Source organism: Hemiscyllium ocellatum, chromosome 1 (assembly GCF_020745735.1).
Source record: "Hemiscyllium ocellatum isolate sHemOce1 chromosome 1, sHemOce1.pat.X.cur, whole genome shotgun sequence".
NCBI classification, from domain to species: Eukaryota; Metazoa; Chordata; class Chondrichthyes; order Orectolobiformes; family Hemiscylliidae; genus Hemiscyllium; species Hemiscyllium ocellatum.
The window spans coordinates 105,767,301-105,839,389 of NC_083401.1; the positions used below are offsets into that span (position 1 = coordinate 105,767,301).

At 39.6% G+C, this 72,089-nt stretch overlaps 1 protein-coding gene across 1 annotated transcript; it reads left to right on the plus strand.

Annotated features, from left to right (window-relative positions):
- Window positions 1-10,669: 10,669 nt before the first annotated feature.
- smim14 (small integral membrane protein 14) lies at window positions 10,670-59,728 on the plus strand. Its single transcript, XM_060824798.1, has 5 exons — window positions 10,670-10,764; window positions 16,500-16,602; window positions 40,856-40,904; window positions 52,156-52,304; window positions 53,999-59,728. Exons 2-5 carry the CDS (start codon window positions 16,528-16,530, stop codon window positions 54,035-54,037), a joined length of 312 nt encoding a protein of 103 aa, XP_060680781.1. The 5' UTR covers window positions 10,670-10,764; window positions 16,500-16,527; the 3' UTR covers window positions 54,038-59,728.
- Window positions 59,729-72,089: the final 12,361 nt, after the last annotated feature.

The following is a 72,089-nucleotide window of genomic DNA, read 5'->3' on the forward strand; positions in this document are numbered from 1 at the left end:
ATTCAGAGACTTATTTGGGAGAAATTCCCATAGCAATACTAGCAGATGTACAATCATAACTTATGGCCAATGTCTCTAACACCGACATCATCCATTCCTGAGTATGTCCTGTTCTATTTCCAGGACAGATTATCCAAAGGTTATAATGCAGTTGGGAGCAGTCATGGGAGTTCTCAACATTGATTCTAGACTTCATTGAATCTCATGAAATAGTATAAACACTGGCAGGGAAACCCACTGATTACAACCTTCTTCCATGTCTTAGCTAATGGTCAGTTCTTGTCCATATTGAAAACCACTTGGAAGAAGCCAGGGCATAGAATGTCCTGTTAATTGGTGTGAAACATAACTGCTTGTCTCCACATATGGAGTCTAACCTGTTGAGTGCTTGCCACATCTTTTGTTCTTACTTCAGGTTTCCAGCACCCAAAGTACTTTAATTTTGTATTAGGGCACAGAATGTACTCAGGCAGTGGGGACTTTATTCGTTACCAAGAGCCACTACTGAGCTTGTGGAATCCTAATGGATAAATGTACAAGGCTGAGCTTGAGACAGGTGGTGGCAGAACCAAGGGAAAGAAAACTCAAATGACTTCATGAATCCGACTGTCACAGATGTAATTATTTATGATATTTATCGCGTTGACCACTTTGCAATTCCTATGTAATCAAGTCTTGACAGATTGCCCAAAGATGGCAGTACAGCTGAGAGTAGTCATGGAACTTTCATCATTGACAGTTTCAAAAAAGCAGTTATGGGCAAGTTACAGGAATCCATTCTGAAACACAGCCATGGAAACTTGGACAAGTATCAAAGCGGATTTGTTGTGGGTAGGTCGCGTCTGATCAATCTCAGTGAATATTTTGAGGCAGGTGTGAGCAACAGGCTTCTCATTTCTTAGTGGAGTACATGGATGATTTATTTTGAGCACAACTGCTCAAAGATTGTTCTGGGTGGAATGGCTTTCGGTTTGTGGGGCACAGGCACCAGTACTGGCATAGGTGAGAGCTGTTGTAATGAGATGAGCTTAAACTGTACTGGGACCAGTGTTCTGGCGAATTGAATAACTATGGCTGTAGAGAGGGCTTTAAACTAATTGTGTGTGTGGTTGAGTGCTGGGGGAAGAGGGAAGAATTAAGAAGGGAGAGGGGAAATGTAGGTTTCCATAGCAATAGGATATGGATCTATTTGGATAATGATAGCCAAAGTGAAACAGAAATTGACAGGGGATAAAAGCATAGAAAAACAGCAGCAATATGGTGTAAAGGAGAAATAAAGGGAAAAAATCAAAATTAACAGCTGTTTGCCTGGATGCACATAATGCTTGAAACAAAATAAATGAATTAATACAGATACAGCTTAATAAGTATGATCTTGTAGCCATAACAAAGACATGGTTATAAGGAAATCAAAGCTGTGAATAAAATATTTAAGGATTTTTTTTTTAGATTAGACTTACAGTGTGGAAACAGGCCCTTCGGCCCAACAAGTCCACACCGACCCGCCGTGGCGAAACCCACCCATACCCCTACATTTACCCCTTACCTAACACTACGGGCAATTTAGCATGGCCAATTCACCTGACCTGCACATCTTTGGACTGTGGGAGGAAACCGGAGCACCCGGAGGAAACCCACGCAGACACGGGGAGAACGTGCAAACTCCACACAGTCAGTCACCTGAGTCGGGAATTGAACCCGGGTCTCAGGTGCTGTGAGGCAGCAGTGCTAACCACTGTGCCACCGTGCCGCCCACAATGTGACTATTTGAAAGGAAAAGCAGGAAGGGAAGACTTTTGGGGTAGCATTGTTGCTACAGGATTGAATAAATATAGCAAGAATCGAAAGATGTTGAATCCATATGAATGTAAGATATAAAACAGGTAAGACAGCACTAACCATCGTCTATAGATGCTGTAACAGTAGCTACATAGTGGGATAGAGAATAAGTTCAGGAGATAATGAGGGTAGTAACAAAGGTGGAAGTTTAATCATGGGTGGCTTTAACCTCATGTAAATTGGGATTGTCAGATTGACAGAGGAAGGATTCATTGAATGTATTACAGAAGAGGAAGCGCTGGAGGTCTTAAAAAACATAAAGGTGGATAAATCTCAGGATCTGGTCAAGTGTATCCCTGGACGTTGCTGGAAGTTAAGGAAGAAATTCTCGGGCCACTAACAGAGATATTTGTATAACCTACAGCCATTGGTGAGAAGCCAGAGGACTGGAGGGTAATGCTGTGCCTTTATTTGAGAAAGGCGAGAAGGAGAAACCTGTGAGTCTGACCTCAGCGGTGGTTTGGTTGTTGGGAGGGATTCTGAAAAATAGGATTTACATGCATTTGGAGAGGCAAGGACTGATTAAGAATAGCCAGCATGGTTTTGTGCGTGGGAAATTGTATTTTGAGGACCAAAAAAATTGATGAGGGCAGAGCAGTAGATGTTTTCTACATAGACTTCAAAAAAGCCTTTGATAAGGTTCCACATGGCAGATTAAGTTAGATCACATGGAACTCAGGGAGACCTTGCCAATTGGATCCAAAATTGGCATAACAGCAGGAGACAGAGGGTGGTTGTGGAATTTTGTTTTTCAGCCTGTGACCAGAAGTGTTCCATAAGGATTGGTGCTGGGTCTACTTTTGTTTGACATTTATATAAATGACTTGGATGAGAATTTAGGAGGCATGGTTAGTAAGTTTGCGGATGACACCAAAATTGATGGTATAGTCAAAAGTGAAAGTTATCTAAAGTTATAAAGGGATCTTGATCAATTGGGTCAATGGGCTAAAAACTGGCAAAGGAGTATAATTTGGATAAATGTGAGAGATTGCATTTTGATAAGACAAATAAGGGCAAGACTTGTCCAGTTAATGGTAGAGCCCTTGGTAACGTTATCAAATGGAGTGACCCAGGGGTTCAGGTACATAGTTTTTTGGAAGTTGCATCACAGGTAGACAATGGTTAAGATGATGTTCAGCATGCTTGCCTTCATTGCTCAGACCATTGAGTATAATAGTTTGGACATCATGTTGAGGTTGTATTGGACAGTAGTGAGACCACATTTGGAGTACTGTGTACAGTTCTGGTCAACCTGCTATAGGGAGTATATTATAAATTGAAGAGGTTTCAGGAAAGCTTTACCAGGATTACAACGTTTGACTTATATGGATAGGCATGGGACTTTTTCCAATGGAGTGCAAGAGGTTAAGGGGTGACCTATAGAGGTTTATAAAATCATGAAGGGCTCAAATAAGGTGAATAGCAAAATGCCTTTCTCTAGGTGGGACAGTTCAAAACTAGGGTACATAGGTTTAAGATGAGAGGGGAAAGATTTAAAAGAAACCTCAGGGGCAACCTTTCCACACAGAAGGTGGTTCATATGTGGAATGAACTGCCATAGGAAGTGGTAGATGCAGGTACAACTATACCATTCAAAAAACATTTGAATAGGTACATGAATAGGAAAGGTTTTGAGGGATATGAGCCAAACGCAGGCAAGTGGATGTACTTTAGTTTGGGAAACTTGTTCGGCATGGCTGAGTTGGGCCGAAGGGTCTGTTTCCATGCTGTATGACTCTATAGTACGTTGTGGATCCAACCAGGTATTAGGTGATTTTTGGATCTTGTAATATGTAATGAGTAAAAGATGGAGGTGGGAAAAAATTGTAGCTGTAAGAGCTGCTCCTTTTCTTTTAGGTATTTTAGGTCTTGCCCATGATTTCCTTGAATGCCAGGAGCAGTAATTATAGTTTATAAGCTGTTGTATTGTTTTGGAATTTTGGAGAAAAACAGATCAAAACAACAGATATGGGAGATTAAGGGGAGACTTTCAATGTTACTGATGATTATGTCTGCAGAAAGTGTGTTTGGTTGCGAATTCTATCATATCACATGGGTTGATTGGAGCGGCAGTCAGAGCCAATGAAGAATTTATAGGAGTGGGGAGGAGGGATGCATGGTAGTTATAGGAAGGAAGCAAAAATGCAATATGGTCAGGTAGATTACCATCAGGAAAGGTAGGAGAGGGAGGCAAGAGTCTCTGGCTACCCCATCTCAAATATCTGTGCTGCTCTGGAAAATGTAGGTGGTGATGGACTCTCGGGGGAATATAGCACAAACAGCCAAATTTCAGGTCTGAGACTGGCTATATGTAACGAGGGGCACATCAAGTTCCAAGTGATTGATTGTGTTCAGGAACTCTCTGGTCAGAGGCACGGACAGACATTTCTGCGGCCGACAGCCAGAAATAAGAATGGTGTGTTGCCTTCCCACTGCCAGGATCAAGGATAACTCAGAGACAGTGCAAAATATTCTCAAACCGGAGTGGGAGCAGCAGCAGGTCATTGTGTAAATTAGAACTAATGACACAGGAAGGAAAAAGGATGAGATTCTGAAGGGAGAATGTAGGATGTTAGGCAGGAATTAAAAAGGAGGTCCTTGAGGATAGTAATATCTGGATTATTCCCAGTGCTACAAGCTAGTGAGGGTAAAAATAGGAGGATAGTGCAAATGAACTCATGGCTGAGGAGCTGTGCAGGAGAAGGGTTCACATTTTTGGATCATTGGAATCTCTTCTGGGGTAGAAGTGGCCAATAAAAGAAGGATGGATTTCAGCTGAACTGGAACGGCACTAATATATTGGTAGGGAGATTTGCTAGAGCTGCTTGGGAGGATTTAAACTTGTATAGTGGGGTGGGGTGGGGGAACCAAGGGAAAAAAATGAAGAAAGAGATCAATCTGAGACTGGTACAGTTGGGAAAAAGAGCAAGTCAAACAGTCAGGGCAGGCAGGAACAAAGCTGAGAATGAGGTAGGACTGATGAATTAAATTGCATTTATTTCAATGCAAGAGACCAAACAGGGAACGCAGATGAATTCAGGGCATGGTTAGGAACATGGAACGGGGATATCATTGCAATTACAGAGACATTACTCAGGAATGGACAGGACTGGCAGCTTAATGTTCCAAAATACAAATACTTTAGGGAGAATAGAGAGGGGGAAAGACAGGAGGAGAGGACACGTTTTTGATAAGGTATAACATTATACTGTACCTTGGGAAGATATTCCTAGGAATATGTTCAGGGAAGTTATTTGGGTGAACTGAGAAATAAGAAAGGGATGATCACCTTATTGAAATTGTACTATAGATCCCTCAGTAGTCAGCAGACAATTGAGAAGGAAATTTGTAAGGATAATAGGGTGGTTATGGTAGGGGATTTTAACTTTCCAAACACAGATTGGGACTGCCATAGTATTAAGAGTTTAGATGGAGAGGAATTTGTTAAATGTGTACAAGAAAATTTTCTGATTCAGTACGTGGATGTACCTACTAGAGAAGTTGCAAAACTTGACCTACTTTTGGGAAATAAGGCAGGGCAGGTGACTGAGGTGTCAGTGGGGGAGCACTTTGGGGCCAGTGACCATAATTCTATTAGTTTTAAAACTGATGGAAAAGGATAGACTGGATCTAAAAGTTGAAGTTCTAAATTGGAGGAAAGCCAACTTTGATGGTATTTGCCAAGAACATTCAAAAGCTGATTGGGGGGGGGGGGAGGTGAGATGTTCACAGGTAAAGGGACAGTTAGAAAATGAGAAGACTTCAAAAATGAAATAACATGAATCCAGAGACAGTATATTCCTAGTAGGATGAAAAGCAATGCTAGTAGGTGCAGGGAATGCTGGATGACTAGAGAAACTGAGGTTATGGTTAAGAAAAAGAATGAAGCATATGTCAGGTATAGACAGCAAAGATTGAGTGAATCCTTAGAACAGTATGAAGGCAGTAAGAGTACACTTAAGAGGGAAGTCAGGAGGACAAAAAGGGGACAGGAGATAGCTTTGGCAAATATGGTTAAGGAGAATCCAAAGGAATTTTATAAATATGTTAAGGACGAAAAGGTAACTAGGGAGAAAACAGGACTCCTCAAAGATCAGAAAGGCAGCCTATATGTGGAACTGCAGGAGATGGGAAGAGATAATAAACAAGTACTTTGCATAAGTATTTACTATGGAGAAGAACATGGAAGATACAGAATGTGGGGAAATAGATGATGACATCTTGAAAATGTCCATGTTACAGAGGAGCAGCAGCAGCTGGATGTCTTAAAATGCATAAAGGTGGATAAATCCCCAGTATCTGATCAGGTGTACCCTAAAGCTCTGTGGGAAGCTAGGGAAGAGGTTGCTGGGCCCCTTGCTGAGATATTTGTATCACTGATAGTTGTGGATGAGGAGCCAGAAGACTGAAGTTGGCTAATGCAGTGCCACTATTTAAGAAAGTTAGTAAGGAAAAGCCAGGGAACTACAACAAGTGCACTTGACATTGGTGATTGGCAAGCTGTTGGAGGGAATTCTGAGGAACAGGATTTACATGTATTTGAATTGGCAAGGAATGATTACAGATAGTCAATACAGCTTTGTGCGTAGGAAATCATGTCTCGCTAACTAGATTGAATTTTTGAAGTAACAAAGGATTGATGAGGGCAGTGTGGTGGATGTGATCAACATTACTTTAGTAAGGCATTCGACAAGGTTCATAATGGTAGATTGGTTAGCAAGGTTAGATCACATTGAATACTAGGAGAACTAGCCATTTGGATACAGAACTGGCTCGAAGGTAGAGGTCAGAGGGTAGCCACAGACGGTTGCTTTTCAGATTGGAGGCCTGAGACCAGTGAGGTGCCACAAGGATCGGTGCTGGGTCCACTGTTTTATGTAATTAACAAAATGATTTTGATGTGAATACAGGAGGTGGTTTGCAGATGACACCAAAATTGGACATGTAGTGGTCATCAAAGTAGGTTACCTCAAAGTACAATGGGTCAGATGGTCCAATGGGCCGAGGAGCAGCAGTTGGAGTTTAATATAAATAAATGTAAGGTGTTGTATTTTGGAAAGGCAAATCAGCGCAGGACTGATCCACTTAATGGTAAGGTCTTGAGAAGTGTTGTTGAACAAAAAGACCTTGGAGTGCAGATTCATAGTTCCTTGAAAGTGGAGTTGCAGGTAGATAGGATACTTTGCTTTATTGGTCAGTGCATTGAGTATATAAGTTGGGAGGTCACGTTACAGCTGTGCAGAACATTTTTTGGGGCACTTTTGGAATATTGTGTGCAATTCTGGTCTCCCTCCTGTAAGAATGGTATTGTGAAACTTGAAAGGGCTCAGAAAAGACTTAGAAAGATGTTGGCAGGGTTGGAGGGTTTGAGCTATAGTGAGAAGCTGAAATGGCTCGGGCTGTTTTCCCAGGCGCGGAGGCTAAGGAGTGACCTTATAGAAGTTTATAAAATCATGAGGGGCATGGATGGAGTAAATAGACAAGGTATTTTCCCTGGGTTGCGGGAGTTTAGAACATAGGTTTAGGGCGAGAAGGGAAGATTTAAAAGGGACCCAAGAAACAACTTGTATGGAATGAACTGCCAGAGGCAGTAGTGGAGGCTGTTACAGTTACAAAATTTTAAAGATATCTATGGGTATATGAATAGGAAAGATTTAGAGGGATATGGATCAAGTGGTAGCAAATGGGACTAGATTAATTTAAAATATCTGGTCGACATAGACAAATTGGACCAAAGGGTCTGTTTCTGTGCTGTACACCTCTATGACTCTATAAAAGATTCCCTCAGGAACACCGATCACTACATGAAAGAATTTAGCATTGAGTTTGAGAAGGAAAAACTTGAGTTGGAGATAACCATTTTAAATTTAAATATGGGTAATTACAAAAGAATGAGGACATGGTATATATGTGGAAATATGACTTTATGTACTTTGGTAAGAATAGAGGAGATGAATATTATTTGTCTGTAAATTACAAAAAATTAGCAGTAAACAGGTAGGCAAATTGAATATTGATCTTTACTTCAAAGGGAAGAGAAGGGAAGGGAAGGGGGTTTTGCTAAAACTGTTTAAGACACTAGTCAAATCTCATCTGGAAAACTAAAGTTTCAGGCATCTTATCCAAGGGAAGATATACTGGTATTGGAGGAACACCTTAGAAGTACTGGGCTGACATCAAGTATGGAGGGACTGCCTTCTGAAAAGTGATTAAGTAATTGGGCATGTACTCATTGAAATGAGAAAAATTAGCAGATTTTTTGAAACATACAAGATTCTTAAAAAACTTGACAGGGTAGATGCAGAAAGATCATTTCCCCTTGTGGAAAAGTCTAGGATCAGAGGGCATAATGTCAGAATGAACGATTGCCAATTTAAGACAGAATAAGGAATTTATTTGCTGAGAATTGTGAATCTATGGAATTCTTTACCGCAGAGGACTGCTGAACTGGGTCATTAAGTATGTTCAAAGCTGAAATAGATTTATTTTGAACTGGATCAGCAAGGGGATCAAGGGTAATGGAGAAAGGGCAGGAAAGTGGAGTTGAACACTTTTGTATCTCATTAAATCGTGGAACAAGCTCATAGGGATGAATAGCCAACTTTTGTTCCCACGTCACATGGTCTTAATGAAGTGGGCAGCCTTTTTCTGGCAACAGCATACAGATAATTTAAAGAAACCAATTTGTACATAGCTTCATTGGGGACTTTTGTGTTGGTATGCAGCATAGAGGCAATAGTGGTACTGAACATTGTATCTACTCTAAATGATCAAAATCAAAAATCAACGTATGTGGAATTGGATGCAACTTTATGACAGGTATCGGCAATTGGCTTGGATGGACCTGGTAGCAAATTGCAATGAAGTGCTTGATTTGCTGAAGTAGACAAATTGTAGTCAATATACTGAGCTAACTGAAGCAGTTGGCTTTTCAGCATATATCTACAACTCAGAAGGAACATACATCCAAGTTTGAAGATATTAATTTAGGTTGTACTGGTACAACTGAAGACATTGGTAGACTCAGTGATGAGACACAAAAACACAGATGCTGGAATACAAGGTAGAGAAGCAGAAGACTGGAAGAATACAGCAAGCCAGGCAGCATCAGGTGGCGAAGTGGTGGCTTAATATAAAAGCAGGAGGTTTTTAATTTTTCAAAATGAATCTCATGTTTTAACATTGATTTTTCCAGATATTTAAAGAAATGGAAAGTTCTATGTACCTCATGAATGTATCCCTGAGTGCAAACATTTAATTCAAAGACAGAAGTTTCTGGCTTTTAAATTTCAAAACACACTTGAGGAAAAACACTTTGAAGAAATTCGTGCCCAGTTCTTCTTTCTCACTGCCTGAGGTCCAGTCGGAAGGTGATAGATGCAGAAAGTGATAAAAGCCAGAAACTTCCCTCCTCGGATTAAATATTTGCACTCAGGGATACATTCACAAAAAGGTTAACTCTACTTTCTCTCCCCTGCCAGACCTGCTGAGTTTTTCTAGCAATTTCTGTTGTTTCGAGTTCCTATTTTTGTCCGCTGACCTTCCAATGGCATGTTCCACCCAATGAATGTTTGAACCTTCAGGTCTCTTGCTGCTGCTCTGTGGGTTCCCACTGTGTGGGTGCATTCCCATTCCAGGTTCTTCATTCCCCACACCCTCCAAAGAAAACGACATACATTATCTCACCCTTACCCATTTTACATTGGGAGGGTAGGGAAGAGAGACATAACTTATCTCTCCACCCTTCAAGCTCTCTGCCTTTATTCCTGATGAAGGGTTTTTGCCCGAAACGTCGATTTTCCTGCTCCTCGGATGCTGCCTGACCTGCTGTGCTCTTCCAGCACCACTCTCATCCAGAACCTGGTTTGCAGCATCTGCAGTCATTGTTTTTTTTTTACCCAAGAGAAACATAACTCTCCAACCACGTCGTATCAAGCGGCACAAAATAATCGAGGAAGTAAAACGCTGGGAACTGACGACAACTCACAACCATACAAGGACCAACAGCTCATCCACAAAACTTCCGGCCAACGCACCAACATTCCACACTTCCCCTCCCCCACCCCGTGTCGTCATCAACCCCGCCCCCTCCACCCGCACGGCCGCAACAAACCCCCATCCACTTGCTCCCAACATGCCCCGGGAACATGGACCAACCGAAACCGGCCACGTGTCCTGCCCACGAGCCACACAACAGTCCGCCCCCTGCAGGCGTCTTTGGAATGTGCTGGCTGGAGATTCCTGCTCTGCAAGTTACTGTATTTTTAGAAATCAAGTTTACGTCGCTCCAAATATTTTAAACCACTGCTTTTAAACAGGTTACGCTCACGTTGGATAGGGCTGCATTACACAGATGGTTTCAATGCCATGATTTGGAGGTGCTGCTGATGGACTGGGGTATACAGAATTAAAATTCACACACCAAGTTTATAGTCCAACAGGTTTATTTGGAAGCACCATCTCTCCGAGCGCTTCTCCTTCATCAGATGGTTGTGGATTGTAAGACACAAAATTTATAGCAAAAGATTACAGTGTTATATAACCTAAACAATATATTGAAAAAGACCTAGATTGTTTGTTAAGTCTCTCATCTTGTAGTTCTTCCATCTGTAAACTCCAGAACTTTTTAAAAATTTAATTTAATTACATTCTGAAGTGAACTTCAACAGTACTATCTCCGAGGTCCTTTCTCACTGGGACCATGCAAAGAAAGTTCTCCAATAGGCGCTCCCCAGCTGCGTTACCATGGCTGCCGCTCATGTCCTGCGTGCGCGAACAATAACGGAGAGGCGGAAGATCCGGCTCCGGCTTGTGCTCCGCCCCCTCTCCCTCCAGGTGACGCGATTGTTGGTATTGTATCTAAACAGTGGAACAATCGCTGCCGACGGTGGGAGGGGGACAGGTCGTGGTAGAGAACGTGAGCCGGTAAGAGAATGTGAGCCCAGAGCATTCCGACAGCTTCTGCAGCAATCGCGGTTGCTGTTCTTGTGGAGGGACTGCGATCCCGTGGCAGAGCTGGAAACCGGTCAACTCTGTGAAGGGAATGTATCTGTAAACAGCTTTCAAAACAAACCCGGGTCGCCTCTATATGGTTCCCAATGTGATTCAGATCGGAGTGTTGTTCTTCTGCTGTTAATAGCATAGTTATCATATTTCTGGAATGTAATTGGGCAAAGTCATCTAGGCAATTGAAGTTGATGTTTAGTTTTATTTGTTTTTGATCAACTGCCTTAGTTCCTCATCGTTAAGCCTTTACTTAATTACCTTGTACACACTGCAGTGTTTGTTGAAAGAAAGTGAAAGTTTTTTAAAAAGGTGTCGTGTGCATTTCTCAGTTCGCAAGTTACGACATAAAAGTCGGTGGACCGATGCTACGAGTGGACGCTGTTCTGTTATAATTTGGTGGAGACTGTCAATGCATAATGTTTTTCTTTGCGGGGAGTGGCGTTTGTTGAGACAACGCATTTGCGGGAAAGTCTAAATTGATACTTAATGTCAACATTTTGTATCATCATTTTAAGTACGAACTGTTTATTCTGTGTTTGTATCATGTGTTTCAAATTTCAAACAACCATTGCCAATGGTATAATATGGAAGGAAGTAGTGAAATCTTATGTACCTTCAAAAATACATTTGAAAAACTTCTGGTGAAAGTCTTGAGTTTCTATTCAAATTTTGCTTCCGATGGAGAGAGATGTTTATAAATAGCTACCCTAAAATTTACATACTGTGCAGCTGTTTTGATAAGCTTCAGTGCACTGAGTTGACTTGATTCTTTTAAGTATTCTTTTTGTACAAAATGAGCCGAACGTTCAGATAAACACGAACATTTCACAGAAAAAAAGAGCCTTTCATGACCATGGTATATTACAAAACGTTTGCTACAAAGCACAATACTTTTGTAGTGAAGGTACTAAATTGCAGTAAATGGCAGAGTTGCATGCAAGTTCCCACGACATAAGATGAACCAAATAACCATGATAATCCTTTTTTAAATTCATGCATGGATTGTGGATGTCACTGGATAAGCCAGCATTTTATTATCCGTCCTTGAGTACCCAGAAGGTAATTTGACAGAATTGACCAGGTAACGACAGCAAATTTCCTTCCCTAGACGACATTAGTGGATCCGGTAAGTTTTTAAGGCAATCATCATTGCTATTAGGTTAGCTTTTTACTTCAGATTTTTATTGAATTCAAGTTTACCCATCTGCTATAGTAGGATTTGAACGCACAAGCCCAGAGCATTAACCTGGATCATCTGTTCAATGATAGTATCCACTATGCCAATGTCTCCTGACAATTTTTGTTATGTTGCTGAAGGAATAAAAGTTGGCCACAGTACTGTCTTTAAATAAGCCTCATAGAAATTCTTGTGTGGTTCCCAAGAAAGCACATCAGACCTAAGATTAAATATCTGAAAATACATGATAATTGGAAACTGCTAAAAGCTACTAAGCTCCAATCCAAAGCTTGCTGTTTAAAAAAAAGTTGAGAAACCTTTTATGGGTAGAGAAAAATGTAATTGAGGAAGGAATTCCAGATATTGGAGCTGAAGCAGTTGAAAACTGACGGAATGGTAGACTACAAAAACAAAGATTAAATGAGAGAAGCTTACAGTTATGACCAGAAGAGGACATTATATAACGAACATAGGGAATGCAGAGGATTGAAGCTGAAGGGTGACAGTTAAGATTAATACATTATCAGCATAAGGAACATGGTTGTGCTTGTTGGAAAGCAGTTAACTCACTACGAACTTTGCTGCACCAATTCCTCAGGGAGTTATTTGAGGTGCAAATATCTCCAACAATCATCCCTCCAATGTATGTTCAGGATTGAGAAGGTTCACTGATGCTTTAATTAAATGAATGTTCAGTTTCTTTTACAAATAATAAAAGCAAAATCTCAGCAGGTCTAGCAGCATCTGTAAGGAGAGCAAAGAGATGACGTTTCGAGTCTAACTGATCCTTTGTCAAAGCTTTGACAAAGGGTCAGTTAGACCTGAAACGTCAGCTCATTTCTCTCCTTACAGATGCTGCCAGACCTGCTGAGATTTTCCAGCATTTTCTCTTTTGGTTTCTTTTACAAATACCGTGGGTAATAAAGTAGTTCATGCCTACGTGCTGCAAGGTGTAGAAAACATCTAGCTCACACTGACAGTGACAATTTAGGTTTGTGCTAAACAATGATCATTTCTGTAGAGGAAGCCTGACCACCTCCCCTTGACATTTAGTGGCCATTGCTGAATCTCTGAACGTCCTTGGAATGGCTCAGCCATATAAATACTATACTTCATGAGTAGTTCAAAGGCTAGGTATTCTTTGATAAGTGACTCATCTCCACAGTATCAATTGTCACAAGTTATAATAGATTGCTTTCCATTTGCCTGCATAAGTACAGAACCAGCAACACTCAAGAAGCTCATCATTATCCTGGAAAATGTAGTTACTTGTTTGGCAACTCCCTAGCATCTGAAGATTCAATCTCTCCTTATAGTTAATGTATTCCATCTTCAAGATGCCGTGTAGCAATTTACCAAAACTTCGTCAGCAATACCCTGCCCGTGACTATCTGGAAGGGCAGACAGGCATGTGGACAAACTCCTTCAAACAGCCTTCAAACTCACCCCCAAGTGACATGCCATCCTGACTTGAAATATATTGCCAATCCTACACTGTTGCTAGGTCAGAATACTAGAATTCCCCACTTATCGGTGTTTTTGCCACACGTTGCAGCAGTTCAAGAAGACAGCTCACTCTCCTCCTCCAGGGCAACTGTGAGTTGTCAGTAAGTGCTGGCCCTGCTAGTGACCCACATCCCATTAATGAGTTTAAAAAGTATTGCTATGGACAGATGTCATAGGGGAGTCTGATTAGAATTGGGCAGCTACATTTTGGGCATTTATGAGGGTTGGGCCAGCAAGGAAATAATAGAGTCCAGGGAACAAGACAGAAGTTTTAGCAGAAGAACTATTTGAGGTGTAGGCAGAGATAGGCAAAATCTAGGAATAAAATTCAGTATTGTTGGTGATTAATGAGATTGAAGTAATCAGTGATTGATACTATTTCTCAGGCAAACAAGCACCAAGACTTAACCATCTAAGTTTAGCCTAAGTGAGTGCCTAGGGAAGGAAACAGAATTAGTTATAAGGGATTAGAAAATAAAATGAAAGGATCAAGACAATAGCTTCAGTCTTCCTGATTTTGAATTACATGAAACTGAAGGTCTTCTAAGCCTTATATCACAGAGGCTACCTGTGATCTGGTAGGGGCCAAAAGATGGTAGGAGTAGAAGTACTTGTCATTGGTGGATGTATGTAAGTGATCGTCATTCCAATGTCAAAAGTTCTTCAACACCAGGTTATAGCCCAACAGGTTTATTTGAAATGACAAGCTTTTCGAATGCTGCCCCTTCATCAGGTGAAGTGATGAAGTGGTGTCATGTGACTTCTGACTTTGTCACCAGTCTAACACTGGAAAGTCAATATCATAATTCCAATGAACATTATTGTGATGCAGAGCATCAAAATTAATGTTAGAGACTATTTTCTGCCAAAATGCATAACTTCACATTTCCCCACATTATATTCCATTTCCTCATTTCTCTATAATTACCTTTATTTAAATTTAGCTAAGTTGTTCATTCTTCTCAAACTGAAAATCCTACCATGTTACAGTCACTGTTTCTGAGTGAATCATAGAATCCCTTCAATGCAGAAGCAAGCCAGATCCATGGTTGAATCTGATTTGGAGACTGTCCTGAATACTCTAATTTCTTCTTCATAATTTCTTTTGTCAATCTGTCTGTCCCAATCTACACAAAGAATAAAGTCACCCATGATTAATGTACTGACCTTTTTACATGTCCTCATTATCTCCAGCTTTCATCTCTGTTCCATCAATGTAGCTACTGCTGTTACAGGGCCAGTAGACTACTCATACCAGTGTTGTCTTGTCCTTTTTGTTCCTTCCTGTGACCATATGGATTCTGTCTTCCGATTCAAGATTATCTCTTGCTTTTGTACTTTTTCCATACCAATAATGCTACTCCACCAGCCTGTCCTTTTGAAATCATGTATCCTTGAATATTTAGTCCCCATCTTCATTCTCCTTATAATAGTCTTTCTGTATAGCTGTAAGATCATACCCTTTAAACGATATCTGTGTGGTTAATTAATTGCTTTTGTTCTGAATGCTATGTACATTCAAGTAAAGAACCATTAATTTTCCCTTTTAATGATTATTTCCCCCTTTGACCCTATTTACTGCTTTTTTGATTTGTTTGTGTTATTTGTCCCTTCCTGTTCCACTCTTGGTATCATTATCCAAAGAACTGCCTTGTAATTCTGCCATATTCTGTTGATGTGTAAACATGCATTTCCCTTCTCATAAGCCTTAACCTCCTACCCCTTCGCGAATTAGTCTAAAACTCTCTCTACAGTCCTCATTATTTGATTTGCCAGGACACCGATCCCAGCATGCTTCAAGTGAAGCCCATCTCACCAGAACAGCTCCCTTCTCTTAACAGCTTCTCAGTTAATTTTGTATTTGTTCAAATTTAACATTCAAAATTAAAACACATTCCATGCTTTTCATAGCTTGGTGGGTTTGAATATGTGTTTGAGCAATTTAACTTGCCAGCTGTTGTCCTACCAATTTGTAAAATTTATCAATCACAGTTTTTTTTAGTATACTTCAGAAGGTCATGTCATGATCTGTAGCAAGCTGAAGTAATTTCCCAGGGTTGTTTTCTTCCTACCCTGCTAACCTGCTAAATTTTAGTATAATTAGAACTAATATCATTTGTACTGTGGAAGACTTTTTATCCTTTTTATAAAACCTTTGAGCAATGAGTTCTGTCATGACACTTTCATAGCTTTGTTTTGGTTGATCCTTTGGCATACATGACCCCAAAACAGCGCGCATATTTTGATCTTAACATTTGGTGTGTCACCTAAATGTGAGAAGAAGACATGTATTATTTCTCATTAGTGGGTATCAACTAGTGTATAAAAATAAGATGGGCTTATGTGAATGGTCATATTTTTATCTGAATGCAGCATGGTTTGTCCCGAGGTTGGAGATGAGATACATTGTTGAGGAAATATCAAACAAAATTTTCTTCTGACTAACATGCAAATGATTAATATAGATAATGCATGAAATATTTGAGAAATACATAGGACTAACACTTTGCTCTTTCTACATCAACCTCCCCCCCCCCCCCCCAAATAGTTGAAAGAACCCAAGGTTTCCTCATTCTAAGCAGAGGAGAAATTTCGACCTATTCATTGCTTTGTGGGGTTGGACAGGGAGTAAAATTGCAACTGGCTTATTGAATCAGCAACCCATTTTATATAAGCATGTTTTGTATTTAATTTCACTGCCAGATCTTTTATGAAACCTTATAATATGCTCTCATCAGATCCAAAACTAAACTCTACATGATATGCATATGCAAAATAATGAGCAATGTAATTTCACAAACCTTGGACTTGCACTGTACGCCTTGATATGTTTTTCAACTATTTTATTGATTTGATAATTAAGGCACAAATTACAATTTGAAATCATTAAAGCAGTACACTACTGGTTGGCAAATTTGGAATCGTGTTATATTATTTCTGTTGTAATTGTTCTCATTGCTTTAAATATTAGAATCTGGTAGAAGGAACGTGGGCCCACCATGGCAGAAGGAGGCTATGATCCTTGTGAATGCATCTGTTCACATGAACATGCTATGAGAAGGCTGATAAACTTGGTAAGAAATTGCATCCTTTAATTAAAATTTATGTATTTAGTTTCCATAATTTAAGGACAGCAGGCAGATTTAAAATTGAAGCCTAATACAATTTTACTTTGCATTAAAAAACTTTTATTTAGCATCTTAAACAGTATTGGTATTGTTGTTCTAAGGAGAGAAAAATGTTCTTTCTGTCTGTGTACAATACGGTCCTATGTATTTATGTACAGCTTCCAGTACATGCATGTGTGCTGTACTGTGAGCCTGACTGACAGTCCTAAGTTAATTTTCAGCAAAATTCTTAGCACACCCAGGAATATTTAGCAAGTGTTGCCAAAATTCAGAATTCCATCTAAAGTTGACATTTGTCTGAATTTTGCAAGCACAGGTTGGTACGTACAGTCAGTACCTTGCCTGTTTGGAACATCTGAAGGGGACATGCTGTTTGATATGATCTGTCGATTTGTGTGTCATTCGGCCTATGTACTTGGCATCGCACTGGCACTGAAATTTATATTTTGTATTACTTGTTTTATGACAGAGTGTCTTTTACCAGAATAGCTATGCCTTGAGTCTGCAATTGGTCAACATTTGCTTGTGCCAGATGTAAAACCTTGACAAATGTTGTCTTCTCTGCAAAACTTTAATTTTTGCTGAAGCAATATATTTTCAATATAACCTGATAGTAAGGCTCATTATTTTATCGAGGGCTGATGATTAACCCAAGGATCTTTAACAGAACAGAGCTGTTACTAGTCAGTTGTAGCTTTTTGAACCAGTACATGTTACTTGTAAGGATTGCTATAGGTCATTTGTTTGGACTAGATCTATTGAATCCTGATTCCTATACATAGCTGAGTTTTAATTTTAAGGCACATCAATAATTTTCATACAAGTCATTGGATGAAAAATAAATTAGGAGAAAGTGAAGACTGCAGAATCAATTGGATGATTCTAATGTTTACCATATATTTTCCATATTTGGCAGCTCGAGGACAAATATTTCAAGTTGAAAATTGCAATGACTGCAATAGAAATTCATATACCATGTTCCACTCAGTACAAATTCAATATCCTTGAAGTTTAGCATATATATTCCTTATGATGCCTACACTTAAGGTATTCCACAATCTCGAGACCCTCTCTATATTTTGGCTGAAAGGCTTTGGAGAGTGACCTTCTCCATTGTGCCTCTCTTGAGGCTGCCTCAAATATTTGCACATCCATCACCATGTAATCCTGGACTTTGGAGCATGCCAGTCCGCAACACTTGATTGAGGACATCTATTTTGCATTGGAAGAATATCAAACTAAAGCATGTCTTTCACTTAGCTGGTAGTACTCCAGCAGGGGTTGATGTTTATGTGCATGTCCATGGGGAAAAAAAAACTGTAGAGCATAGTATCCTGTGTCTTAGAGTTGCTTGTGATGAACCTTAACTGCTGCATCTTTCTCCAGATCTTTGCCAAAGCACATTCCATAAGGAGGTAAAGATTTATCCCTTCCCCACCTCAGCCACCTTGAGGGCAAGGTACTGAGGGGCTGAGGCCTAGACTTATAGGAAGGATCTGACAGGAATGGACTTTTTCTCCATGAGCCAAGACACTCATGAGTGCTCCTTTGTACTTTCTGATGATGAGGCATTCGACCAAATAATGTTTAATGTCTGCTCAAGGAACCATTCAACAGGATCTAACTATCTCATTTTCAGTTAGAGTCTCTAGAATGTTATGTACTGACTGATGGACTTGTTGGCAATAGTGTTTTTCTCAAAAGTAAACCTTTTCTCACAGTCCAATCTCACTGAGCATTCTGCAGTGATGTGGTCAGACCTATCCTTGGCATCAAAGCATGTGGTAATGCTTGATTTTGTGCTGAGGCTCCACATACAACACATTGAAGCTAAACACAAATAATGAAGACACTGTTGATATTTTAGTTTCCTTCTTAACTCAATGATTTGTATATCGTTTCCCTAGTCATGGTTCATATCCAGTCTCTCCATAAAGTGAAGGGACCAGGTAATCGTATTGAGTATAGGAGTTGGGAGGTCATGTTGCAGCTGTATTTTTGCCAGGAATTGGTGTTGGAGAGACTGTTAGGTCTGAAGATTGATAAGTCCCCGGGGTCTGATGGTCTACATCCCAGGGTACTGAAGGAGATGGCTTGAGAAATCATGGATGCGTTGATGATTATTTTCCAGAGTTCGATAGATTCGGGATCAGTTCCTGCGGATTGGAAAGTGGCTAATGTTATACCACTTTTTAAGAAAGGTGGGAGAGAGAAAGCAGGAAATTATAGACCAGTTAGTCTGATGTCAATGGTGGGAAAGATGCTGGAGTCTATTATAAAGGATGAAATTATGACACATCTGGATAGTAGTAACAGGATAGGTCAGAGTCAGCATGGATTTATGAAGGGGAAATCATACTTGACTAATCTTCTGGAATTTTTTGAGGATGTAACTCTGAAGATGGACAAGGGAGATCCAGTAGATGTAGTGTACCTGGACTTTCAGAAAGCTTTTGATAAAGTCCCACATAAGAGGTTAGTGAGCAAAATTAGGGCGCATGGTACTGGGAGCAAAGTACTAACTTGGATTGAAAGTTGGTTGGCTGACAGGAAACAAAGAGTAGTGATAAACGGCTCCATTTCGGAATGGCAGGCAGTGACCAGTGGGGTACCGCAGGGATCAGTACTGGGACCGTAGCTTTTTACAATATATGTTAATGATATAGAAGATGGTATTAGTAATAACATTAGCAAATTTGCTGATGATACTAAGCTGGGTGGCAGGGTGAAATGTGATGAGAATGTTAGGAGATTACAAGGTGACCTGGACAAGTTAGGTGAGTGGTCAGATGCATGGCAGATGCAGTTTAATGTGGATAGATGTATAGTTATCCACTTTGGTGGCAAGAACTGGAAGGCAGATTACTACCTAAATGGAATCAATTTAGGTAAAGGGCAGTACAGAGGGATCTGGGTGTTCTTGTACACCAATCAATGAAGGTAAGCATGCAGGTACAGCAGGTAGTGAAGAAGGCTAATAGCATGCTGGCCTTCATAACAAGAGGGATTGAATTTAGAAGCAAAGAGGTTCTTCTGCAGCTGTACAGGGCCCTGGTGAGACCACACCTGGAATACTGTGTGCAGTTCTGGTCTCCAAATTTGAGGAAAGACATTCTGGCTATTGAGGGAGTGCAGCGTAGGTTCACAAGGTCAATTCCTGGAATGGCAGGATTACCTTACACTAAAAGATTGGAGCGACTGGGCTTGTATACCCTTGAGTTTAGAAAACTGAGAAGGGATCTGATTGAGACATATAAGATTATGAAAGGATTGGACACTCTGGAGGCAAGAAACATGTTTCTGCTGATGGGTGAGTGCCAAACCAGAGGACACAGCTTAAAAATACAGGTTTGACCATTTAGGATAGAGATGAGGAGAAACTTCTTCACCCAGAGAGTGGTGGCTGTGTGGAATGCTCTGCCCCAGAGGGCAGTGGAGGCCCAGTTTCTGGATTCATTTAAGAAAGAGTTGGATAGAGCTCTCAAGGATTGTGGAATCAAGGGTTATGGAGATAACGCAGGAACAGGATACTATTAAGGATGATCAGCCATGATCATATTGAATGGTGGTGGAGGCTCGAAGGGCAGAATGGCCTACTCCTGCACCTATTGTCTATGGTCTGTACAGTACGTTGGTTAGGCCACTTTTTGAATATGGCATCTAATTCTGGTCTCCTTCCTTTCGGAAGGATGTTGTGAAATTTGAAAGGGTTCAGAAAAATTTACAAGGATGTTGCTAGGGTTGGAGGATTTGAGCTATAGGGAGAGACTGAATAGGCTGGAGCTGTTTTTCCTGGAGCATCGGAAGCTGTGAGGTGACCTTTATAGAGGTTTATAACTTAATGAGGGCCATGGATAGGGTAAATAGACAAAGTCTTTTCCCTGGGGTGAGGGAGTCCAGAACTAGAGGGCATAGGTTTAGGGTGAGAGGGGCAAGATATAAAAGGGACCTAAGGGTCAACTTTTTCATGCAGAAGGTGGTGTACGTATGGAATGAGCTGCCTGAAGAAGTGGTGGGGGCTAGTAGAACTGCAACATTTAAAAGGCATCTGGATGGGTTGATAATTAGGAAGGGTTTAGAAAGATAGGGGCCAAGTACTGACAAATGGGACTAGATTAGATTGGGATATCTGGTCGGCATGGATGAGTTGGACCGAAAGGTCTGTTTCCATGATGTACATCTCTGGCTCTAATTGCCACAACATAGGACAGACGAGTAAGTCACAACTCTGCCTTGGTACAGTAAGGCGTTTGATAAGGTTCCCCATGGTAGGCTATTGCATAAAATACAGAGCTATGGGATTGAGGGTGATTCAGCGGTTTGGATCAGAAATTGGCTAGCTGAAAGAAGACAGGGGTGGTGGTTGATGGAAAATGTTCATCCTGGAGTTCAGTTACTAGTGGTGTACCGCAAGGATCTGTTTTGGGGCAACAGCTGTTTGTCATTTTTATAAATAACCTGGATGAAGGCATAGAAGGACGGGTTAATAAATTTACAGCTGACACTAAAGTCAGTGGAGTTATGGATAGTGCCAAAGGATGTTGCAGGTTACAGAGGGACTTAGATAAACTACACAGCTGAGCTGAGAGGTGGCAAATGGAGTTTAATGTGGAAAAATGTGGGGTGATTCACTGTGGAAGGAGCATCAGGAATGCAGAATTCTGGGCTAATGGTAAGATTCTTGATAATGTAGATGAGCAGAGAGATCTCGGTGTCTATGTAGATAGATCCCTGAAAGTTGCCACCCAGGTTGATAGAGTTGCAAGAAAGCATACGATGTGTTAGCTTTTATTGGTAGAGGGATTGAGTTTTGGAGCCATGAGGTCATGTTGCAACTGTACAATACTCTGGTGCGGCCGCACTTGGAGTATTGCATACAGTTCTGACCATCGCATTATAGGAAGGATGTCAAAGCTTTGGAAAGGGTTCAGAGGAGATTTACCAGGATGTTGCCTGGTATGGAGGCAAGGTCTTATGAGGAAAGGCTGAGGGACTTGAGGCTGTTTTCATTACAGAGAAGAAGGTTGAGAGATGACTTGATTGACACATATAAGATAATCAGAGGGTTAGATAGGATGGACAGTGAGAGCCATTTTCCTCAGATGGTGATGGCTAGTACGAGGGGACATAGCTTTAAATTGAGGGGTGGTAGATATAGGACAGATGTCAGAGGTAATTTCTTTACTCAGTAGCAGACTCACCAACTTTAAGGGCATTTAAATGGTCATTGGATTAATATATGGATGAAAATGGAATAGTGTAGGATAGATAGGCTTCAGATTGGTTTTACAGGGCGGTGCAACATCGAAAGGCTTATACTGCGCTGTAATGTTGTACGTAGTTCCACGAATATACACTGTTTATTAAAGCAATTGAAGTTATTCCTGAAATCAGGCAGCCATGTATTTTGTTATGATAGGCATCCACATTCTCAGTATATGCAGTTTGCCACCAGAAATTGGTGGATAATGACTAACATTTAGCAGCTGATGTCACATTCTGTACATCACACGTGACAAAGCCAACTGTAATTCATTTAACTGGGGACAGGCAGTGGCTCAAACCTGGGAGCTTTTTATTTTGAATGAATCAGCTACTCATTGCTTAAAATATCTCAGCTGTCGGAGGAGGTCAACAGCAGAGTTTAGTTTGGTTTTATACTTTACCTCAGTTTGGCATTGCAATGTTTGCAGCAAAAACAAGTGGTATGGAAAACCAGTTTATCATAAAAAACAGGTGTTCCATGGGGTACACCATTTCATTGCAAGAAGCAAGAGCTCTTTCGATACAGTCCTTAAAACCTGGAATGAAAAGCACAGTACACCTCGTTAGCCTCAATGTCTGGTGAAAAATGAAACTCAACAACAATAACAAACAAAGTTTACATTGCTTCAAATTCCCACAAGAAAATAACATGATCAACTGAAAAACCTTAATTTCCCTCCACCAACCTAAGGAGCAGAGTGGAATGGTTTTTAACAGGATAGCTTTATGATGTAGCAGCAGCAAACCTGCATTCAAAGTGAGCTCATCTTGAAAAATCTGAACATAGGATGAAGAAAGCAGATGTACAAACATTCATTTTAGAGGGGGAAACTTGCACATGCATCTCTTCAGGAAATAGATACCCATCATTGTCGTTCCTCGAAACATCATAATGAGGAGAGATTGCTGTTCAGTCCATGTGTTGCATATTTTTGTTTAATAAGATGTTAGTTAGCAGAAGACTTGTGGCTACCAACTGCCTCTTCTTAACCATGGACATGCAGTCACTTTGTATGTCTGTCCCCAAGAGGATGGTCTTGGTGATCTCCCCTTCTTCTTGGAAAGAAGACTCCAACTATTGCCATAATCCACCACCCACCCTCCTTCACCTGGCTGAACTCATCCTCACTTTGACCTGAAGAAAGTGAAAGGGGTTAAGGGAGAAGTTCTTCAAAGATGTTGCCATGGATACTCACATGAGCCCCAGTTATGCCTGTCTCTTTGTAGGCTACGTGGAACATTCCTTGTTTAAATCCTAATCTGAATCCTCCCACGATTCGTTCCCCAGTTCATCAATGACATCACACTGCTTCCCCCCTCATAGGGAAATGATAGAATTGATTAATTTTGCTTACCATCTTGTTGTCACCTTCACCTGGTCCATCTCTGACTCCTCCCTTCCATTCCTCAACATCTCTTTTCATTTTGGGGTTGTCAGACTTTTGAACCGACCTCTCAAATGTCAATATTGATCTCTCTGCACCTTCTCTGTAATTGTAACACTATTCTGCACTCTTCTGCTAGCCTTAAAGACCTTTTTATGGTACAATCTGCCTGTATAGCATACAAACAACACTTGTGACTGTATCACAGTACATGTGAAAACAATAAATTAAATCAAATTGCACCCTGCTTCCCATAACGATACTATTCCATTCTCCAGGTTTCTCCATCTCTGTTACATCTGTTCTGATGATGCCACCTTCTGCAGCAGGGCCTCAGAAATGTTCATCTTCTTCCTCATCCAAGGATTTCCCACCATCGTGATTAGCAGGGCCTTTAGCTGTGTCCAAACTAAGTCTGCAAGGTGTTAGAAAGGATTCTGAGGGTAACAAACTATGTTGTTCTGTCAACCCTCTCACCCTTTAGGTGATAATCGACCAGTGGAAGGCCAGAGAAGTTTGACACCATTGCATTTGACGGTGAATACTTGACACCTCATCAGGAATTCTATCTTAAACATTTGGACCCATCTGGCCTTGACTACTTCAATGTCTCTGAAGTACTTGTGCACCTTGATTTATTTTTCTATTAGGAGTCCAACATGATGTCCAATTGGCAGTCGGCCCTGACTGATTATTCAGCTGCTGATGCATTTGAAGTTATTCCCCAGACAACCAGTCTAGCTTAAGCTAGTAAGAGTTGCTGATAGGTGGCCATTCTTAGCACTTAAGGTGAGAAAGTGAGTGGCGATGGTCATTTTTGTTTCTCATTCCTTTCCCAACTTAGAGTAAAAAATGAGGTCTGCAGATGCTGGAGATCACAGCTGCAAATGTGTTGCTGGTCAAAGCACAGCAGGTTAGGCAGCATCTCAGGAATAGAGAATTCGACGTTTCGAGCATAAGCCCTTCATCAGGAACATTATGGCAAGAAAGCATATAGCCTCAGTTCAGATTGAACTCTGCACAAAGCAAGGAGTAATCTAACCTACCGGGTGACCAAAAATAATTGCAGAAGTGTAATTGTATTGTTGTGGACTCGAGTCTTTGGATTCTCTGACTAGTTTCATCCCATAGCTGTACAAAGCTTGAGAGTTGAGATTACATGCCTTGTAAATTTAACCCTTCCCAACTCTCCCTGACCTTTTTTCAAACAAATCAGTGGCTGGTAACTAGCTCAACACTGCAGCATTGTTGATGGCTTTGGTTCTAATTCAGCAATGGTGCAGAAATAGGCCTGATAAAATGGTGCATTGCATGGAAAAGTGGGAGATGGACCGATGAAGAAAAGAATAATTGAATAGCTTTACATCTGTTGAAAATTTAAGTGGTTAAGCATACATGTCACATGGGATTACCAAATAAATGTGGGAAGATTATTTAGCGTGCTTTTACTCATCCATCCAATGTGAAATAGTTTTTCATTTTCCTTATAATTATTTTAAATATTTCTTGTGTCAAGCTAATGTTTCTGGAACATATTTCTGGTGATGAGGAAAGAAAGCCCATCGTGGCAAAGGTTCAGCCTCTTTCGGCATTGAGCATTTAAAAAGAAACTCTGTGCACCCACCTGACAAGGTTGTCTACGAGGCTTCAATGACAGATTGCTTGCTCAAAAGGCATTTAAAATTAAAATTGTATCTGCAACCCAGTGGCATTTATAGGATCTTGATTTGCATTTACTCATGAGGCTTATACCTGTTCTACCTGTTTTCCAAACTTATTAAAGTTCCTTATTACATTTCAAAATGTATGGGCCCCATCAACAATTTTAGCATCACTTAATTCTGTATTTTCCTCTTAGTACTTATTGTCACTTTGCTAGCAAGCACATTGTGCTTTTTCTCTTAAACCAATCCTTTAAAGACATTGGGGTTTTATGTTTGAATTTCTACTGTCTCCAGTATCAGTATTCTACTACTCCCAGGTATTTTGTACCTTGATGTACAGATGACATATTTGGTGAATCAAAGGTATAGTCATCTTACCATTTTCTAAACATGTCAGTTAGAATTACTTGTTATTGCACGTTGAATGTTCAACTTATAATGTACAGTAAAAAGTAACTTTTTTTCAACCATTGGCAACAAATGTGTATAAGGATTTTTTTTCACTTTAATGCAAGTAAATAGGCAGATGGCAGAAGTGTGGTAAATTAATTAGCTTCATCTGTTGTGTCCCTTCCTTCTGTCTTCTAAACTATCTTTTCATTCTTTGAAAAAAGTAAACATTCAATCACCTAATACTGCTATAATATTTTTATTTTAGCACATTTACTTCTGTTATTTTTGCGTGATATTAAGCAAATAAGAATATGTCCAGAGAATTGTAAAACTGCTAATGTAACACCTTTATTTAAAAAGAAAGGAGATTTTAAAAAATGAGTAATTATAGGCTAGTTAGCTTAACATTTGTCACTGGGTAAATATTAGTCTATTTCTAAAGGATGTAAGAGAAGAGCAATTTGAAATTTATGATCAAGCAGAGTCAGCGCAGCTTCACATTGAGAAAGTCATGCCTGACAAATGTATTACAGTTCCTTGAGATAACAATAGAATAGATGAGAGGATGTAATCTATTTGGATTTTCAGAAGGTGTTTGATAAGGTACCACACATTAGGCTACTTAATAAGCTAAGAGCGCATGATATTGGGAGGTCGCATATTAGCATAGAGGATTGGCTGGTTAATAGAAGACTGAGTTTGGATAAACGGATCATTTCATGATGACAACCTATAATTGATGGAGTGCCACAGAGATAAGTGCTGGGGCCACATTATTTTTGATATACAGGGCCACTCCCGAATCCGCAGAATCATTTTCCGTAATTTCGATTACCTGCAGTTTAGCTCCCATGAGATGTTCTGATGAACTTTCATCACATTCTTTTTACTGTATATTAATGCCTTGGGTGAGTTTGTGATGCCCAAACCAGGGGAAACAACTTCCTTGCATCTGACCTATCAAGCCCCATAAGAGCTTTGTATCCTATAGTGAAATCAGACCGGGTCTCCTCAATTTCTCCGCACAGGATGATACAGGGCGACCCCAATATCCATGGATCTGGTTACCATGTTTTCAGTTACCTGCAGTCTGACCATATTACAGGGAACATTCCAGAACCAGGGACCTGGGGCTGCCAGGACGGTAAATTTCCCATTTAAATGATGGGTTCGCTCCTATCCGTGGTTTTGGGCTTCCACAGTAGGTCTTGGAAGTATCCCCCACGGGGGACTACGGTACCACCATCCCATGAGATGTTCTCGTGAACTTTCATCACACTTCTTTTTTATGGCAAATATATCCTTACTTCGGTAAGAACACTGAAATTTTACACAGTATTACAAGTGCAGTCTCACCAAGGTTCTACAATTGCAGCCAAATGTATTTTTGACATCTATGTTCAAATCTTCTTGCAATAAAGGTTTCTCGCTGCAATTTTTATAGATCTCATAAAATGCCAATAACAGATGCTCATGGCTATTTGCATTGATTCCCTGTGGGTTCTGATGGTCAGCTGTGGAGTTACAATGAGACATCAGTAGAACCCATGTCATGCAATTACGTGAGCAAAATATGTTTGTGTGAAAAGATTTCCTGTCATAAAGAAAACCTTGACCTATGCTATGTCATTCATGCTCAGAGGGTGTCCAAGTGCTCTGACCAATCAATGAAATACCTTTTGAAGTGTATTCACTGTAGAAATTTAGAAAAAGCAGCAACCAATTTGCACACAGCAGTGTCCTGCAACAGTAATGTGAGAATGTCCATTTGATATGATAATCTATCAACTGGAAGTTGGTGCAAAGATTTTTTTTGCAGCTTGTTTGCATGGGCAAATTACTGCTACAGGCATCTTTTCCCTGAGTCGATTACCTAGACAATACCTGTTTTGTGCTAAGGTTATGATAATCATCCATAAGAAGTTATCACTGAAGAAAGAGGTTGAACTAGAGAATTTGGAAAATTAGTGCTGTTTTCTCCATCCCAGAAACTTTATTTAATGATCTAATACAACTTTTGGTTAAGAAAGACTCAAAGGTGAGTGCAATTTCTCTATTTGTGAAAGTAGGTGCTCTCAATCTCTGCACTTCCACTCCAGTTGCATCAACATGTGTCGATTTGGGCAGTGTCTGTAGTTTACTTTCACAAATATCATCCAATTTTTTGTCTCATGTTTTTCAACAATTTTAGTTGTTGTGATTGCGATAGTTGTCTGACTGTCAGTAACCTCTTAGCTCCCCTATTAGCATAACTTGATTGGTAACCAATCAGATTAAGGTTGCTGGACCTTCGTCAGTAAATAGATTGCAGAGTTTGTCTTTTTGAGTTATCTTTGTTTAGAATCTTTACTCTATGCAGGCCCGAGCTTCAAAATACAGGAAGAAGATTGAAGCTGATTCACTGAGATACTGCCTGGTATGAAGAAATACCAACATAAAAGGAAAAGTTTTTGTGTTGTGCTGTTCATGACTTTAGGACATTCTGCAGCCAATCTAGCATTGTTGAAGTGTAGTCACTCATGCAATGTAAGAAATATGAAGGAAAATAGGGACTTGGAATGCAGAGCTGTGAGTTGTTCAAACAATTCATCAAGTACATGATTGGACCAGAGAGCAAATCAGTGTTTATAAATAGATTATACGATTGATTGAAGGAACATAAAACAATAGATTTGTGAACTGGATGAGAATTTGAGATTAAGATTTTTGCTTGGGTAGAAGATAAACACTAACCTGAACTGGTTGGGCTCAGTAGTTTATTTCTATGCTGTAATTCCTTCATATGACAATTTTCATTTAATGCAGACAATTTGACATTTGTAGACTTTGGAGAAAGTGAGGACTGCAGATGCTGGAGATCTGAGTTGAGAATGTGGTGCTAGACTTTGGTTCAGTCAGGTGAATTAGAAATAAGCACTCAATGTTTGGAATACCAGGAAATTAAGAATTTTTGATGCAAGACTTGTCCAAGAAATGCAACATAGATCCTGCTTTGAAAACAGATTATTTTTGGTTGAGAGCCTAACATTCATTTGTCAGGGAATTTACTCTCGTTTCCATTCAGGTTTTACTAGTTGAACCAAATGAAATGGTTGCTGACTACAACCTGGTCTCAGCCTCAGAAAATTGCTCATTATTTCCCTATAGCGACACTTACCTCTGATCAGAAAGAGAAACAAGGAAAAAATAATAATTTTTAAATCTCTAACCATTAAAATATGAAAGAATGAAGTTCTACACCAATTGATGTCTATTAGCAGTAATAAAGTTATAGCTTTATTGAAGTGACACTTGGATTGGAATGGATCTCACCCAGTGTCTGGAGCGAAGTTAGTTCAAAGCTGTTGTGCAAATGCAACAATATCAAAACATTCTGTGCATTTCAATGAGACAAGCAGTTTGGAAGAGTGATGAGATTTTGGAGGCTGAGTTTAGAGAATTGGGAAAGAAATTATGCTAGTAAGATCTCAAAGGTAGCTATCTCCAAATTGTTGATACCATGCAAAAGTGAATTACTATAATCAGATGAGGAGGGGTCAGGTGGCTTTCCTATTTGCATTTCACATTTGACCCCAGCAGGATTTTTTGACATTATATAATTGCCATTTTAGTGAGTGATGTGGAGATGCTGGTGTTGAACTGGGGGTGAACAAAGTTAAAGATCACACAACACCAGGTTATAATACAACAGGTTTATTTGAAAGTACCATCTTTCAGAGCGCTGTCCTTCATCAGGTAGGCATTGGGCCAAGAGACAGAGGACACAGAATTTATAAGTAAAAGATCAAAGTGTCATACAACTGGTGTGATGTATTAGACAAACCTCGTCTTTAATCACTTAGAATGGAGATGTCATTTGATTAATGCATTGTCTGAGCTGAGATGTCACTTATTTAATATACTGATAAAACCTTAAATTATCTTGAGACTGTGACTTGAAAGAAATTTAGGATTTACATATTAATCAATCGAAACCTGCATCCTCATTCTAAGTGATTAAAGACTTAACAGCCATTTAGGTTTGTCTAATATATCACATCAATTGTGCGACACTTTGATCTCTTACTTTTAAACTCTGTGTCCTATGTATCCTGCCCCACTAGCAACCTGACAAAGGAACAGTGCTCTGAAAACTTGTACTTTCAGATAAACCTGTTGGAACATAACCTGGTGTACCTGGTGTTGTGTGATTTTTAACTTAGTTTATTAAGTGTTTAACTGTTTTGTGTGCTATGATAAATAACATGATCAGATAACCTTTAATGTTTTATAAAGAAAACAGGTTAGTTTTCATTTCATGTAACAACACTAATTGCACTTATAAAGTTAAATAATTTAATAAAATAATCTGGTTTTCTCAGTTGCACTCCCTCTCTCAAAATTCACACACAGATAGATTACACAAGCTGATGATAATTTACGTGATTTAAAGCCCACTAAAAGTAATGCAGTATGCTACTCTTGAAGGTTGGTCAGTTTACTGTCTGTAGGATGAGTACAGTGGTTCTGCTGTTTTCAGCATTGAGATGATTTAAAGATGTAGATGGATGATTTATGTGTTCCACTTGAGACAACAGCATTGGATTGAGTTCGTCTTAATGTGTCTGTGACATCTGGGTAGTCAAATTCAGCAGACAGAATCCTGAAACTTAGAAGCTGACTAGAGAGAAAAAAGAAAAAAAACAGTCAGGGTATTATTCCTTCTGTGTTTCAGTTACTTGTTTTATTTTGTAGATAAAACTGCATGAGCTTCTCTCCACAAATAATAAGTGATCCATCTATCATGCTATAGGTCTTTTGACTGAGGTAAATTGGAATCAAAGATTGGCGGGCAAAAACTGGAACTGAACAATTAGTTGCCTTTACAGAAGTGAAAAATTATGTATAATTGAGGTATATGCCCACAATAGGGAAGATGGGACAAATAAGTTCAGGGGTATGGGTGGTTTGCGCTTCGGCGGGGTCGGTGTGGACTTGTTGGGCCGAAGGGCCTGTTTCCACACTGTAAGTAATCTAATCTAATCTAAACACTCTGGATTACAAAAGATGGAGAGTGAGTTGAAGGAGAAAAAGCATGTCAATGTCAGATGTCCAGTAGATAAAATCATTGATAACCAAATTGAATGTAGAAAGTTCACCAGGTAAGTGAAAAAGCAAATTTAAAACATACAGAGAGAGAATTTAAGAAGAAACTGGCAGCTACCATTTTTAGTAAAGGGATCCAATAGACTTCAAAGCCTTGTGAATGCTGAAGGTTGATGAAAATAGTGGATTTACATATGGATTCTGGATTAGTGGTGCTGGAAGATCACAGCAGTTCAGGCAGCATCCAAGCTGCAGCGAAATATCGCTGCACTTTGGATGCTGCCTGAACTGCTGTGCTCTTCCAGCACCACTAATCCAGAATCTGGTTTCCAGCATTTGCAGTCATTGTTTTTACCTCGTTGATTTACATATGGAGGCAGGGGCTGTGGCTGAGATACTTAATGCACAGGTTTGTCTTTGCCGTGGAGCTAGGTTGGATAAAGGTTAGTTGTACTTAAAGTTCATAACTTACCAGGACTTGATTGGATGCTTTAGAGGATGTTGAGGAATACAAAGCAGGAAATTGCATTGGCACTGACCACTGTCTTCAGTTCCACACTAGCTACAGTGGTCATACCAAAGCTGGCAAATGTTATTTTCAAGAAATGTCAGTGGAAAAGCTCAATAATTGGTTAAATTGGGTGGTGAGAAAGTGCTTGGTGGTAATTACAAATAACAATAACAGTTATACTTATGAACATGGATTAACTTAAGTTTTGCTAAGGGCAAACCGCATCTAACTAACTTGGACTCTTTGAGGGTCGACTAGAGTAAGATATTTGATTAAGTGGTATATAACAATCTTGTCAGCAAAATTGGAGCCTATGGAATAAAAGGAACAGGAGCAATATTGTTAGAAATTGGCTGCGTGATAAGAAACAAAAGTTGTGGTGAATGTTATCTTCCTTTGGACTAGAGGAAGGAAATAGTGGGGGACCCCAAGGATTGCAGCAGGGATTGCTACTTTTCCAGATGTATTTTAATGACCTAGTCTTGGCATAATTTCATAACTTGTGATTGAAACAACTTGAATATTTTGTAAATTGGAGAGAGTGATTAAATTTTAAGAGGAAATAGACTGGATGGTGGAATGGGGTAGACAAGTTGCAGGTGAGGTTTAATCTAGAAAAGTGATGCATTTTGGTAAGAAGAATGAAAGAGATTACTGATGTATGTGGCACAGAAACAGACCATTTTACCAAACTGCGCAAGTTGGTATTTATACTTAAGCTGCCTCCTTTCACACCTAAAACTATAATTGTAAATATCCATTCCATTCTCTCTTATATGCTTATCTAATTCCTTAAAAAAATGCATCTACATTATTCTTATCAAGCAGTCTGCTTTCACATTCTGCACTCTTTCCACATTTATGAAACCTTATAGCCTTTCTGTTAGTATGTTTGGAGGTGAGAAGATCATTTAAGTAGACTGGATGTTGGTGTACTGGAGTCTGATCCCAGAAAACTGATGGGCATGTCTAGAGGAAGAAACATGGATCTCTCTCCAGCTGGCAGTCAAGACCCCAGCTCCTCTCAAATCAAACTAATTTGCTCTGTATATACACCCAACAAAATCTTTCATTTACCTTTTAAGATTTTTATTACACCACCACTCAAATATCTTTTGAGAGAGAGGACCTGTCTTTCTATTCTTCCTTTAAATGCAAACTCTCACACTTTTGATATCTTCCTTATACATCATTTCTGCATCCTCTCCAGTATCTCCATATATTCTTTTCATAATATGGTGACAAGAGCTGCATGCCGAATTGTTAAAAGTAGTCTAACCAAATGTTAATTCTGTCTTTCAAGGAAAGGAAAACAGTGCTTGGTTTGCTTTCAACAGCAATATATTTTGAAGGGTACAATTCTATTCGAAACATGGGAGTAGAGACACCTGGAGAGAGGCATACATGGGTCATTGAAGTTGGTAGGCGACAGTTGAGCTACTGGTGAATCAAGCCCATGAGATACATAATTTATAAACTGGAACATGGTGTGCATAAACAGGACTTGATGCTTCCCAGAGATTATAGAGTCAGAGTTCTGACAGAACCATCTCTCTTAGTTAATTAATGCCAGTATTAGTAACATATGGGGTCTAGGTTGGAGGATGGAGTTGGGATTTAGATTAACCATAAACCCATTGAATTCTGGAACAAGGACGTGAAATCCTACTCCTGTTCCATATTGCACCCAACTTCTTCAAGCAATTGAAAGACAGAAGCATTTTTGACCATGTTTGGGGTTCAGGCTAGTTCATTCATTTTGTTAGTACAGCAAAGAATAAGTAAAATGATCCTCTGACAAGGCATTGCTCACAATTACTATTTTCCCCTCTTCTCCCCACAGTACACACTTGCTTAAGCAAAGCCAGTGATCTGTTGAGATAAGCTGACCAAACAGACCAGAAAGTTTTAGGTAATGCATAATAACAATTTTATGCTGTAGCAGACATGAGATAACAATAGCCACATTTTGCAGGATAAATAAAGGTTTGTGGGACCTTTTCCAGGAATGTTTTCACAATGTTGATGACAATGTTATCCATTGTGCGCTGAGCAGTTAATAATGGAGTGAATTTTTTAAAATGTCCATATTATTGAATGGCATAGAAATTGTTTCTGATAATTTTAAATAACAATGAACAAAAGGTTAGTACAGATAAAAGACAGATTGTAGTAAAGTTGACATGATGTGACTTAATCATTCAAAGATATTATTTTTCTAATGTTCTGAAAGAAATGGAGAATGTCACTTCAAAGAAGAATGTCATTTTAGACTTGGATTTGCTGGGTCTTGACTAAAGCTAATCTCATTTTCTCTCCATAACTTGTACGTTTGACCATTTCAAAATGGTTATCCAATTTCTTTCTTTTGTGACACAACAGTCTGTGCCTTAATCTATTTCCCGTGGTGGCAGTTTATATTCTGACTGCTCTGCCCTGATTCTTTTTGTGTTATTAAACAGAGATAAGGAACCAAAATCTCTTTGACTGGGAATTAGTAACTGGGGTAAGATTATCAAAACTCTCCGTAATTTTAAAAGACTTAATGAACTTTTTTTTCCCTTTGCCTCCTTTACTCTGGAAATAGGTCTAGAACTTCAATTTTTATTTTTTCGATCTATAATTTTCCATTCTGGGCACATACTAGTAAAATTAACTCATATTGTTGCCAAGATTATTGTTACTAAGTTAATCGTTACCTCATTAAATTCTTATCACTTAATCTAGTTGCATATACTCTGTTTTCACAAGCTATTGACTTTTTTTTGTTACTTTGTCTAGCTACTTACAAAATAATCTGAACGTGAGAAGATTTGTTGCTCGGGTGCTCGTTGTTGTGATTCTGTTCGCCGAGCTGGGAATTTGTGTTGCAGACGTTTCGTCCCCTGTCAAGGTGACGTCTCAGTGCTTGGGAGCCTCCTGTGAAGCGCTTCTGTGATCTTTCCTCCAACATTTGTAGTGGTTTGAATCTGCCGCTTCCGGTTGTCAGTTCCAGCTGTCCGTTGCAGTGGCCGGTATATTGCGTCCAGGTCGATGTGCTTATTGATTGGATCTGTGGATGAATGCCATGCCTCTAGGAATTCCCTGGCTGTTCTCTGTTTGGCTTGTCCTATAATAGTAGTGTTGTCCCAGTCGAATTCATGTTGCTTGTCATCTGCATGTGTGGCTACTAAGGATAGCTGGTCGTGTCGTTTCGTGAAACGACCAGCTATCCTTAGTAGCCAAATACGCAGCTGACAAGCAACATGAATTTGACGGGGACAGCACTACTATTATAGGACAAGCCAAACAGAGAACAGCCAGGGAATTTCTAGAGGCATGGCATTCATCCACAGATCCAATCAATAAGCACATCAACCTGGACGCAATATACCGGCCACTGCAACGGACAGCTGGAACTGACAACCGGAAGCGGCAGATTCAAACCACTACAAATGTTGGAAGAAAGATCACAGAAGCGCTTCACAGGAGGCTCCCAAGCACTGAGGATGTCACCTAGACAGGGGACGAAACGTCTGCAACACAAGTTCCCAGCTCGGCGAACAGAACCACAACAATAATCTGAACGTGTAAGTATATTTGAGCCCTGTACGTCACCATCCATGTCTTTCATTGCCTTTCCTTTGCGTGTTTCTTTTTCTCTCATAGCAGGAAAAGATAATTCAGCCCTTTGTTCTGTAATTCATTTGGATCATTGCAGATCTGTGCTTCGCTTTCATTTATCTGCCATTGCTGTATAGCATTCAATGGCTTTACCTGCAAAGTAGTTCACACTGATCCACACTAAATTAAATCTTTCACCAATGTGCCCATTCTGCTACACAGTCCTTCACTGTTATCCTGTATTCGCCAATCTTGCTTTTGTATTCTTAATACATTTCCCTATTCCTGAGTCCAAATGTTTTATATATGCAAAGGACAGTGATGTTGAAGTATCATTTCTGAGCCTTTCTCTAATTCCTGTTATCCACAAACCAACTTTATATTCATGTTACTATGTTTCCTTTATTCCAATGGTTGAATTTTTCTAAGCAGCCCTTGAGACACTTCCTTTTTCAAATGCGTTCTGAAAAATCTTTTTTAAAAAGTTACATTCTTTTTATCCAATTGATATGGTTATTCAACAAACATTTACACAGAGGATGGTGCTTGTATGGAATGAGCTGCCAGAGGAAATGGTAGAAGTGGGTACAATTGAAACATCTAAAAGACATTTTGAAAAATACAAGAATAGGAAAGGCTTAGAGGGATATGGGCCCAAAAGCAGCAAATGGGACTAGTTTAGTTTGGGAAACCTGTTTGGCATGGACAATTTGGGTGAAGGGTCTGTTTCCATACTGTATGATTCTATGAACTGGGCGATCAACCATAATTGTATTGAAAAGTAAAGCAGGCTCAGATGGCCTGCTACAATTTTCTGTTTCTCTGTTAATATGCAAATAGTCTGGTACAATGGTGAGCATAACTGCCTTCTAAGCAGTGACACTGCTTTGATACCCCTCATGACTGTGATCTAATTTGCAGTGTCCTATCATGCATTTGTGCTAAATTCTGGCACTGTTGACCGATTTTCCCAGCAGGCTGGAATATTTTGCTATTTCCACTTCTTCAATGTTCCATGTCACACAAATAAGTATGAAGAATTTCCTTAGCCATTTTATTGGGTTGTCTTACTTAGTAGAGAAGATATTTATTTGCAGCCCAGGGCAGAACTTCCTATCTTTACTATATCCTGTTTTAGCATCCTTGTAGCATTGTTATGTCTTAACTGCCAACTTTGAGGCTTTGTTTGCCTTTTGGTTCCTGACCTGCCTCCCTTAATAGGTTCTGCCTGAAGACCTGTTATTGTGCCAATTAGTGTATGGTCTCTTTTTAAAGCCCTTTCCATAAAACTGAACAGGGAGGGATATTCAGTTTTTGGGAGTTCTGGAAAGGGCTAATTACTTCCTTTTTGATTTTCATGGATAGTTTGGCTTTTAATGCAGATTTGCTCATTTATGGTGTCAGTGGCCTTTTTTTAAATCCACTTGCAATATTTTTAAATTGCACCTGTTCAAATCCTTTCTCTGGAAAATGTCAACATTTTACTGTGCTTTGAACATATACTGTTTAGAGTTTGATTAACGAATGCATTGAAAATACTAAAGACATAACTGCTGAGGCATTTAGCTAATGTTGTTTAAACGATTTCAGTAAAGCACTGAGAAGCATCACTTAAATTGAAGAAATGGTTTGTCCAAACAAGCTATTATCTTTTATCATGTACCTTGTATGTATCCATTTGCTTAAAACTGCAGTTGTATTGGCCATTACTTTCATCGGGAAGCTATAGATTAGGCATGAATTGCCCCAAACATATTTTGGTAATGTACTGTTTTACAAATGGACTTCATAATGATCTATTACTGTAGGTTGTAGCATATTTACTTTATAAAATAACACTATATATTTTTTATTTTCATTGAGATCAAGTGAGAGTGACAGCTCTAGATATCAAAGCTGCATTTGACAGTGTGGCATCAAGGAACCCTAGCAAAATCTGGAATCAATGGGTATCGGGGGCAAACTCTCTGGTGGTAGGAGTCACACCCAGCACATAGATGGTCATGGTTGTTGGAGGTCAGTCATCTGAGTTCCAGAACATCTCCACGGGAATCCCTCAGGATAGTGTCCTTGGTCCAATCATCTTCAGCTGCTTCATCAATTACCTTCCCTCCATCATTTGGTCAGAAGGTGGGATGTTCACTGATGATTGCACTATGTTCAGCACCATTTGCAACTTCTCATATACTGAAGCAGTCCATGTTCAAATACAACAAGGTCTGGACGATATCAGGCTTATGCTGACAGGTGGCAAGTAAATTTGCACCACACAAATGCAAGCCTATGACTATCACCAATAAGAGACAATCTAACCACTGCCCTTGACATTCACTGGTCATCTATCAACATCCTTTGGGTTATCATTGAACAGAAACTCAACTGGACTCACCAAATAAATACAGTGGCTTTGACAGCAGGTCAGAATATTGCAGTGAGTAACTCACTTCCTGAATACCCAAAGCCTGTCTGCCATTGACAAGGCACAAGTCAGGAATGTGATAGAATACTTGCCTAGATGAGTCCAGCTCCAACAACACTCAAAACTTGACACCATCTGCAACCAAGCAGCCCGCTTGATTGGCTCCTCATCCACAAGCATCCACTCCCTCCACTGATGCTCAGTAGCAGCAATGTTACTATGTACAAGATGCACCACATACATTCGCCAAGGGTCCTCAGGCAGCATCTTCCAAACCCATAAACACTTCCAACTAGAAGGAAAGGGCAGCAGATATATGAGTATGCCATCACCTTCAAGTTCCCCTCCAAGCCATTCACCATTCTGACTTGGAAATGTATCAATTTTGTTTTACTGTTGCTGGGTCAAAATCCTGACATTCCCTCCCTAATGGCACTTTGGGTCAGCCCTGAGCAGGTGGACTGCAGAGGATCAAAGGCACCTCACCATCACCTTCTCAAGGGCAACTAGTAACCAGCAATAAATGAAGGCCAGCCGGTGACATGCACATCCCACAAATGAATTTTTAAAATTGACCTTTATTAAAAAGATTTAGTTCCATTTGGCTGAAATTACCATTCTATATCTCAAGTTTAGAAATGTAGAATTGCTAAGATACATCTGTTCAAAATTTCTATAATTTTACCCATCCACTAAGTAAATTATGGGCACTGCAATGGGCTTTCTGGTCCCTGTCCCATCAAAAAGTTGACTCACTAATCATTCAATGAATTGCTTTCTGCATGGGACAGTGCAAAACCTCCGTGCCCAAATTCAAAGTGTTACAGACTGGCATGTTGCAAGGATTAGGGTAATATGCTGAGGGACTTGGTACAATTTGGGGTATAGGTGTTGCAAGATTTTATTTCTACCTAGTCTGGTCCATCAGGTTTACTCTGGATGTCAATAACCCAAGACAGTTCTAACAGCAGGATATACCTAATTGCTCCTTCTCAAAGCAAGGTACACTGCAAAAATACTTTTAAAAAAGTAATACATCAGAAGCTTACCTGCACAATACTTACAATCTCAAGTGACCTAGCTTATATGGACTTGTCTGAGGATCTGACCAAAACAGGTAATCAGCTCACTCTATCTCAAACTCTAGTCACTGATCAGATCACTCCTGCTCTGAGGCATGTTTTCTTATGTTCCTGTTCCATGCAAGCAGCTTATGTGATCAAACCTTGACACTGTCCAGCAAACATCACGTGCAATGTGTTCCATGGTCCAGTTAATCTTTTGCTCATTTAAACAGCTGCTTGTTTTCTCTGGAAAGAAGCTAATCTCTCTGCTTTAAAAGAACCTTGACCTCAGGCCAACTTGTTTCGGCTGCCCATGCCATCCTGATTCCTTGCAGCTTTTGTCGTTTAATCAACCATATGAAATTTACATAACATGTGATCAACAATTTTGTTTTGCCTACAAATAGTACATCGCATGTCTAGTGAATTGCATTTCTTTTACATTAGACCTAATCCAGACTCTGTCACTAACTACAACATAATGTAAAACACACATCCCACTCCAGAAAACACAGAAAGATTGAAGACTTCATCCAGCCAATTGACCTTTCAACAGAACAGGCGTGTATTCCTGAGATGCTGCCTAACCTGCTGTGCTTTGACCAGCAACACATTTGCAGATATGTTTGTTTTCTCAATTTGGCTCACCGTGCAAATTTAGGAACACTATAGTGTAAATGCTGACTTTGGAAAGGCCATAAAATAAAACCACAATACACCAGGGGACTGAAAATTGTGTAAAACCCCTCAGGCTGCAAATGTGTTGCTGGTCAAAGCACAGCAGGCCAGGCAGCATCTCAGGATTAGAGAATTCGACGTTTCGAGCATAAGCCCTTCAAGGGCTTATGCTCGAAACGTCGAATTCTCTATTCCTGAGATGCTGCCTGGCCTGCTGTGCTTTGACCAGCAACACATTTGCAGCTGTGATCTCCAGCATCTGCAGACCTCATTTTTTACTAAAACCCCTCAGGCATTGTGTTTGACATTAAATGAGTGGCATATAATCCATTAAAAGAAATTGATTTGTTTTTCACTCTATACAGTGTTAAGTTTTATTTATTCTTGCATGGGATGTAGATGTCGGTGGCAAAGTGCCATTTATCTATTCCTAATTGCCTTCTGAGGTGGTGAGCTGTTTACTCGAATTATTGCATTTTATCTAATGTCGGTCCAAGATTGTATTCAGCAACTGTGAAAGAACAATAATAGTCCCAAGTCAAGATGGTTTGGGGCTTGGAGAGAAACTTGCCTTTCTAGAAGTAAAGGCTCTGGATTTAAAAGGTGCAATCAAAAAAACTTTGGTGAATAGTTGCAGCACACAAGACCATAAGATGTAGGCCAAATGGCCTAGTTCTTCTATTGAGTCAACTTTGCAATTCAAAGAGATAATGTCTGATCTACATAGGGATAGGAGAAGGCCATTCAGCCCCTAAAGCCCACTCCATTAGTCAATGAGATCATTTGGTGTTCTGTGCCCTGCCTCCATAAACTTGCTTTGGCTCATATCCTTTAATAGCTTTGCTTAACAAAAGTTTATCTATTTCAGATTAAAATTAACAACTGATCTAGCATCAACTGTCATTTGTGGAAGAAAGTTCCAAACCTTTATGATCCTTTGTGTGTAGAAATGCTTCCAACATCTCTCTTGAATGGTCTGGCTCTGAGCTTTAGATCATCCTCCTCTTTCCTGCCTTTTCCTATTTCCCTTGAATTCCTTAATAATTGGAAATGAGTCTATCTCAGCCTTGAATATAGTTAATGACGCAGCCTCAGCAGTCCTCTGTGTGGTAAAGAATTATAAAGAGTCAGTACCTTCTGAGGAAAACGATGTTTTAATCTTGACTTAAATGGACTGTCACTCCTACCAGATGCCTGTGTTCCGGTAGATTGGTGAGGACAAGGTCATGTAGGCTTTGTCCACTCTTGGTTCTCTTACTATCTTCCTTCAGAACACTGCCAGATTAGACTATTAAAGTCCTCTACATAGTGCATTCTATGCCTTTCCGTAAAATATGGAGCTGGAAAACGCACAACAGGTCAAGCAGCCTCAGAGGGGCAGGAGATTCGATGTTTCGGGCAGGACTCTGAAGGATGATTCTATTACTCCTCTGATGCTGATTGACCTGCTGTGCTTTTTCCAGCTCCACATTTTATGTGTTCTGATTTTCCAACATCTGAAGTTCTCAATGTCTCCATTCTGTGCCTTTCCCATTCTTGGGGCTTCCTGCAAGTAACTTCTGAATGAGTACTGATTTGAGTACTGATTTAATCAAGGGGAAGAGATGTAAATGGGAATGTGGTATGTGATAGTCAGCAGGAAGTAGCCTCGTTCATGCTTGAACTAATACCATGAGAGTTCATGAGATCAAGAATTAATGTTGCAGACTCCACAGGCAACTGTATGTAATAGGATCTTGCGTGTGTTTGGTCTTTAATTTTTAATGCTTAGACATGGAGTAAACAATGTAGGCTAATTGTGGGAAGCGTAATGTTCAATCTGGACCGTCTGCAGATCAAGATGTATAAAGCAGAGTTTTGTACATATTGGAATCTATAAAAGGTGGGTGAAAGGAAAGCAGAGAAAATGTTGGAGTGTTTAGGGCTGGAGATGAGAAAGGCACATGTGAAAATGAATGGGCTAAGGAAGACACATGCCGATGATTTGTTTGGAAGACAGTTATAAAAGATTACGAGAAACAAATCTCTCTGTATTGGAAAAGACAGTAAGTAATCAAGTCATTGAATTTCTTGAAATTGTGGTTTACAAGATTACAATCTTTTATCTTTTATTCTTTGCTCTTAAATTTCAGCTGCGACAGTCACAATCCTATTGCACAGACAACGAGTGTCTGCAAGAATGTAAGTTCTTGAATTTAAATTGATCTGTCAATAATTTTGTAAATTGCCAATATGTTTAAAGAAATTTGGTTGCCCTTATTTGTCTTACCAAAATGCAACACCTCTCATTTATCCAAACCTGAAAGACTGAAAGAATACTAGTGAACTTGATGAGTTATTATGACAATAGACATTGTTCACACCATCACTATTAGGTGAGCTTTTTACTCCAGATTTTTATTGAATTTGAATCCCACCATTGACCACAGTGGCCTTTGAACCATGTCCCAAAACATTTGCCTTAGATTCAGGGTTCCCCCTTAATAACATTATCACTACATTCCAAATACTGGCCTATTAGATCTAAACACATAAATAAACAAGCTTTTTACTGACTTTGCTTTTTAATTTTTAATCTAATGGTGTAAAGAAGGTAGTAATACTTTTTGGTAGGTCTTTTAATTACTTTCATTGGTGTTCACAGCAATATGGTAGTTTCCAAATGAGATCCATATCTTGAAGCTTCCAGTCAATGTTTGATCTGAATGGGATAATGGGTTGCATCAATCGATACCACTATGCACTGTAAATTACTTGAGCTGCCCTTGATTCTTAATGCTTAGACTAAACAAATAACCAAATTCTCAACAAGTGAGGTAATTCCATTACAATAGCTTGCAGCTTTAATAATGAAGTGGCTTGAGACATCATGCTTAGTGCCAAAAGCTTGGTCATTGAGTCATAGAGATGTACAGCATGGAAACAGGCCCTTCGGTCCAACCCATCCATGCCGACCAGATATCCCAACCAAATCTCGTCCCACCTGCCAGCACCTGACCCATATCCCTCCAAACCCTACCTATTCATGTACCCATCCAAATGTCTCTTAAATGTTGCAATTGTACCAACTTCCACTGCTTCCTCTGGAAGCTCATTCCAGACACATACCACCCTCTGTGTGAAAAAGTTGCTCCTTAGGTCTCTTTCATATCTTTCCCCTAAACCTATGTCCTCTAGTTTTGGATTCTCCGACTCCAGGGAAAAGACTTTGCCTATTTACCCTATCCATGCCCCTCATAATTTTGCAAACATCTATAAGGTCACCCCTCAGCCTCCGATGCTCCAAGGAAAACAGCCCCAGCCTGTTCAGCCTCTCCCTATAGCTCAAATCCTCCAACCCTGGCAACATCCTTGTAAATCTTTTCTGAACCCTTTCAAGTTTCACAACATCTTTCCGATAGGAAGGAGACCAGAATTGCATGCAATATTCCAACAGTGGCCTAACCAATGTCTTGTACAGCTGCAACATGACCTCGCAACTCCTGTACTCAATATTTTGCCCAATAAAGGAAAGCATACCAAACGCCTTCTTCACTATCCTATCTACCTGCGACTCCACTTTCAAGGAGCTATGAACCTGCACTCCAAGGTCTCTTTGTTCAGCAACATTCCCTAGGACCTTATCATTAAGTGTATAAATCCTGCTGCTTAATCTGTTGTAATCTGAGGTAACTCTTCGCTGTCCACTACACCTCCAATTTTGGTGACATCTGGAAACTTACTAACTGTACCTCTTATTCTCGCATCTAAATCATTTATGTAAATGACAAAAAATAGAGGAGCCAGCACCGATCCTTGTGGCACTCCACTAGTCACAGGCCTCCAGTCTGAAAAACAACCCTCCACCGCCACCCTCTGTCTTCTACCTTTGAGCCAGTTCTGTATCCAAATGGCTAGTTCTCCCTGTATTCCATGAGATCTAACCTTGCTAACCAGTCTCCCATGGGGAACCTTGTGGAAATCTTACTGAAGTCCACATAAATCACATTTACTGCTCTGCCCTCATCAATCCTCTTTGTTACTTCCTCAAAAAAAACTCAATCAAGTTTGAGACATGATTTCCCATGCACAAAGCCATGTTGACTATCCTGAATCAGTCCTTGCCTTTCCAAATACATGTACATCCTGTCCCTCAGGATTCCCTCCAACAACTTGCCCACCACCAAGGTCAGGCTCACTGGACTATAGTTCCTTGGCTTGTCTTTACCGCCCTTCTTAAACAATGGCACCACGTTTGCCAACCTCCAGTCTTCCAGTACCTCACTTGTAACTATCAATGATACAAGTATCTCAGCAAGAGGCCCAGCAATCACTTCTCTAGCTTCCCATAGTGTTGTTGGGTACACCTGATCAGGTCCTGGGGATTTATCCACCTTTACCCATTTCAAAACATCCAACACTTCCTCCTCTGTAATCTGGACATTTTGCAAGATGTCACCATCTATTTCCCTACAGTGTATATCTTCCATATCCTTTTCCACAGTAAATACTGATGCAAAATGCTCTTTTAGTATCTCCCCCATTTTCTGCGGCTCCACACAAAGGCCTCCTTGAGGGGCCCTATTCTCTCCCTAGTTACCCTTTTGTCGTAGAGATGTACAGCATGGAAATAGATTAATGTATTTGTAAAAACCCTTTGGATTCTCCTTAATTCTGTTTGCCAAAGCTATCTCATGTCCCCTTTTTGCCCTCCTACTTTCCCTCTTAAGTATACTCCTACTTCCTTTATATTCTTCTAAGGATTCACTGGATCTATCCTGTCTATGCCTGACGTATGCTTCTTTCTTTTTCTTAACCAAACCCTCAATTTCTTTAGTCATCCAGAATTCCCTATACCTACCAGCCTTTCCTTTCACCCTGACCAGAATATACTTTCTCTGAATTCTTGTTATCTCATTTCAGAAGGCTTCCCATTTTCCAGCCGTCCCTTTACCTGTGAATATCTGCCCCCCAATCAGTTTTCGAAAGTTCTTGCCTAATACCGTCAAAATTGGCCTTTCTCCAATTTAGAACTTCAACTTTTAGATCTGGTCTATCCTTTTCCATCACTATTTAAAATCTAATAGAATTATGGTCGCTGGCCCCAAGTGCTCCCCCACTGACACCTCAGTCACCTGCCCAGCCTTATTTCCCAAGAGTAGGTCAGGTTTTGCACCTTCTGTAGTAGGTACATCCATATACTGAATCAGAAAATTGTCTTGTACGCACTTAACAAATTCCTCTCCATCTAAACCCTTAACACTATGGCAGTCCCAGTCTATGTTTGGAAAGTTAAAATCCCCAACCATAACCACCCTATTATTCTTAGAGATAGCTGAGATCTCCTCACAAGTTTGTTTCTCAATTTCTCTCTGACTATTAGGGAGGTGTATAATACAATCCCAATAAGGTTTTAGGTTAGATTACTTACACTGTGGAAACAGGCCCTTTGGCCCAACAAGTCCACACCGACACTCCGAAGAGCAACCCACCCAGACCCATTCCCTTACATTTACCCCTTCACCTAACACTACGGGCAATTTAGCATGGCCAATTCACCTAACCTACACATTTTTGGACTGTGGGAGGAAACCGGAGCACCCAAAGGTGATCATCCCTTTCTTATTTCTCAGTTCCACCCAAATAACTTCCCTGGATATATTTCCAGGAATATCCTCCCTCAGCATCGCTGTAATACTATCCCTTATCAAAAATACCATTCCCCTCCTCTCTTGCCTCCCTTTCTATCCTTCCTGTAGCATTTGTATCCTGGAACATTAAGCTGCCAGTCCTGCCCATCCCTGAGCCATGTTTCTGTAATTGCTATGATATCCCAGTCCCATGTTCCTAACTATGCCCTGAGTTTTGGCCATTACAGAGACGTGGGTAGAACAGGGACAAGAATGGCTGTTGCAGGTTCCAGGGTTTAAATGTTTTAGTAGGATCAGACATGGGGGTAAAAAAGGGGGAGGTGTGGCATTACTTGTCAAAGATAGTATTACAGCAGTGGAATGGACGATGGAAGAGGACTTGCCATCTGAGGTAGTTTGGGCTGAGGTTAGAAATAGGAAAGGTGAGGTCACCCTGTTAGGTGTTTTCTACAGGCCTCCTAATAGTCCTAGAGAAGTAGAGGATAATATTGCGAGGATGATTCAGGAAAAGAGTGAAGGTAGCAGGGTGGTTGTTATGGGGGACTTTAACTTCCCAGATATTGACTGGGAGAGCTATAGCTCGAGTTCATTAGATGGGTTGGTGTTTATCCAATGTGTGCAGGAGGGTTTCCTGACACAATATGTAGACAGGCCAACAAGAGGTGAGGCTATACTGGATTTGGTTCTAGGTAATGAACCAGGCCAGGTGTTAGACTTGGAGGTAGGTGAGCACTTCGGGGACAGTGACCACAACTCGGTGACTTTTACTTTAGTGATAGAGAGGGATAAGTGTGCGCCGCAGGGCAAGAGTTATAGCTGGGGGCAGGGAAATTATGATGCAGTGAGGCATGACTTAGGATGTGTGGATTGGAAAAACAGGCTTCAAGAGAAGAACACTAATGAGATGTGGGGATTGTTCAAGGAGCAGCTACTACGTGTCCTCGATAAGTATGTACCAGTCAGGCATGGTGTAAAGGGCCTTGTGAGGCAGCCGTGGTTTAGTAAGGAATTGGAATCCCTTGTGAAAGGGAAGAAGGCGGCATATGTAAAGATGAGGCATGAAGGTTCAGTTGGGGCGATAGAGAGTTATAAGGTAGCCAGGAAGGATCTAAAGAGAGAGCTAAGAGAAGCGAGAAGGGGACATGAAAAGTCTTTAGCTGGTAGGATTAGGGAAAACCCAAAGGCTTTCTATAGGTATGTCAGGAATAAAAGGGTGACTAGGGTAGGTATCGGTCCAGTCAAGGATAGTAGTGGGAAGTTGTGTGTGGAGGCGGAGGAGATTGGAGAGACACTAAATCAATACTTTTCATCAGTATTCACTCAGGAACAGGACACTGTTGCTGATGTGAATATGGAGTCACAAATGATTAGAATGGATGGCCTGGAAATATGCAGGGAAGAGGTTCTGGGAATATTGGAGAGGATGAAAATAGATAAGTCTCCTGGGCCTGATGGCATTTACCCTAGGATCCTATGGGAAGCTAGGGAGGAGATAGCAGAGCCATTGGCCTGGATTTTTATGTCGTCATTGTCAACGGGAATAGTACCAGAGGACTGGAGGATAGCGAATGTGGTCCCCTTGTTCAAGAAAGGGAGTAGGGATAGCCCTAGTAACTATAGGCCAGTGAGTCTGACTTCAGTGGTGGGCAAAGTCTTAGAGAGAATGGTAAGGGATAAGATTTATGAACATCTGGATAGGAATAACGTGATCAAGGATAGCCAGCATGGTTTTGTGAAGGGCAGGTCGTGCCTCACAAACCTTATTGAGTTCTTTGAGAAGGTGACTAAGGAAGTGGACGAGGGTAAAGCAGTAGATGTTGTGTATATGGATTTTAGTAAGGCGTTCGATAAGGTTCCCCATGGTAGGCTAATGCTAAAACTACGGAGGTATGGCATTGAGGATACATTAGAGGTTTGGATTAGGAATTGGCTGGCTGGAAGGAGACAGAGGGTAGTAGTTGATGGACTATGTTCATCTTGGAGTGCAGTTACTAGCGGTGTACCACAAGGATCTGTTTTGGGACCATTGCTTTTTGTTATCTTTATAAATGATCTAGAGGAAGGGCTTGAAAGCTGGGTAAGCAAGTTTGCAGATGACACAAAAGTCGGTGGAGTTGTGGATAGTGAGGAAGGAAGTGGTAGGTTACAGCGGGACATAGATAAGTTGCAGAGCTGGGCAGAAATGTGGCAAATGGAATTCAATGTAGCTAAGTGTGAAGTCATTCACTTTGGTAGGAGTAACAAGAAGATGGATTACTGGGCTAATGGTAGGCTACTTGGTAGTGTGGATGAGCAGAGGGATCTTGGTGTCCATGTACACAGATCTCTGAAAGTTGCCACCCCGGTAAATAGTGCTGTGAGGAAGGCATATGGTGTACTGGGCTTTATTGGTAGAGGAATTGAGTTCCGGAGTCCTGAGGTCATGTTGCAACTGTATAAGACTCTGGTGCGGCCTCATCTGGAGTATTGTGTGCAGTTTTGGTCGCCATACTATAGGAAGGATGTGGAGGCATTGGAACGAGTGCAGAGGAGGTTTACCAGGATGTTGCCTGGAATGGTAGGAAAATCTTATGAGGAAAGGCTGAGGCACTTGGGGCTGTTCTCATTGGAGAAGAGAAGGTTTAGGGGAGATTTGATAGAGGTGTATAAGATGATTAGGGGTTTAGATAGGGTCGACACTGAGAACCTTTTACCGCTAATGGAGTCAGGTGTTACTAGGGGACACAGCTTTAAATTAAGGGGTGGTAGGTATAGAACAGATGTTAGGGGTAGATTCTTTACACAGCGGGTTGTGAGTTCATGGAATGCCCTGCCAGTAGCAGTGGTGAACTCTCCTTCTTTATGGTCATTTAAGCGGGCATTGGATAGGCATTTGGAAGTTATTGGGCTAGTGTAGGTTAGGTAGGATTCGGTCGGCGCAACATCGAGGGCCGAAGGGCCTGTACTGCGCTGTATCTTTCTATGTTCTATGTTCTATGTTCTATGTTCATCTGCCTTTCCTGTTAGACCCCTTGCATTGAAATAAATGCAGTTTAATTTATTAGTCCTACCTTGTCCTTGCTTGCCCTGACTGTTTGACTTGTTTCTGTTCTCAACTGTACCAGTCTCAGATTGATCTCTTTCCTCACTATCTCCCTGGGTCCCACCCCCTTCACCTCCCGAGCAGCTCTCGCAAATTTCCCTGCCAGTATATTAGTCCCCTCCCAATTTAGGTGCCAACCGTCCTTCTTGTACAGGTCACTTCTACCCCAAAAGAGATTCCAATGATCCAAAAATGTGAATCCTTCTCCCATACACCAGCTCCTCAGCCATGTATTCATCTGCTCTATCCTCCTATTCCTGCCCTCACTACCTCGTAGCACTGGGAGTAATATGCTTAAGGGTGAGGCATCGGCTCAGCATTCACCTTGTCATGTACCCTTGGAACTTGCCACAGCACAAATGGAAATAATTGGCCTGAAAAATGTAAAGTATCTAACCTGAATTCTGAGAGTGCATCTGTAACAAATTTTTTTTCTACTCAAGACGAAATAGAGACCACCTATGCATTAAATTGAATTTCCTGTGTTTTTTTCATCTTTCAGTATTTATGCTCATTTGGTTTACTTGTAAATTTAAACGATTTATACTAGCACTAATGATGTAGTTATGACAACAACTTTAGGTGCTGTGCACCGTGGGCTTCCAGTATGAAATGCAGTTATTTTACACTGTGCTGAATAGTTTTGCACACAGTCTGGACATTAGCTTGTTTAAGGAGTAAGAGGTAAAAATTAATCATTAATGCATTGTACTTACTGATATGCTGACTTGATTCTTTCCCTACTGTTTGCAATAATGTTAATAGTTGGAAGAATTGAGGATAGCAATTTTTGACAAATAAGGAATTGTTTTGGCACAGGTTTTTTTTGTACAACAGAATTTGAAAGATCTTTAGAGATAACTGTCTTTAGTATAATATACATTGAAAGACACAAAGTTTAGAGTACAGTGGTTCTGTATTAGCTATGGGCCAGTGTCAGCACATTCTCCACTGAGTTTGGTTGTTGGTTTGGAAACTAGGGTTCCTTTAAATCTAAATTTCCTTAGTATTTGCTATATAGCATGAGATTTCATTTAATTTCTATTTTAGTAACTGACTTTCTAAGTTTCTAGCATAAACAAAGGTAGGAATCACAAAAATCTCCAAGGTCACGATACGCCATTGAGCAAGTGTCAACAATTTTTCTGGTGTCATATAAACTCTATCAATAGTGTAGTATTTGGGAAAATAATTTGTTTTGTTCTGCAAAAGAATGGTTAACAAACCCTCTGATAAGAAGGGCAAGGTGACCACTATCATCCTGGTGGTAGGATTAGCTGGCTGTGTTCATTGGCCAAGAGGATTGACAGAGATGATTGCCAACCCCAAAAATAAGATAAGTCAACATGGGAACAGTGGGGGAGAGAATCCAGGGGAGAAAGGGGATCTGGGGGTGTGAGTCACCATATTCTTTGGAAAAAGAGTCCCACCCCATCAACCTGAGGGAAGAACAAAGAGTGTTACTATTATTATGAAGTTGAAAACATGTACTGTATTTTTGAGAGAGAGAACTGAACTGAAAGATTGTAAGTACCTGTGTATATGACTACATGACAGTCCTAGAGTATACTGGAAAGTTGAAAAACAGTTGAAATGGATACCTGAGGTTGGCAACAATTCGAATTTAACTAATCAGTTTAAATTATTCCCCAAGATACTAAAACCCAACAGACTTTGAATTTGTTTTGCCAACATCAAACCAATGAGGCGACCTGTTGTGGGGGGGTATAAAATGTGGACATTCTTGAAAATTGGTCAGAGCAATCACAGTTGTGAGAGAAACGCATGGAGAGCTAACATTTTGCTCTTCAAGAAATTAGGAAACACGTTCTATCAAATTTTTCAAATGAAACATACTTGCAGTAAAAAGAAAGATGATGATCTGAGGAGATCCTCAGCTGGAAGAGGAAAGACAGAAATGGCTGTGTAGTTTTGAAATTAAGTTGATGTAATTTTAAGAAGTGTCTTATTGGAACAACATATTGTTGTAGTGTTGGAGGCAGGTACTAAGCAGTTAAGAGAAAGGAGGGACTTATAGTTGTGAATTGTTGCTTAATGTTCACTTTTAAAATAAAAAAAAGTTATTTTCTTTAAAATGTGGAATTTTAGAGCTCTCTGTCATTCAAATTTTAAAAGATTACAAGGCAAGGTGAACTTTTCCGAGGTTAACTATTTGGTTTAGTTAACAGAGGAGTCCACCTCCTTGTCATAACACTAACAAAGCTTACCACTTGAGGTTGCAAGGCATTAGGGATGAATGCCCTACCATTCCAAAACCACTACTCCTGTTTGTCCATTCTACATCCCAACAGCTTTGGGATTGATGAAGTGTTCTCATCTGTCATTGATTGTGTATTAGATGTACAGTGATTCCTTCTTCACTTCTTCATTGTAAAATCCATCTGCGCCCAAAATCAAAACCAAAACAAATAAAAAAGTAAGGTGTTTACAATTAGTTTGGCCTTTACATCATAGGTCCAAACACATTTTGTTGATCACAAAACACTTATTTTTAAGAACATATCCTTGATATTTTTCTAAATGGATTTCTGGGTTTCACCAGATCTTTACAACATACACTAATTGCTGCTCACTGTCAATAAGACCATAAGAAATAGGAACTTAAGTAGACCATCAATGGCTGCTCACACCTACTTCACCACTTATAGGCTCATGGTCGATCTAATATTTCTTGCATCCATTTTCCTATGTTTTCTCCACAACTCTTAATTTGCCTACTGATCAAAAATCTATTCATCTCAGCCTTAACTGTACAATATCTCTGACCCCCAGCTCTCTGTGGCAAGGAGCTCCAAAGACATTAAAACCACAGAAAAAATTGCTTCTTGTCTCAGTCTTAAATTAGCAACTTTTGTTCTGAGACTATGCTGTCTCGTCCTAAATTCTCCTGAGAGAAATGGCTTCTTACATTTACCCTGCCAAACTCCTTAAGCTTTGACAAAGGGTCAGTTAGACTTGAAACGTCAGGTCTTTTCTCTCCTTACAGATGCTGCCAGACCTGCTGAGATTTTCCAGCATTTTCTCTTTTGGTCACTTAAGAATTCTATATGATTCAATTAGATCACTTCTATTCTTTTAAATTTCAGTGAACAGAATCCCAACCTGTTTAACCTTTGCTCATAAGACTATGCATGCATTCCAGGGATCATCCTAGTGAACCTTCTCTGAACTGTCTGCAATGAAACAATATCTGTCCCCTAAGTAAAGAGACCAAAACTGCTCCCGGCACTCCAGATGTAGTCTTAGTGCCTTGTATAGTTTCAATAAGACTCCCCTACTCTTGTACTCCAACACCCTTGAAATAAGGGTCAACATTACATAAGCCTTCATGATTACCCGCTGCATGTGTGCTAGCTTTTGTGTTTCAGACATTAGAAGCCCCAACTCACTTTGCATAGCAGCTTTCTGCAGTTTTTCTCCATTTAATTAATACTGTTCTCTTGTTCTTCTTCCAAAATGAACAACTTTACATTTTCCCACATGATACTCCATTTGTCTACTTACTTAATCTATTAGTATCTGTCTGTAAACTGTACGTATCCCCCCACACCTTGTCTTTCCACCATTTTTGTGCCATCTGCAAATTTGGCTGCAATACATTTGCTTCCCCCCTTCAAAACATTAATATATTTGTAAACAGTTGTGGTCCCAGCACTTGATCCTTGTGGAACCTCAGTGGTTACCCCCCTTGTGTTACCTCATTGCCAACCTGGAAAAAGCCCATATTTCCACTCACTATTTCTTGTCAATTAGCCAATTATCTATCCACACCAATATACCACCTCCAGCACCATGGGCATTTTTCTTATGATTCAATCTTTTGTGCGGAACCATATCAAACATCTTCTGGATGTCCAAATATAAGTCAGATTTCCTTTTATCCACTCTGGTTGAGACTTCCTCAAAATACGAATAAATTAAGCAGACACTATTTCCCTTTCATGAAGCAATGCTGACTCTGCTTGATAGATTAATTTCCAAATATGTTGTTGCTTCCTTAATAATTGATTCTAACATTTTTTTCAACAATAGATGTTAGGCTAATAAATTTAGTTGCCTTCTTTTTACCTCACTTTTTGAATAGGATGTCACGTTGGCAGTTTTCCAATCTTCCAGTACTTCTCCAGAATCCAAGGATTTTTGGAAACCTACAACCAACACATTATCTCAGTAGCTACTTCTTTTAGGATCCTCAGGTGTAAGCCATTAGGACCAGGGGACTTATCTGTCTCCAGCCCCATAGTTTATCTACTGCTACTTCCCTAGTGGTAGTGATGGTACTTAATTCCTCCCCCATATTGTTTAGTAATAATGGGATGGTCCCACTTGTGTACAAAACTACAAGTTTCATTACAGTTTCACTTGGTGTGAGTGAGTAGATGTTTGCTGATGGAATTCCTCCCATTGTTTTTATAAACAAAAAAGAGTTGGAAACTGTCTGCTTGACATTGGCATGCTCCCAAAGACCCAATATCTACTTTTCAAAACAGCAATTTTAACTAGGCATGTCTAGCAGGAAACTTAGAGAGTCAGGTGGAAAACTTCTTTACACCACCACCCAATATCATGTTATTTGGCTTAAGTATGTAGTAGTAGAGAGTATGACATAAAATCTGTTGCACCCAAATGGATGCATCAAGTCGAACATTCTCCCATTATGTCTAATAGTACAGTAATTTGATCTGTTCTGTTCCTATAGTGCCTGGACCAAATGCTTCCAATGACAGTGGAATAACATTGTCTATGATTATTATGGCTTGGGTGATTATTGCCCTTGTTTTATTCCTGATGAGACCTGCTAGTCTGAGAGGACATCAAACAGGTGGAAAATCAAATGGGCCACAGAATGTAAGTTGCTTCAGATTACTTTCCCAAAGTTACCTTTTGCTTATTCATTCTACATAGTGATATTTCTAAGTTACCCAGATTCTCAGTTGCATCCTATGTGTGACATCAGGTTTTCCAGAATGCGCCCATTATTTCATGATCTAAGTTATTTCAGTGGCAGTGTTTCTGAATCTACCGGGAATTAAAAAGACTTGCATGTAATTGTTGAATTGAGATTCCTTTTGAAAGATATATTTGGGAATTTGTTCATTGCCATTTCCAGGTCTGAAGCAAGAGCAACCACAAACTCTGCACCTAAAATGATGGGCAAGGTATTTATACATAATGATAGATGAGCAAGAGTAGACCACTCAGTCCTTCCAGCCTGCTCTGCTGTTCACTAAGATCCTTGCTGATCTGAACTCTACACTCCTGCAAATCCCTGATAATGTTTCATCCTCTTGGGATCAAAAATCTGTCAATTCTGCCTTAAAAATATTTAAAGATTCTGCTTCCATTGTGTATGGCCAAAGGGAATTCACAAAGATGCTCAAGTGTCCATGTGAAAAGAAAATCAGCTACTTTGTGTCATTAAAAGCTTCCAATGGGGATTTAACTATTTGTTGAGTGAAACAAAATTGACTAGCTGGAATATTGGTTGATGCCCCACAATAGGTTCCAAAAAATGAAGTGCAGTGTACCATTTAGGAGGGGCAAGTAAAGTCCACAATTATGATGCTTGGATGCACTTGGAAAATTAACGTTTCATTCAAGTTCTGCTCCTGCTTTACTCATTCTGACCAATTTCCAGGAACATTCACACTCAAGTCATGAAATTGTCATTGAGGATTTGAGGACAGAAATTGAGGAAATTAGAGTACAGAGGAACTTAGCACTGTCAGAGATTCTGATAGCATATTAAACTAAGACTCCATCTTTTCTTTTCAGTTGGATCTCATGACAGAGTCTTGGGCAATATTTATCTCCCAATTAATATCACATAAACAGATTAGCTAGATATTATAGCATCCCAACAGGGTTTTGCTGTGGAAATTGGCTGCTGTTTTTCTTGAATTGCAGCACCGACCAGAAGTATTTCATTGTCTGAAGAAGGTTTAGGTTCATCCTGTAATTGTGAAAGACACTTGTATAAAGGCTAGTCTTTCTTCTCTGTATTTCCCCATTGTATGAGCAAATTAAACTTTTGTGTTACCTATATATACTTGTATCCAAATTTAGTCATTTTTACAATGGGCAAGATTTCTCTTTGCATATTTAAATTGGACCAATGCTGCTATGAGCCACCACTGTCAGAGCATGCCGTTTTTTAAAAACATGCATTTTAATCCATCATGTTGCCCACATTCCTGCTTTGTGTGTTTCAGTGATCGGTAGGTTGGTCTTGTTTCATTGATTCATGACTGCTGCAACCTAGTTCTTTTCAAAATTAATCAATGCTGCATACACTACTTTGAAAATCTGAGATTTGCAACAGTATTTTGGAGCACTTGTCAAATGTTTTCTACTTATTTACCCTGCAGCATTCTAGTGGTGAGATAAACAATATTAATTCCAAATTTATATTGCAACATTTTGCTGTCTGATCGTATATTTTTGGAACTATTTGAGTGTTGATAGTATACACTCTTTAAAATGGTCAAGTAAGCCAATATTGCTGAGGATATGTAAATAATGCAATTCAATTTATTTTCCAGAATCCAAGACAAGATCCCCCTGCTCCACCAGTGGATTAACTTTGTGCATATCTTGCAATTCAGTCAAGAAACCAATGACCAAATCATTGACTGTGGCCTGAATAACTCTCAAACTCTTATTAGTTTACTTATATTTTACTGATATTTTCTTAAGTACTAAATATAGAACATTGATCTTAATAGTAGTACAGTGAATTGTACCACTTACAAATTCAAACTTATATATTTGAAACTAATGAAGTCATTTCCTTTTACAAAAGCAACTTTGAATGCTGGTTCAGTATTCCGACAGAATAGCTGATTTTTACCTGATTGAGGACAGTGCAGATGATTTTTCCTTTGAATCGCACAGGGACAGTGAGATATGTGCACATCTGGCACTGGACCATCACATAACACAAACAGGACCAAGCAAATCAGATGTTTGTGGCCCAGTAATACTAAACTGTTAACTTGTATTTGTGTCAGCATTTAAGTGATTATGGGGTGAGAGGGTGTGGAGGGTGGGTAAGCCGGTTGAGCATTACTAACTAAAACTTTTGTTTCGGTTTTTCCTTTAAGTTTTTAATAACTGTAGATCTTTTACCTCCTTTGAGATCTCTATCCAACAATCCTTTTGTAACAGTTATACTTGGAGACTACTTGAACATTTTTATTACTTTCCTGTATGATGCAGTACATTCCAGACCTCCCCACCCACCCTACCCCACTTTCAAGTTTATCAGTATGCTTAAATTAAATGTTCTGGTATTCTGAGGTCAGTATAGTTACAATTGCCTTGGTGCCAACCTATATTGCAAATGTATTATTTTTTAAAAGAATCTCACAATAACTGTCTGTCATGAGGATCTTCTGCCTACTTTTGTTAAGATTCCAGTGCCAACACCATTGAGTAGCTGCTGCCAATTTGTCACGTTCAACTGGATGATAGCTTATTCCAGACATAGTCCACTACCATAAGATGCATATTAGCATGGTGCCAGGTTGTGTGTTATGTATAGTTTTCTCCATTTGATGTTTGTGATTTTTTTAACATTCTATTGAATTACTTCATACACAAGTTTAAAAGTGTCAATTTTTACAGGAAGTGTTGGTACTACCACATCTGGTAGTCAGTTGTATTGCTGACTTGAAAGGGACTAGGAGAAAGTGAGGACTACAGATGCTGGAGATCAGAGCTGAATAATGTGTTAATGGAAAATGGAGCAGGAGAATCGATGTTTCGGGCATAAGCCCTTCTTCAGGAAAAGGGACTGTGTGTGAGGCATACAGATTACCAGAGTAAAAGCATAATACTGCAAATGCTGGAGATTTGAAATGAAAATAAAGTACTAGAGAAATGCAGCAGATCTAGCAACGTTCTTGGAGAGAGAAACAGAGTTATTTCAAGTTGAATAGGACTCTCCTTCAGAAGTGAGGGAAGAGTCATGAGTTTCTACTATAGAAAGGGGCAAGGAGGAGCCAGTAGAACAAATGGTAAAGATATCCCTCCGCAAGATGCAAAAGGTCTGCTAGTAATGGTAGAGATGTGATATAGCTGAATAATAGGTATTAATGGCAGAAAATTGATTAGTTCTGAGAAAACCATAACTGGGAATGGAGGTAAATGGAGAACAAGTTTGTGGTCTGAAGTTGTTGAGTCCTGAAGCTTGTAAAGTACCTAACTGGAAAATGAGATGATGTACTCCAGCTTGCATGAGGCTTTACTGAAGCACTGCAGGAGGCGCAAAACAAAACAAGCAATGTGACATATAGGAGTGGCAAACCATAAGACCATAAGACATAGGAATGGAAGTAAGGCCATTCGGCCCATTGAGTCCACTCCGCCATTCAATCATGACTGATGGGCATTTCAACTCCACTTACCAGCATTCTCCCCGTAGCCCTTAATTCCTTATGACATCAAGAATGTATCAATATCTGCCTTGAAGACATTTAGCATCCCGGCCTCCACTGCACTCTGCGGCAATGAATTCCACAGGCCCACCACTTTCTGGCTGAAGAAATGTCTCCGTATTTCTGTTCTGAATTGACCTCCTCTAATTCTAAGGCTGTGTCCACGGGTCCTAGTCTCCTCGCCTAACTGAAACAATTTCCTAGCGTCCACCCTTTCCAAGCCATGTATTATCTTGTAAGTTTCTTTAAATCTCCCCTTAATCTTCTAAACTCCAATGAATACAATCCCAGGATCCTCAGCGGTTCCTCGTATGTTAGACCTACCATTCCAGGGATCATCCGTGTGAATCTCCGCTGGACACGATCCAGTGCCAGTATGTCCTTCCTGAGGTGTGGGGACCAAAACTGGACACAGCACTCCAAATGGGGCCTAACCAGAGCTTTATAAAGTCTCAGTAGCACAACGGTGCTTTTATATTCCAACCCTTTTGAGATAAACGATTGAAAGGTAGGGGTCATTCTTGTAGACAGAACAGATGTGTTTTACAAAGTAGTCACCCAGTCTGCATGTGTTCTTACCAGTGTAGAGCAGCCTGCATTGTCAGCTGTGAATACAATAAACTAGACTGAAGTACAAGTAAAAAGCTGATTCATCTGGAAGGTGTCTTTGGGACCTTGGACAGTGACAAGGAAGGAGAAAAAGAGGACAAGTGTTACAACTACAATTGGTAGGAAAGACCCATGGATTTGAAGAGATGGCACCTTATTTTCTGCTTCAGTGCTTTATAGCTTTCAGGATTCAACAATGCGTTCAATTCTGTCCTCCATTTTGATTTGATTATCTACACACTTCTTGTTAACATGGGTTTGCTGTCGGTAAAGCTGATCTGTTTCTGCCACTAACACTTAATCGTCATCTATATCTCTTTAGTAATATCATTTGCCCTTTACCTTTTTCTCTGACAGCCTTATTATCTAATTGTTTTACTGCTAGTTCTCTTTCTAGAGCATAAAGCCCATCATTCTTTCTGCCTCCTTCAGTTTGGAAGCAAGATCATAACTTGAATCATTAACTCTGTTTCTGTCTCCACAGATGCTGCTTAAACCTTCTGATTTTGCTTGACATTTTTAAAATTTCAGATTTACAAGTCCCAAGTTTGCCCTCTTGTCTGTGCTACAGTAACTGGTTTAGGCATGAAATTTAAAGTGAAGAGAAAGGAAGTTTTTATCCCAAACTTGCTTAAAGGAATTTCATGTGTACAGATGTTGATAACATTGAACCCAGCTATGAAGTTCCCTGCGGTTGAATTGCCACCAAGCTAACCATGTTAAATCATAGAACATAGAACGTAGAAAAATACAGCACAGTACAGGCCCTTTGGCCCTCGATGTTGCGCCGATCCAAGCCCACCTAGCCTACACTAGCCCACTATCCCCCATATGCCTATCCAATGCCCGTTTAAATGCCCATAAAGAGGGAGAGTCCATCACTGCTACTGGCAGGGCATTCCATGAACTCACAAAATCAGATGGATCAAAACCTTAATGAGAGGATGAAATTGGAAAAAAGCTAAGCTGGTGGTAGTTCAGGTTACTATTGTCCTATCATTCTACATTTCAAATGAATGATCATACTTGAAGTAAGTGTAAACTCATATCTCTCTCTGTGTTTGAATACACAGCTTATTCAAAATAAAATTACTTTGTGACAGTATTTAATCTACAGTAAGTTAGATAGGGTTGAGAGATGAGTAGAAATGCATTGTAAGCAAATTTTATTCAGAACACTTACCAGCAATCAATCTGCACCCAACACTGGTTTTATAATCAGTTATTATTTTCCTTGTAACAAAGGGGTATCTCCAATTTATTAAAATCCTTCAATAGAAAATTCATGATACATGAACCATTCGTTCACATTACATCTGAGGAGTTCAAGTTCGTTTACCTTTGTAATTTGTAGCAAACATGTAATTTATTAATTGGTGGATTCTAAATTAAAGACCAAATTCATGACTTGCCTGAGGTAGAACCAATGTTGTATACATGGTGCAGTGACTTCTTAAAAGGAGTCACTGACTTTGGCCACTTTTTACCAGAATAATTATATACCTTAGCTGAGGATCAAACTTTCTGGAAAAATGGAAATAGATCTTTTTCAACCATTTATAATATGGGCGGCATGGTGGCACAGTGGTTAGCACTGCTGCCTCACAGCGCCAGAGACCCGGGTTCAATTCCTGCCTCAGGTGACTGACTGTGTGGAGTTTGCACATTCTCTTCGTTTTTGCGTGGGTTTCCTCTGGGTTCTCCGGTTTCCTCCCACAGTCAAAAGGTCAAGTGAATTGGCCATGCTAAATTGCCCGTAGTGTTGGTGAAGGGGTAAATGTAGGGGTATGGGTGGGTTGCGCTTTGGCGGGTCAGTGTGGACTTGTTGGGCCGAAGGGCCTGTTTCCACACTAAGTAATCTAATCTAAGAAGTAAGCTGAGTGATCCTTGTGTGAATAATGGTTTCTATTGGAGAATTTAAAAACAGATGTAAATTCCTGTTTGAATGTGCTCAGTTCCATGCTTTGTACATTATAAGAAGTGGAAACAAATTAAGTGTAACCTCAGAATTTATCAGTATAGGAATGCGTGCTAAATTATGAAAATGAAACCACTTTGATTGTGTCAATATCTTAAGAAAATACTACTAACTATCTATTTTGTATTTTGGTCCCATGAATTTAACAGATCTTCTAGACATATCAAATTCATGCTGCTTCATGTTTTAAAGAGAACCTGCTGTTGAATTATTTTTAAAATAACTTATTTCCCCAAGGGTCAGCTGTTCATGTCATGAATTCCCCCCTGAAATCTCATAATTCTTTTGTTCCACAGTGTAATTTAGTTTGTGCTGGAAAGAGATTTCTCAGTTTATATGAATGTTTCTGTCTGTTAGTTTGAATGGTGTGACAGATATCATACTCTAGATTACCTTAACATGTTTTTCAATACATTTCTGAGATAAATGTTTCCTCATTTTACTCAGAAAAACTCCAATTTAGTTTAATACAGAGAATGATGCTGTCTTTGTACATGAAAGTCATTTTGTTTCTAATATCTTGTTTTGGTTCAATTTCAATGGCAACTTTTAATGGAAAACATTTAATTTGATTATTTTCACTGAACTATTTTATTCCGTGATTCAGGTCGATGATTGACCCTCTTTTTCATGTCTGTGTATTGTGCACTACCTGTAAACTTGTACTGAGACTTTTAGTTGATAACATTTTAATGGGTAGCTATGTCATCTCATCAAAATATTATGGTAGGATTCCAAAAAAAACAGAAAATGCACAATCAGTTTGAAGAATCTCTTTTATAACTCCATATGAGAGATCGAGAACTAAGAACCAAACACAAGCCATAACAAGACAGGTAAAAGTTGGAAGGATGGGATACTCTACACTTTTTTTCATAACACTGAAAATCCACACATGAACGGGCAACTTGACTGCCTGTTTTCTAAGATAAAAGATGTGAAGATCAATGCAGAGAAACAAGGTGATAGTACCTTTGGGAAAGCCTTCCTTAAATTAAGAGTTGTAATGTATCTAATATTGTCTTACTGCTATCAATTGTTACAGGAGGATTGGTTCTTTCACAGTGGAAATATGTAATTTAGAATTCTAAACATGCCAAAAGATGATATCATGTAATTGTTAACATTGACTGCTTGCTTGATCCTTGCTGTAGTATTGTAATTAGTGCTGTTCAAAGTTTTAAGCATTATTATTGGGAAAATGGCTTTTATGATGCACTTTTTTGTTCAATATTAAATGGTTATAAATATGGAAATAAAGATTGCTTTTGTTTTCTATGAATGGAAATAGAAGGTACTGATTGAAATAAATAATTAGACTACTTTTGGTAGTCTAATTAAATTACTATTTCCCACTGCTTAATCATGTTCATTCTTTTCAATAAAGTCTGTTATTTTATTCATACAAATAAATCATGTCAGGAAGTCTGGAAGCTAAACATTTTAATCCAAATTGTGATTTTTGACAATGTAGAACAAATGCATTAGTTTGGTATCATATTTTAGCCTATTATGCCATATAAGGTTAAACAGTTTATAAAATTCACTGAGCTGGTTTCCATTTCAATCAATTATAAACATGGCCTGTAGCAGGAGTTGAAATAGTTCAAACTTGACAAACCTGCTTCAGGGGGAAATGCCAGGAAAGATGGAATTTTGATTCTTGGCAGGGGAGGATGCAAGTACAAACCAGAGTTGGGCCAGCTGATATGGGAGAAAGTTCAGAAGCGGAGGGTGTTCATGTAATAGTGATTTGGAGATGCCAGTGTTGGACTAGGGTGTATAAAATCATACAACACTTGGTTATAGTCCATCAGGTTTATTGGAACCTGATGAAGGAGCAGTGCTCCGAAAGCTAGTGCTTCCATATAAACCTGTTGAACTATAACCTGGTGTTGTGTGATTTTTAACTTCATGTAATAGGACTTTGTTTTTTTCTAACTGGGACAGAGACCCTCCAGCCCTAACATTCTCCATGCACCATCCAAGTTCCCTCAGCCCATCCATATTACATCATATCCATGTCCACTCACCTATAACGTATACAATAGCCCTAATAATGACATTTTTTTGAAGGAATATTTTCAATCATCTTTCTCTAAGTAGAAGTCTCTGCTATCCAGACCTTTTTTAAAGTTACACTACCTGAAACTGCAGTCACTTGAAACCTTTTAACTTGAGAAAATCAGCGTTGTGAAACTAATAGGAGATTAGCCCAGAAATACTCCACTGAAAGATGGGCTCACAAGTTACCCTAATTTTGAAAGTCCAGGTCTAAATTTTTTTCTTTAATGTATTTGGTAAATTTTGAAAAATATTCAGTATCTTGTAACAATTATACAAAATGTGGTGATATCCTTTATCTGCACTCCCTCCTTTCAATCTCAGTCTTCTTAACCACCTCCTTTTACTTCTAACCGATGCACATAGAATGCATCCTATTCAGATGCATCACAGCTTTATATGGCAAATGCTCTGCTCAAGATCACAAGAAATTACAGAGAATTGTGAACACAGCCCAGTCCATCATGAAAACCAGCCGCCTCACCATTGGCTCCATCTACACTTCCTGCTGCCTCAGGAAAGCAGCCAACATAATCAAAGACTTGTCCCACTCCGGTTATACTCTTTTCTATTGGGCAGAAGATATAAGTTTGAAAACATGTACCAACAGGTTTTAGAACAGCTACTTCCTCGCAGTTATCAGACTTACGAATGGACCTCTTGTATATTATACTTGATCTTTCTTTGCACCTTCTTAATTGCTATAGCACTTTATTGTGCATTCTGTTCTATTATGTATTTATATAAGGAATGATTTGTCCGGTTAGCACTCAAGACAATACTTGTCACTGTATCTGCATATGTGTGACAATAATAAATGTAATATAATCTCTCCTCTTCTATGCCACTTTGCCATCCTGCTTTTTACTATGCCCTTTCCCTCTCCTACCCGTTTTGTTTGTCGTACTCTGCTCCTTTTAATTTCAAGAAAATAATCAGTGGAGCTTTGCCCTCCAAAAATTTCCAACAGAACTGTTAGCCAACTTTTGGTATTGAAAGCGTGCAGTTCTTTTTAATGTTACTGGAGAAATTTAAATACAATTTGATAAAGGTAATTTTTAAAAAAAATTCTTTTGCGCATAAATTCCCATCCTGCTATCTGCATGGAAGTGCAGAGTTCAAACCAATCGAGCACCCAGATTCTCCAATTACCCAGTTGTAGTGTCCTGACTGACCATAAGGGAACGCTGTAATTCTGATCAATGCCAAAGGATTTTGGGAAATACAAAGTTAGCAGGAGTGATCCAGTGACTTGTCTATGATTCCCTTCCTCTTTGTCATAGCCTGATTTCCTTTCTGCCCCCTTCCTTTCATTGCCTTCTCCCCACTTGGGTGGCACAGTGGTTACCACTGCTGCCTCAATACCAGGGACCCAGGTTTGATTCCCATCTTGGGTGACTGTGTGGAGTTTGCACATTCTCCCCCATGTCTGTATGGGTTTCCTCCCACAGTTCAAAGATGTACGGATTAGGTGTGTTTTTAAAAAATGTTACCCTGTCGCGTCCATGGATTGCAGGTTAAATGTGTTAGCCATGGTAAAAACCCTATTCAGGGTTACGGAGTTTAGGTGAGTCTGTGTGGGATGCACTTTGAGGGTTGGTTCAGATTTGATGAGCAAAATGTCCTCACTCTGCACTGTAGAAAGTCTATGATTCACAGAGCAACTCTGAACTTCCCTTTCACCTTAAGTTAGAGTCTCAGTTACAGCTTGCTTTTCCCAGAGTTGGCTTGCAGACTGCCACAGTTCCTCCACAGACTGGTTTTCCACGTTTCTTCCACGTTTGCTGCTAATAAGCTCGCCAATAAGCCAGCCACAGCAGAAATATGTCTCTGGAGCAGCTCATTAAAAATACCTCCACTTTATACTTACTCTCTCTTCCACAGGGCGGAAGATATAAAAGTTTGAATATATGTACAAATAGATTCAAGAACAGCTTCTTCCCTGCTATTATCAGACTTCTGAATTGACCTCTTAAATGTTAATGTTGATATCTCGATGCACCTTGTTGGCAGCAGTAACTCTGTATCCTGCACTCTGTTCTGTTATCCTGATGCACTTGTGTAGTACAATCTGCTTGTAAAGCATGTAAGACAACTGTTTTCACTCTGTACACGTGAAGGAGTAATAAGTCAAATCAAATCAAAAACTTCTGACTTGAAGTAAAACAAGTTTTTAAAAAAAGAAACACTTTTCCTTTACATACGTTCTTTCCTGCTCTGTGATCCTTTTCATTGTCAGGTTATGTGATTAATGATAAGAATCCTATGAATGAGCTGTAAATATGTCTATGAGTAGAGCGGGAGTTGGGCAGTACAAAATGCTGTGGGTTTGGCACCAATTCCGTGTGGGATTTCTTGGTAACAATCTTGTAGTATTAAAAACTTCTATTAGGGCCACCTTTTTCTAGAGCAGAATGATTCCACCTGTTCCTCCATGCATTTCTGATATCATCCTTGAACCCTATACTTGAATATTGCATGCATTTCTGCTCACCTTATAAGTGTGGTCTGACCAAGATTCAATACAGGTTTAACATAACTTGCTACTTCCTATTTTCAATTCTATCACTTTCTTGAAATAAAACTAAGTGCTTGGTTTGCATTTTCTATTACCTTGTGCTATTGGTCAGCAATGTTTTTCAGTTAGTGTACTTGCACTTGGTGATTCCCTTGTTACTCAATGTCGCCTAGCTTTGCAACTTCCAAGTAGTAAGTGACCTCCCTATTCTTCCTACCAAAATCTACTAATTCCCATTTATATGTGTTGAATATCATTTTCAATTATAACTATATACAACTTGTAATTTTAAAGATCCTCACATTGTACCTGTCATTCATTTTTCTGACATTCCTTCCCCTTATTGGTGTATTGTTTACTTTGATCTTTGGATAGAGGATCTCTTCCCTCCCTTTCCACACCTTAAATTATACTATTTTACATCTCTTTCATTCTTCACCATGAACAACTCATTTGTCTTTTGAACTGGGTGTCCTCCTCTGTCAAATGTATATTTTAAAAAATTTTCCAACAACTTCCAGTTCTGAAGCAGAGCCACACTGGACTCAAAATATTAACTCTGTTTCTCTTTTGACAGGTGTTGCCAGATCTGCTGATTTTCTGCAGCATTCTGTGTTTATTTCAGATTTTCAGCTTCTGCAGTAGTTTGCTTTTATTAACCTATCTGATATCCTTTTTAAGCCTCCTTTTGTCACTTGACAACTTACTTTCCTCCCTATCTTTCTGTCATTAACAAATTTAGTAACCCAACTTTGGTCATTTCATTCATGTCATTTATATAAATTGTAAAATCTTGAGGCCTCAGCACTGATCTTGTGAAATATCACTCATGCATCTTGCAAATCAGGATATGACATTTTTATGCCTACTCTGTTTACCTTCTCGTAATGAGTCAATTTTCTATCCATGCCAATATGGAACCTGCTATGCTAACTAGCCATATTTAAGATTCTAGGATGAAGTCAATCATGATCTGGGGATTTGTCAGTCTGCAATCCAAGAATTTGCCCAGAACAACTTCTCTGGAGTTTGTAATTTTCCTAAGTTCCTCCCTCCCTTCTGTTTCTTATTTACATCTATTTCTCAAATGTTAGTGAAGACCAACCAGTTCAGTTCATCTGTCAGCTCAGTATTTTTCATTATTAATTCCCCAAGTGAGCACTCACTCTGCATAATACCAATACTTATTTTGTTAACTTCTATCCATTTCTAAAAAAAGCTTGAGTTCTCTCTTATATTTCTAGCTAGTTTTTGTCTTGTGCTCTAATTTCCCCAAGTTTCTAACCTTTTAGTTTTTTTTAACACTCTGCCCAATTTTCTGACCAGCTATCCATCACTGCATAATTAGAATCATACATGTAAACTGCTTGGAAGCAGACCCTTCAGTCTAAATAGTCTATGTTGACCATATCCCCAAGCTAAACTAGTCCCATCTGCCTGTGTTTGCCCATATCTCTCCAGACCTTTCCTCGTCATGTACTTAGCCAAATATCTTTTAAACATTGTAACAGTACCCCGTATCCACCACTCCCTCTGGCAGTTCATTCCATAACTACTCTCTGTAGAAAAAAAATGGTGTCCTTCGTGTCCTATTTTTAAATCTTTCTCCTCTCACCTTAAAAATATGCCCCTAGTTTTGAACTCTCCACCTTAAGTGAAAGACCTTTGTTATTCACCTTATCTATGCCCCTCATGGTTTTACAAACCTCTATAAGGTCACCTTTTAACCTTCTATATTTTAGTGAGAAAAATCCCAGCCTGTTCAGCCTGTTTTCGTAGCTCAAACACTCTACTCTCAGCAACATCCTGCAAAATCTTTTCTGAACCCTCTCCAGCTTAATAATACCCTTCCTATATCAAGACCACCAGAACTGCATGCGGTACTTCAGAAGAGGCCTCACCAATGTGCTATACAACTTCATCATGACACCCCAACTTAGATGCTTTCTCTTTAAGTTTTATACAGTGTTTAATAACCACAGATATTCACCATGGGATTTTTACTATTTGTTAAAATGTACCTATTCCACATTCTCTGAAATATCCCTTAAAAGATCTGACGGTGCACCCCCTATTACCTATCCCTCAACCTGGTTTGACAGTTCACTTTAGCTAGCTGTGCTTTATGTCATCATAATAGCCCTTAAGTTTAAAATATTTGTCTTGAAGCTTGCTGTTTTCCAAAATGAATGTAAAATTTGATTATATTATAATCAATATTACCTAGGTGCACCTTCACTATGAGGTCATTAATTAACAATATCTCATTGCACAATACCAGGTTTGTATAGCCTGCCCTCCAGTTGGCTTCAGAACATGCCATTCTGAGAATCTATCCAAAAACATTCTGTGGATTTGCCTTGAAGAGTACCTTTACACATTTGATCTTTCCAGTTGATATGTAAATCAAAATTCCTCATGATTATTACCATATTTTTCAGACAAGCTCCTATTATTAATCTTTCAATTAGTTAGTGCGTACCTCAAATAATTCTATTAGTTCTACATATAAATTCTCGTTAATTAATAAATAGAGATGGGTTTTGTGTCAAGGCTCTGATATCTGGAAATTTGTGGATATTGAAACTATCTTAGATTTGACACATTTGCAGGAAATGTCTGTAAGTTGTTGGGTTGAAGCACAATTTGAAGAGACTCAGTCACATAAGAGGAGAAAAGGAATTTCTGGATAATGTGGTTATATCTCAGAGAAAAGCACAGCTGGAGGAAGGCAAGAGTGTGACTGTAAATGAGCTGGCTAGGAAGAATCAAAAGGAGATAGCCAAAGAGGTCATAGACCCTGGCCCTATCCAATAGGTACAAGTTTTGCCACTTGTGACAATAAAAATAAAATTCTGCAGGGACATGCCAACATGAATAACATGATTTGGAGATGCCGGTGTTGGACTGGGTACAAAGTTAAAAATCACACAACACCAGGTTATAGTCCAATATTTGGAAGCACTAGCTTTCGGAGCGCTGCTCCTTCATCAGGTGGTTGTGGAATCCGAAAGCTAGCGCTTCCAAATAAACCTGTTGGACTATAACCTGCTATTGTGTGATTTTTAACTTTGTAAACGTGAATAACCATTGCTTCGTAGCACAAGAGGAAGTCCAGAAGACCATTAAAAAAAAGGAACAGAATTAGGGCATCAAGCCTGCTCTGCCATTTAGAACATAGAATAGTACAGCACAGAACAGGCCCTTCAGCCCACGATGTTGTGCCGACCATTGATCATCATGTCAGGTAAACCTAATGTACAAACCCTCAAATTTCGGTGACCATATGCATGTCCAGCAGTCTCTTAAATATCCCCAATGACCTCGCTTCCACAACTGTTGCTGGCAACGCATTCCATGCTCCATGATCATAGCTGATATGTTCCTCAATCCCTGTCTTCTCCTCATAACCTTTGATCCCCTTACTAATCAAAAACCTCATCTATCTATGTCTTAAATGCACTTAATGACTCAGCCTCCACAGCCGTTTGTGGCAATGAGTTCCACAGATTTACCACCTCTGACTGAAGATATTCATCTTCTTCTCAGTTCTAAACAGTCCCTTCACTCTGAGCCTCTGCCCTTAGCTCCTAGTTTCTCTTATTACTAGAAACACCCTCTCCACACTCACTTTATCCAGGTCTCTCAGTTTTCTGTAACTTTCAACGAGATCCCGCCATCCTTCTAAACTCCATCAAGTACAGACCCAGAGTCCTCGGTCACTCCTCATTTGACAAGCCTATTCCCAGGATCATTCATGAGAACCTCCTCTGGATCCACTCCAAAACTAGCAAATCCTTCTTTAGATATGGAGCCCAAAACTGCTCATACTACTCCAAATGCAGTCTGACCAGAGGCTTATACAGCCACAGAAATATATCCCTGCTCTTGTATTTTCGTTCTTTCAAAATCAATGCTAACATTGCATTTGCCTTCCTAACTGCCAACTGAAGCTGCATGTTAACCTTAAGAGAATCCTGAACTCAGACTCAAAGTCCCTTTGTGCTTCAGTTTTCCAAAGCCTTTCCTACCAATATGCATAATCTCATGTTTTTCCACATTGTATTTAACTTGCCAATTCTTTTTCCACTCTCCTAACTTGTCCAAGTACCTCTGCAGCCTCACTATCTCCTCTCCCTCTGCCTGTCCTAGTAACATCTGCAAACTTAGCAACCAAACTGAGACCAAGGAGGGAAAGAGAATAATTTTTTTAAAATGTAGTAATTGATGTACTTTATAATCTAGAGGATAGAGTTTTCTGTAATCTTGGTCAAGAGCCCATGTTTTACCTATCTGGTATAAGTTTAAAGAGAAGCTCAGAAATGCAGGACATTGAGATATAGGGAGAAAGTCCTACTGTGGGAGTATTAGAAGCTATGATCTCAAGGTCATTTAGCTGGGCCAAATGCTAATTGGCAGAAGTAGAGTCTGATGATGAAGATAAATGCTTGGTTGGAAGACTGGTGTGCAAAGCAGGCTCCATTTTATAAAATAATCGATGTAAACAAATTGTGTGCACCTCAATGCACATGTTATCATAACTGTAAGAGATACAAAGGAGGCACATAATTCATTGAGGAATAACTGAGAGATGGCTTATAAAGAACAGGATTGGCAGATAATTATTGCAAGATACAATGAATTTATGAAAGATGAATGGTGTGAAGTAGCCAAAATTGCAAATAACATAATTGGAGAAGGAAAAGGATGCAACAAATTTTGAGATAGAAACATATTCTGTATGGATTAAGACAAAGGATAATAAAGATCAAATATGGTCATAACTTAGAAGGAAGGGAATTGTGTAAGAATTTGTCAGCAAATGTATGAAATGAGTACAAAAAATACTATGGCCAAATTTCACAGGCATTAGCAAAAACACAAGCATTCGCTGTTGATCATGAAGAAAATCTAAAAGCATGGATTTCCTCTTTATTGACATGTTTCAATCTTGTGCCAAGTCAAGCGTATTCCAAGCATACAACAACAGTGATGTTATCAATTCGAGTCAGTGGCTAATCATATTGAATTATTCAACAGACAGCAAATCAGAAATAAAATACACAAGTTTTCTCTTATAATTTATGTATTACATAGATTGAAAAAATGGTCAGGACATGTAGATGGCTTCAGGTAGCAGGTGAAATATTATGATTTTTAAAAATTAAGTATGTTATTTAACATATTAGAAAAAATTAGCATTCCCCAAAATATAGTTAGTGTTTCAGGGCTAGTGAGGCTATTAAACACTAGTTATGAACTATTGAGCAATTTTTAAGGGTCTGTGCAGCAGAATTAATAGCTTAAAGGTAGAACCTCTTATTTGCTTAATGATTACTATTTGATGGAAATATACATGGACTTCAACAACATGCTTGATGTGAAGATGACAGCAATTTCAGAATTTCTGCTTTTATCTGCACGTGCACTTTCCAAACTTTGCTTTCAGTTTCAGAGCAGTGACTATATGAAAACTAATAGTTGTACCCTCATTATTGCTATCTAGGGGGTTGGTTTGCTCAGTTGGCTGGATGGCTGGCTTGCAATGCAGAATAACAGTGTGGGTTGAATTCTTGCATTGGCTGAGGTTACCATGAAAACTCTACTTCTCAACCTCTCCCCTCACCTGACGTGTGGTAACCCTCAGCTTAAAACACCATCAATTGTTTCTCTCTCTAATGAGAGACTTATGCTCCAATAGGACTATGGCAACTTTACCTTTAGTACCACCAAATCTAGGATAATAATCAAAGGAAGTGTTTACTATCATCAAATAAACTGATAAGAAGAGATAGGAAAAGCAGACCAGGGAATGTAGATGTTGCTGTGTGTTCAGAATTCCTTTCTTACCTAATGAGGGGAATTATTAAAAATGTAGTGATCAGGGGCCAATAAGCAAGGCCGAAGACCCGGGGGTGCCTGATGTGCTCAGGTCGAGTGGACCCTGCTGTGTTCAGATCAGAAGGCGATGGCCCAGTGGTGTTAAAACAACTAATTCAGAAGCTCAGCTAATGTTCTAGGGACTGAATTTCCAATCCCACCATGATAGATGGTGAACCTGAATGAAAAATAGCTGGAATTATGAATCTACTGATGACTAAGAAGCCATTGTCAATTGTTGGAAAAACCCAACTGATTCGCTAAAGTCCTCCAGGGAAAGAAATTTGCCATTCTCATCTGGTCTGGCCCACAAATGCAGTTGACTCTCAATTGCCCTTGAGTCAGCCATTCAGTTGTACTAATCAGTATAAAGCCTCTTCAAGGGTAACAAGGGCAATAATATCAGACAGCCAGCGACACCCACATCCCACAAATGAATAAAGAAAAGAAGCAGCACCAACCCCCTAGCTTCTGTCCCTAGCCCTGGGCAGGACATTAGAGTTTTGGTCTGATCCATAAGCTGTGGGACTGTTTAGCAAGCTACTTCCAACAACTTCATTAGTTTGGCACCCTGTTTTTAGTGCACCGACCAGAATCACGTCATTCTCAGTCTATGCACAATTCAATTAAAGCAAAATTAGAGAATAGGGAAAATACTACAATGATTAAGGGCCAAATACTGGATTTAAGTCCTGTGCAAAGGAAATGTGAAGATTTTAATTAAATGTCTTTGGGGCATAATTGCTCTGTTTAAAGAAATTCTAGAGTTATAATTCGAACTACTTACCTGTGAAGAATTATATTGATAGATTATCTAAGCTCTCAGAAAAGTTTGGGCAAAGGGGTTTCAAGGATATTTGCAAGACTTGATCGGATGTTTCTGAGCAACAGCATTAGGGAACAGAATTAAAGTTTTACTTTCCTAGTTCAGACAATTAAGCTGCATGTTTCATAATGTGCAAACCATTAATCACAAAGGAATGTGATTAACTCAAAGTGACAACATGAAAGTCCCCTTTCGCTCTTAGCTGTAAAAGCCAGTGTGGTGTAAATGTGTTGAGTCAAAATTAACTTTGGACAATAGATGGATCCATTACATATATTGGCTGTAACTTATTTTCTTGTTATAAATGTAAAAGACAGCTCCCAATAGTAGGACCACAGCTCTTGGTGACCCTGTTCTGTAGTGGAGACAATGGATGTAGTTCTAAAGAAGTCGTACTGAATTTGAAACTATTTCCACAGATGCTGTCAATTCTGCAGTTTCTCCAGCACTCTCCTGGGATTTACCAGGTGTCAGGGCTAAAATCAGGTGGGTGTAAAATGAACTGCGATTGACAGTCTCCAATTATTGTAATTGCTCAAGAGGAGATTCCACCATCTCATGATTAAATCCAGTCTTTGTCCACTGATCACTGTGAGAGGATATTGCCCTGGAATTTAACATAAAGATCCCAGATATAGTCTTCTGTCTGTGCTGAGTTATCTGATCTCAGTCTGGTAGTTGTTTGCTCATAGCAGAGAGTTTATTTGTTGCTAGAAAAAGGGAATAAATAAACAGCAATGTTCCTGTTCCTAGTGAAATCCTCTGACCCAAATTAAATAAGTCTGCATGTGGCATGAGGATTGGGCTCAGCTGTGATGGTCTCATCAGTCAAATAACACACTGACTGTTATCAACTCCTTATCTTTTGCATGCAAAGGAAAATAACTATAAGTGTCACTTACTAACTAGATATCACAATGTTCCTGGCCAACCCATGTTAACTTCATCAACCTTTCACTGAACGCAGCCAGAGGCCCTCATGAATATGTAACTGCTGCTGTACAATGACCCTGTTTGTGATTTTAAGTGCTGAGCCACTAAAACAGTGACTCCTCTTTCAAGATCTGTTAGGAAATTGAATTGTGCTTAGGAGGAGCACAGGTAAGTATAATCTTGTAATGCTTTGTAGGTTCCAAGTGGGAAAGGAGGGAAAGAATAGATCATTCAATCCCTCAAGACGGTCCCTTCAATTAGGCCCTCTCCAGACCATTCCAAACCTTTGACAAACTACTACAGATTTTCTTCCCCTTCTCAGTTGTAATCACTTCAAATATTTTCCTCAACAACCGTCATGATGTCAGGGAATTCTCTCTAATCTCAATTGGTGACCTTATGGGTATGGAATCATACCCCATCCCCATCAGCCACCTCCTCGTTTCTGCTGAATTCAGGGATTGGAACTGTCCATTATGAAATCACTCCAGGTCTTGTGACAATGTCTCTTCATATCTCAAGATTCAATATAAAGAGATGTTAAAACACCATGTAAAACTGTTTCTGAGAATAGCGGTCAAGCGATGACTTGCAGGACTCTTAATGCACAGTAATAAAATCAGCCCAGTACCTCATTCATAAACAGTGTTATTGCAATGTTCACTGAGGTAAAGTCAAACCCAAAAGGCAGACCAGAGTCTAAATTCCATTTGTCCAATCATAAATTTACAGAGTCTACATTTCAGAGCAATGAGTGGAGCTGATTTTTACATTTATATGATTCATATGTTTCTGATTCTAAGATTTTGTGTACTCCCCATTCCAGATTCCTACACCAATTGAAAATGTGTCTCTTTATTAACCCTAACAATTCCTTCCAATATGCCAAAATAAATTATGTTGACCCTGATAATAATAGGCTGGGGCTGTTTTCGCTGGAGTGTCAGAGGTTGAGGGATGACCTTATAGATGCTTATAAAATCATGAGGGGCATGGATAGGGCAAATAGCCTAGGTCTTTTCCCCCAGGTAGGGGAGTCCAAAACGAGAGGGCACAGGTTTAAGGTAAGAAAGGAAAGATTCAAAAGGAACCGAAGGAGCAACTTTTTCACACAGAGGGGGGTGAGTGTATGGAATGAGCTGCCAGAGGAGGTGGTGGAGACTGGTACAATTGCAACATTTAAAAGGCACCCAGATGGGTATATGAACAGGAAGGGCTTACAGGGATATGCGCTAAATGCTGGCAAATGGAACTGGATTATTTTAGGATATCTTTGGGCATGGACTAGTTGGATCAAATTCGGTTTCCCTGGTGAACAACTCTGACTCTATAATTAATAATTATCCTGATACGTTTGTGGTTTAAATATTCTCTCTCCACAATCACA

What these genes read in the sequence shown, in the direction of transcription:
- smim14 (XM_060824798.1), top strand. Translation starts at nt 16,528, where the DNA reads ATGGCAGAAGGAGGCTATGATCCTTGTGAATGCATCTGTTCACATGAA. An exon ending in TGAGAAGGCTGATAAACTTG is followed by an intron (nt 16,603 to 40,855) that starts GTAAGAAATTGC and finishes CTTAAATTTCAG; the next exon opens with CTGCGACAGTCACAATCCTA. An exon ending in AATCAAATGGGCCACAGAAT is followed by an intron (nt 52,305 to 53,998) that starts GTAAGTTGCTTC and finishes TTTATTTTCCAG; the next exon opens with AATCCAAGACAAGATCCCCC.